The sequence below is a fragment of the Cotesia typhae genome, unplaced genomic scaffold (assembly GCF_013202065.1).
Source record: "Cotesia typhae breed Kobodo isofemale line unplaced genomic scaffold, CoteBio_Ctyphae contig_30, whole genome shotgun sequence".
Lineage (NCBI taxonomy): Eukaryota > Metazoa > Arthropoda > Insecta > Hymenoptera > Braconidae > Cotesia > Cotesia typhae.
Genome location: NW_027423739.1, coordinates 22,778 through 94,866, shown reverse-complemented (window position 1 = coordinate 94,866; position 72,089 = coordinate 22,778). Strand labels below are relative to the sequence as shown.

Here is a 72,089-nt window from a genome sequence, read left to right as displayed (position 1 = left end):
CTTTAATTTGACGTAATCAAAAAGCCTGTACGATAATTTGCCGCGGAGTTATCGTCAATCAAAGCAAAAAGTTTTTTTACTTTGGAAATCAATAACTCTGGAAATAATGACCGTATAGAAAATCGAAGGAGGGTTTTGAAAACTACACAATATTCTCTATAAGAAAACGTAAACCGCTTTTGAAGAAAAAATTTTTTTGAATTGAAAACTCGGACTGAAAAAAGACAAAAATTCGCATAATTAAGGATATTTGGATAACTTGGTATAACTTTGGATAAAATGGATGAACGAAGGATATCGTTGGTAATTTTTAACTTCAAAGTGTCCCCTAAAATCCCTAATAAATTCAAAGCGCTGCGATTTTTTGTTCATAGTGCCCAGAAGCTTCAAATTCTGTGTTTTCGCAAAAATCACCATTATGAGCAATTTTGTGATTTTTATTCATTTTTCCATTGAAAAAAATTTTTTTTTTCAAAATTCTTTATTTTTTCGATCAAAGAGATTGATTTTTCAAGAAATTTGAAAAAAAAAAATTTCAATTTTTTTCGAAAATTTTTTTCGAAATTTTCTCAATTTTTTTCGACTGTTGTTTTACCGCCGGCATTAGCGTTACCCAAAGCGTACCACGTGGAGGTTGCTCGGTCGGATTTACGCTTCTCACACACACACACACGCGTGTGTGTGTGTGTGTGTGTGTGTGTGTGTGTGTGTGTGTGTGTGTGTGTGTCTTTGTCTGCGTGTTTGTCTGTTTGCAGCTGCCGAATGACCTCTGTACGCACGGCAGTAACTGCTCAGTACCGTGTATTGCCACCTCTGTTCCGAATCACAGCTCGTAAACGCTCTTGCATGTTGATGCATCGTCGAGTATCACGTTGCGAAATTCCTTGCCAACAACGTAACAACGCTTGAGTCAACTGATGAAGATTGTGCAGTTGCGGATAGTCTCGCCGCAATCGACGCCCAAGCATGTCCCAAACATGCTCAATTGGGTTCAAATCAGGACTCATCGCTGGATGATTAAGCGTTGTTACGTTGTTGGCGCGGAGAAAAGTTCGCGTACGAACTGCAGTGTGAGGACGAGCATTATCCTGCATCAAAATGAACCGTCTTGCCCCCATGCGTGTGCGCATAGGCAGGACGTATGGCTCCAGAATTTCGTCGACGTACCTATCGGCAGTCAACGTCCCACGAACGATGACCAACGGGGTTCTGGTATTGAAGGACACGCCAGCCCACACCATGACTGATCCACCATTGAAAGCTGTAACTGGTCTCGTAAAACCATCCCGATCTCGTTCTCCACGACGGCGCCAAACGAGAGATCGTCTATCGCTGCCATGAAGACAAAATCGAGATTCGTCAGTCCATAATACACTGGTCCACTGTCTACGACCCCAATGGTGATGATCATGAGCATAGGCCAATCGGGCTCGGCGATGTCGTGGAGTGAGCATAGGCACGCGATTTGCGCGTCTAGCGCGTAGTCCTTGCTCTCGAAAGCGATTTCGAACCGTCGATGCCGATATGTGTTGTTGGGGAGGACGTTGTCAACGATTGCGAAATTGATGAGCGATCGTGTAGGCATGCGCAGTAGGGTTTCGACGAGCTTCTCGAATGATAGCTCGATCATCACGCTCGGTAGTGATTCGTAGTCTACCTTGACCCGGACGACGATCGTAACTTTGAGTCGCGTTAAATCGGGCATAGGCCCGACTGATAACGGACTGGCTCACTCCCATAGAAGCTGCTACTTCCACCTGACTGTAGCCCTCTTGAAGGAGGGTAACAATGCGAGCCACATCTGTGGCAGCTAAATGTTGACGAGGCATATCAAAAGGTGCTTATCAAAGAAAAGCTTACATAAAATTCACGTAAGGAATTTAGGCTAAAAAGAAAACGTAAAATTCAAGTTTTGTGTGAGGAAAAGCCGAACTCCGCGGGGGTATATCAATTTGTTTTTATTGAATTTTTAAAATGAGATTTAAAACTAAGGCAGTTGTAGCGGACAGAAAAAATTGAGTTAATTTTTTTGACAATAGTGAAGCATTCTGAAGACGATAAAAAAAAATTAAAAAAAAATTTTTGATAAAAAAATTTCGAAAAAATTTTCGAAAAAATTGAAATTTTTTTTCAAATTTCTTGAAAAATCAATCTCTTTGATCGAAAAATAAAGAATTTTGAAAAAAAAATTTTTTCAATGGAAAAATGAATAAAAATCACAAAATTGCTCATAATGGTGATTTTTGCGAAAACACAGAATTTGAAGCTTCTGGGCACTATGAACAAAAAATCGCAGCGCTTTGAATTTATTAGGGATTTTAGGGGACACTTTGAAGTTAAAAATTACCAACGATATCCTTCGTTCATCCATTTTATCCAAAGTTATACCAAGTTATCCAAATATCCTTAATTATGCGAATTTTTGTCTTTTTTTCAGTCCGAGTTTTCAATTCAAAAAAATTTTTTCTTCAAAAGCGGTTTACGTTTTCTTATAGAGAATATTGTGTAGTTTTCAAAACCCTCCTTCGATTTCCTATACGGTCATTATTTCCAGAGTTATTGATTTCCAAAGTAAAAAAACTTTTTGCTTTGATTGACGATAACTCCGCGGCAAATTATCGTACAGGCTTTTTGATTACGTCAAATTAAAGGGTATTAAATTTACTAAAAGAGCTTTTAAACGAAACAATCGAAAAATTTTTTTGAAGCCCGTAGACCTTTTTAAGACGAAAAAAATTTCGAAAAATTTTTTTCAGTAGTTTTCTTAGGATTTCTCCAGACCTGGAGATGACAAAAATTTTCATGGTCATATCTAAAAACTAGACACTTGGAGCTACAATTTGCTTTTTTTTTTTTTTCTGTGCGATCATTTTCCTCGGAGTTACAGCTCGCTGAAAATCACCAAAAAATTTGGAATTTTTTTTATATCCCTTAATTTTTGTGACTAGTGTATATATATATATATATATATATATATATATATATATATATATATATATATATATATCAGATATAACGCGGCTTGTCACGATGATAGCGTCGCCAATTTACGTCGGATCTTTACCAAACTTAACATAATTATTCTACAGATAGATACCGAAGTCAAGTTCGTAGATGAGCTTAATCGGTCAAGTAATTTAGAAATGCCAGGATTTTGAAATTTTCAAAATCATAAAAATTTATATTTCTTCACTTTCTTGCTCGAATAACTCTTGAATGGAATAACTTGTCGAAATTCTGTTAATTGCATCTGAAAGCTCTTCAAATAAGCTTTAATTTGAGTACCATACTATATGTTTTGTCTCAAAAGTAGGTCCTATTCCGCTATACCAAATATGAAATTTGCTATTGCACTCGTTTTACCAAACGTCATCCAAAACTTATCGTTGTGGTTTGAAAATTTAAAAAATCGTTCTCTGTGAAACCTTCATCAGGCTTATGAGCTCGAAGAGCTCAAAAAGATAGAAAAGTTATCTCTTTCAGCTCCAAAAAATATTTTCAGTTTCTCAATTAAATTGATCGTACACAGATTTCCACATCACCCATGAGGTACTGTGCAAGTGAATGCGTTCCCATTCTTTTACATGGCGGGTCCCATTTAGGCCTAAACCATGGCAAATCATCAACATAAATTTGTAATTCTACTTTGATGTAATAGTTCACAATTCCTGATTAAGAATACCGATTGATAAGAATTTACAAGTGATCACTATATGCAAAGTGTATATCTGTATATACAAACAAATGATTTGACAATATTTTTAGAGAGGGATATTTCAAATGTTTCTATGTTTCCTAAAAAAAATATTGTCAAATCATTTGTTTGTATATTGAGACAAAGAAAAAAGTATTGAAAAGTATTGGTTTTCTAGTCAATCTAATACTTTTAAATACTTTTTTCTTTGTCTTAATACTTTTTTTTTATTTAGGGTTATTATTATTACTTCTTAATTTCTATTAAGCTAAATTTAGAAAATTTCAAACACATGTAAGTTTATTTTTCATGTAAAACTGATAGTTTTCTCTCTTTATGTTGATGATTTTAATTCAAAATTTGTATCTTTTATTCATTATCTATTTTTTTTCATCATATTTTTTCTTATTTTTTTTTTTTTATTTTTTTCTAATATTTCTTTATTTCTGCAATTTTATTTTTTTTGGTATGATATAATCTCAATATAAGACATATTTATTTGGTTATCAACATAGTTCTTAGGTGTTAATGAATTTATTTATACTATAAATTCTTTGGTCCTCAACTTTCCGTCGTTAAAGCAATAGCATCTTAGGATAATAAAAATATTTCAAAATCTAATTATATTATGTGCCATGCTCCAGTCTGTAATGGTCATCGATATATGTATGTCGTTTTTTTTTTATTATTTATTTTCTTGTAGATATCTTCTCTAGTACCAAGACAATATAGTTAAAATTCAATTAATTAATTAATTAACTAACGCTTAATTAATATTATTTTTCATTGAATATTTTAAATTTCTAAGTATGCTGGTACACAAAAAAAGACTTATGATCCTAAGGTGGAAATTGAACAATAAAGTTCATCTTAGAACATGACCTTCGTATTTATCTGTAGAATAAGTACGTTAAGTTTAAAAATGATCCATAATGAGTTAGAAACGATAATTTCGTATTCAATCCAAGTAATTTTTAGATTTTTACATTCATTTTCATGAAATCTACTTCCATTTCGGCTGCCGAATGGCCTTTTTTTTTGTTGTGACCGTTTCCACGGTGGCCTCAAGCTCTTTCGGAGTTTCTTCAGGAGCAACCTCGATTTCTGTAAAAAAAAATTGAAATTCACATTGATTCCAAAAAATCATCAGCTCTTAACCTTTAAAAATGACGTCGATCACCGCCAACCGCGTCAAAATCGGTTCATTCATTCGGGAGATATCGTGAACGAAAGAAATCGAAAAAAAAAAAAAATGGAATTTTTCAAGAAAAACTCTAAAATTTCTTATCTGATCAATTTATGTTAACATACTGTTCATGATAATTAAAAAACTGCATAGAGTGCTGCAAACCGCGTAAAAATGGGTTAATTTTTTCGAGAGATATCGTTGTTGAAAAATTTTGAAAAAAGTGTTTTTTTACAGAACTTTGAAATTTCTTTTTGGATCGTTTTCGATGAAATAAAACAATTATTAGAGCCCACAAAACTACGTCGATCGCTGCTAAGAACGTGAAAATCGGTTGAGTGGTTCGTTAGTTATCTATCGTTGTCGATAAAATTTGGAAAAAGTGCATTTTTCAAATTTTTCTTAGATTTTCGGTTTGATCAGTTTGTGTTCAAAAGTATATTGTAGAATTTGAAAAAACGGGGTGGAATGCTATTAACTGCGTGATAATCGGTTCATTCAATCAGAAGTTATTGCAGTTTGAAAATTCAAAAAATACTGATTTATTAAACTTCTATCAGACTTTTGAGCTCGGAGGGCTCATCACTTTTGAACTCGGAAGGCTCGGAGGGCAAAATAACATATAAATTATATTTTCGAGCTCGAAGAGCTCAAAAACGTCATATATTCAATTTAAAGCGCTTAGATATGGAATTACCGGGAAGTTGCAGTGATGGCCTTTAGGGTCAACCGTTTTCCAAATTTTTAAATTACTAATTACTTGCAGTCGTTTCATGGTCGAAAGAATTGTTTAATGCATCATCTCCGTGCATCATACTTTGCGGGCTGCAAGTTGGTAATTCAGATAAATTTGAATCATCAAACATACTCACCAAATCCTCAATTTTTTCACTGCAATCAATAATATTTATTAATATTAATTAATCTTTATGCATACTTGTATGTATCTGACTTGTGTTTTATAGTCAATACTTACAAATCTACACCATCCTTACTCATATAAATGAATCGAATCCCGCAACTAGGAGTCTAGATCGCTCCTTGACCAACGCGGGCTCACAAGAATTTATGAGCCTTTTCGATGTTACTACATAAAAAATAATTTATTAGTTAATATTAAATGTATAATAACAACAACTTGGAGTAAATGGAGTAACAAAACATACCACGTTATTTCCATATAATTATGGAAATCTACACCTTCGACACACCACGTTTCTTTCTGGCTCTGGTTAAAAGAGAAGAAAATTTTAAATTTCCTCTCAGAGGACGGTACTGAAAATAAAAATATAATTTATTAAAAAAAAAAAAAAAAAAAAGGTTAATAAGAAAATTAAAAAACTTGAGAACATCACCATTATTTATAAAAAAAAAAACGCTGTCTAATAAATTATTGATCACGTTAAATTGATTATACCCTCGCAGTCTAGGAACCACAGTGGATCCACGGTGGATCCACGGTGATATGGGAATCATTGTGGAGCCACAATGGAACCATGGTGGATCCATTGTGGTTTTGTGCCGTTTTGCCACCGTGTTTCCATTGTGATTCCATTGTGGTTCATCAGCGGTTTCATAGTGGATCAATTGCGTATCTATCGTGGTTCTACAGTGGTTCCACAGCGGTTTTTTTGTGGTTCCGTAGTGGATGTATGGTGGTTCCACCGTGGTTCAACAGTGGTCTTATAGTGGATTGATTGCGTATCTGTTGTGGTTCTATAGTGGTTCTACAGCGGTTTTACAATGGATCAACTGTGGTTGCACTGTGATTCCACCGTGGTTCAATAGTGGTCTTATAGCGGATCAACTGTGTATCTTTTGTGGTTCTACAGTGGTATTACAGTAGATCAACTGTGGATATATTGTGGTTCCATCGTGGTTCAGCAGCGGTCTTATAGTGGGTTAGCCAAGCATCTATTGTGGTTCTTTCATGGTTCCACTTACGGTTTTACAGTGGAATTGTGACTATGCCGTGGTTCCACAATAGTTTTACTGTAATTGAACCACAGGTTGGTTCGTGGTTTTGTACTTGATTTATCGTGATTCAATAATGGTTCTACTGTGGTCGAACTCATGGTTACATCACGGATCAATCATGGTTTCATGTGATTCAATCGTGATTTCACTGTAGCACCATTGTGGTTTTACAGCGATTGCATAATAAGTCAACGCTAAATTATAGTAGTCGTTTTAGACTCCTAAACGTCGAATTGCCATAAGAATTAAATATTTAAAAATTAAAGGGGAACTACTAACTTCTTAAACTTTTTAATGTGGGATACAAATTGGCAAGTTATTAAATGCGGTGAATTTCCACTGTGATGTTTTTTTCAGATCGTACGTTCTGCGATCCGAAAATACGATTGTGACGATTTTTACCTTAATGGCTGCAAATTAGCGCGTCAGTGTGTGTGTGTGTGTGTGCGTGTGTGTGTGTGTGTGTGTGTGTGTGTGTGTGTGTGTGTGTGTGTGTGTGTGTGTGTGTGTGTGTGTGTGTGAGAGTTCACGGAATTTAGTGAATTAAATGCCTAAATAACGTAGTTTATTTGTCAAACCTTTTCAATCTGTCTGCTAACGAAATTCCAGACTTCATAATTAATGCTATTTCCCGAAAAATGATATTATATGTTACGAGCTGAATACAACTGAGTTATTTAGGAAACATAAAAAAAAATAATCATTTGAAGGAGCCGCTTGATCTACGGCTATTTTTCGGCTTCCCGCAATTAGTTCAATTTTTAAATTAATATTTCTTTAAAAATTTCAAACTGTAATGTTGCGTTACTGATGTCATAAAAGCATATACAAGGAAAGGCTGCCAGTGAAGAGATGTAACTGCTTATGAATTATTTTTTTAGAGAATAGAAGTGATTTTATCTGACACGTGCTTTGACGCAAGAATAATTCCCCAAATTAATTTTTTTAACGTCTACAGTAAAACGTAATTTTTAATGATAACATTTGAGCGAAATTTTCGTTTGAATTTCTGCGCATTTCAGACAATAATATGTCGATTCAGAATTTATTTCTACGACCTGAAAATTCTGAGATCTGATGAAAAACTTGTATTCTTTAAATCTGATAGAGATTAACTGCATACTTTGAAAATCATTAATTTTAAAAATGTGATTTTTTTTCAAATAATTTTTACATTTTTATTTAAATCTTTTATCAATGACATAAGCCTTGCAATACCATATCTAAAAAATAGTTTTTCATTCTATTCGGCATACCTAATCTATGATCGCGTTTAAAAGAGATCGTTGTTTAAATTTCTTAACAAATATTATTCTTATCTCAACTTCCTTACAATGATTGATCTGGAGAACCAAGAAGGCCTGAAAAAAATCAGGAAAACATCGGAGAATTTTAATCTCAGTCCGAATTGATTGAATATTTTAATTACATGAAAATTCTCAAAAAGATTTTCAGAATGAATTGTCGCTCTAAGAATTTAACACCGTCTCAACTGTTATTGCTAAATTCCTATAATAACATTATTTTAAGAAAGAAGAAGGGATTTTAACGAATATATTCAAAAAATAATTCTTTTGGTAAGACTTGTAACTTTTCGTCAGTCAGTCAGGGAATTTCGGAATTAGTTAATAGTTGCAAATCTAACCAAAATTTTCAGTTTTAATTTTCCCTTACACAATTTACGATTTCCACATCGTAAAAATGAAAATGTTTAAAATCTGGTCCAACGCTAGAATGTATGATGAGATAGATTACGATGTTCCTATAGCAATAATTTTGGAAGATTATCTTTGAGTGTAGTTTGAGTTAGAGTGACCGTATTAATGTATGTTTTTTTTAATGATTACAGGGATATGCAGGTACCTGCAGAAAAAAAATAATATACTATACACTCCAGGCTCAATAGATGATATTAATAAAAACATAAAAGCCTGGATTACAAATAAATTGCGTGAGGCTAGGAGGAAACCCAGGAATCAGCGTCCTTTGCGGGAATAAAATAATATTTTTAATTTAATTTATAATATTTATACTGTGCGTTATTTTTCATGTTTTTTTTAATTAATATATTTCTCAGTAAAAAGCAAAAATGATAAAATTAATGATTTTCCAAACTATCCCGGCACCTTCCCATTACTTTTAAATTCTGAGTGGTTCATATTCCACGGAGCGGAAGTGGATCAATCGTAAACCGCCATTGAACCACTGTTCAATGACAATGGCACCATTATAAATTCACAGTAAGACCACTGTTCATCCACAGTGGAACCACTGTTAATCCACAGTGGAACCACTGTTAATCCACAGTGGAACTGCTGTAGATCCACAGTGGAACCATTGTACATCCACAATGGAACTATTGAACATCCGCAGTGGACCCACGAAATAACCATTGCGTAACCATCATAGAACCACAGTGGCAAAACGGCACAAATCCACAGTGGATCCACTGACATTCCACAGTAGTTCCATTGTAAATCCTCTGTGGATCCTGTATGTAACCATGATGGATCCTCAGTGATTTTAAGACTGCGAGGGTATATATTACTAAAAGTTTAGTTGAAGTATTAAAATCAAATTATAGAATTCAAAAAAATTAAATTAAAACTATTATCAAGAATTTATCGTCTGCAGACTTGGATAACCAGGTCATCATTAATTTGAAAAAATACTTTACCAATAAACGTTGGAAAATTGTTGAGTAAGCTTATGACACAAAAAAAAAATAAACGAGTAAGAATGTTCTTTATGTGAGAACAATTTAGATACGACAGTTTATGACGTTTGTAAAGTTAAAAAAAGCATTGGTTGCAATTATTATTGTGACTGGTACCACTTTGAACGTACGGGATTAATGCACTGTCCAAGAAAAACGTATTGAATGTGAAGAAAATGTGACAATAGTTAATGCGTTACAATGATATTGTGTTATAACATTATTGAATTAAAAGCTTTTACCTAGGTAAAAAAAACTTACGACTTTTAATTATTTTTTAAAAATAATAATTAATTTACAATAAAGTTTGGAAAATCCAAAAGTGCACGCCTCATAATCTCATTTTTCACAATAAAATTGATTAAAATAAAATATAAAAAGCAAAATAATAAGAAACAGAAAACTCTGCTAGGTATGATTTAGCGGCGCCGTAATTCCAAAGTGAGAAAAAAAATACTACAATAAAAAAGATATACAGTGGCGCCATAACTCTGTGAGAAAAAAATATACTAAAAAATAAATGTATATATAGATATACAAATACACAGTCGTATTTTAGTTTTTTACAAATTATAATTAAACGACAGTACTTAGAACGCTGATATTAACTAGGAGTCAGCCCAAGGTATAACTTTATATAATAAGAAAAAAAGTATTCTGGTACGATAAATTTTTCGACCAATTTCTCTGCCACATACATGGATCCATAAACACAGACTGACGGACGTCCAAGAATGATTGATTTTAATGTTATTATTTACTATGTTAAACAAAATAATTGTTCATAAAAAATACCATATGTGCTTGATAGATTATTTAACTCGATTTCAGTGCACTCATATTATCCTGTAAGTGTTATATTAGTGAGAAAAAAGTCATTCACGTTTCGAAAGACTGGGTTTTTTGACATGTCGAGAGTAGAGCACTGCCTCCGCTCCGTTAATGAGGCATGCAATTAGTTGAAAGAATAAGAATAAATGTAAAAAAATTTATTTATTATATAAGAGTCTAATTTATTTTTATTTTTATTGTAAATAATAAAGTAACTATTATACATTATAATTTATAATTGACCATAACGTAGTACAATATTATTGATCAAAGTAATGATGGTAATCAGTGATTAATGATTATAGATTTAGTTTTCATAAATTTTTGAACTAATTATAATTTCACAAAGTCACTACATAATAAAATAATGTCACTGTTAAATACTAACAAAATTGATGCTAAATGGTATGGAAAGTTGGGGATGGCTGGACATAAGGGCTATGACGAAAATGCAAGGAAAATATGCCAAAATGGTGTTAGGAGCAGCGAGGAACACCTCGATGTACATCTGGAGAGCGGAGCTAGGCTTAGAGAGTATAAAATATATCTGCAGGAAGAGAGCTATCAAGTACTGGGGAGATATACTAGCGATAAAAGAAGGTAGATGGCCGAAAGTATGTCTGATGAAGGAGATGAGATGTATTATCAATGACAGACCAACCAAATGGGGATGTAAAGTGATCGAGAGACTACAGAATATGGAGACAGTGGAAGTTTGTCGTTGTATCTGGGAGGGAGGTAAATAGGAAGCAGTAGTAACAAAACTGACAGAAGGTCTTCCCTTGTGGAAATAATTCTCTGAAAAAAATCTTGAAAAGTCTTTATAACTCTGAATAAGACTTTTTGAAAGTCTTCACAGCCCTAACTAAGTAAAGGAAAAACTAAATAAGTCGTCAAAACTCAACAAAACTCTTCAAAAGTCAAATTTTCCCTGTAATTTCGGACTTTCTCAAAGAGTTATTAAGACTTGATAAGACTTATTCAGATTGACAGGAAAAGAAGAGAATATTTCTTTTCAAAAAAATTACTTATCAGAATTAAATAAAATTGAAAATAAAACTATAAAAAAGAATTAATGCATGTTTTGTAAAAATTTTTTTAAAATAATATTTTCATCACGAAAATACTTTGATGGGCATCGAACCACTCATAGTTGAGCAAGTCAAAACATCAACAGCAAATGAAGTGCACTTGCTGTTGGAAACAGATACTACTCAAAGAGTAAATCCAATCGGTATTTAATTTGGACTATCAAATATTTAAGTCAACTTTCCAGGTAGGAGAGAGTTTTCTAACCACACGCCATCTTAAGGGGTTCCCTTCCCTTTGTCTAACAGGACCAATCTCTGCCGCTTCCAGACCGTAGGAAACGTGCCGGTTGCCAAACACTCATTGTAGGTGCTCATAAGTATGTGCGGATATTCTAGGGCTACAATCTTGATCACCGAGGCTGGGATGCCATCGGGGCCTGGTGTTTTCCCAATCTTGATGGTTTTTGCTGCGTCTTGCAATTCCTTTATAATGAAGGGTGTTGTTTTGCTGGTTTTTGCATATCGTCTCTTTTCTCGCGGTGGGTGTTCGGGAAACAACTCCGCCACGATGCTGTTCATTGAAACAGGAGACTTCGGCGCTTCCGGAGACGCCTTCCCAAGTCGTTTAGTGACAATTTGGTAGGCTTTACCCCAGAAGTCATTGTTTAGGTCGTTGCAGATGTCTTTCCACAACACCACTTTACTTGCTTTGATGGCTTTATTCAAAGCCTTCTTGGCCTGTTTGTACTCCATCGAGTATATTATGTCTTGGTCAGTGGAACGTTTTGCTGCTCTCGTTGCTCTCCAACGTAGTCCATAGCATTTTTTCCGAAGATCTGCTATGTCTTGAGTCCACCAATACTCCGGCCTATAGGAGCCTCGCCTCTTCATCCGTGGCATGGAAGCATCGCATGAGGCGGCGATCAGTCCCATCACTCTTGACACTAAATTTGTCGTTTCATTACGGCTATTCAGAGTCGGGCTTTCCTAAAAAGTAGACGAACTTCGTGTCAGAGAAGTTCGCTGCTTCTCTAAATCGAGCTTCCTGACATTCCACTTCCGCGGTTGATAATCGTGTTACCGGAACGGAAGCAGTTTGAATGCTGAATGTCACATACTGATGGTCGCTGCCACTATATTCTTCGGATACAGTCCAGCCTTCAATCATGTTCGCAATCTTTGGAGTTGCCAACGTAATGTCGAGTATAGATTCCCGGTATCCTGGTCTTCTAAAGGTGGTAGTACTTCCGGTGGTCAGTACTATGAGGTCCGTTCTTGCTGCGAAGTCCGCTACTTCGTCTCCTCTGGAGTCCGAGTATTCAGCGCCCCATTTAGCCGATTTCGCGTTGAAATCACCAGCTACGATGACTTCTCCGTCGAACTTGTCGATAGCGTCCTCTATGTTTGCCATTTTCTGGCGGAACACACTAATCCCTTCATTGGGTGAAAGGTAGACGCTCTCGAAGTACGTCGTGTGGGTTTTGATCCAGACGAAGTCCTCTTCGCTTCCGCTGTCGTTGACGGTGGTCTTTTTCGAGTTAGCGATCCAGATTGCTGCCGTGCCGGATTTATCAGCGAACCACGTTCTATTCTGAATATTCAGATATTGTTCGGAGATAAGGCAGATGTCAATCTTGTCTTCGAAGACACGTTGGCGCAGCAGGTTTTGCGCTAAGGCGCACCTATTCATGTTGCCCTATAGTATGCGTGTCATTTTTAACTTCTCGTGGCTTCTGCTAGCGCTATGCGGAATGCCTTGTAAGCTCCGGTACCAGGAATATGGCATATATCGTCTTTGGCATCTTTGTCCGGAGTGCAAAGGAAGCAGCTTGGCTTCTCAGTGCAGTTCACGGCCCTGTGATATTTTCCACCACATTTGTAGCAGCACCGGGTTCTGTCTGGTCCCGCACACTGCTGTGTGTGGTGTCCGAACCCGAGACACTTAAAGCAGCGCGTCACTTTTGCAACTTGGCGTATGCGGCAGTTAATCCAGCCAATCTTTATACGGGCCTTGTTGAGGGCTTTAGTCGCATTGGCTTCGTCGATCTCGCAGAAGGCTGCCCGATTACCTCGTGGTGTAGGTTTTGTCAAATTCACCCGTTTGATCTCTAGGCTGTCTTTGAATTCACGTTTAAGTGCTTCGCGGACTTCGCTCTCGGTAGAGATTTCATCCAGGTCGAGGATCTCAATCGTTGTTGGTGTTAGCGTTTTGACCGTGCCGATGTTTGCAGTGACTGACCTTACTGCATCGGCGAAAGCCTTGCTGTCCTCGGTCTTTCGAGCCATTTCAAGGAGAATGCCTCCGTGCCTCGTCCTTTTGATAGACCTTATGTCTACTCCAGTCTCTGTCGGGCTAACCTTGGCCTTGATTTCCTTGAGGAGATCGGCGTACGTTCGCCCTTCAGCTGGTTGGACAAGCACAGCCTTTGTTCTTGTCTTTTTCCTTCTCGGTTTTTTTGAGCCACCCTTACTTGGCTGGTTTTGGGCTACAGTAGTTTTTGCCCCTGGCTCCTGTTCTCTTTTCTTCTTTTTCTTTTGCCGTGTCACCTTGATCCAGGTATTATCCCGGGCTGTCTTTTTCTGTGCCGGCTTGTTAATTTCAGAGGAAGGGCTGGGTGTAGACAGCAGCCTCTTCTTTTTGTTCTCTTTTTCTTGCTGTGGTTTCTCAGGAGTGACCAATAACGCTTGTGGTTATGTGGTCGTCTCCGGAGATGTTTGCGTGGGTGTCGCCGACATCGATGCTGGTTTGTTGGCCAACTTATATGCCGTGGCAATGGACGCTACTAATTTTCTGAGTTCATGATGGAGATTTCTCTTGTCCTTTATGAACTCAGTCAACTCTTCGATCTTGCTGCCGAGCCGTTCCATTGGCGATTGTTGGCCGATGATAGTCGGTAGAGAGTTGATCCTCCCTCGATACGTGTTAGTGTTGACGGGAGCAACAGGTCTTCCCCTTCTTGGAGGAACGCCTGTTTGCTGTGCGTTTACTTCCATCTGGGGTATTTCAGTACTCCCTGTAGCATTGCTAGACAGCAGAGCCATGGGGTCCACTCTACTGTTCAAACGGTCGCTTGATAACGTCGAGTTCAGGCCCGCTTGTACGCCTTCCCTCGCCGGTACTGAGGTATCCCCCCTCTGCACCGTAGACGATGTTTGAATATTTTCTGACATTTCATATCATCTTTTTGCTAGGTTTTGGTCCACCCCGAGTATTTTATTTCCTCGGTACCCGACGTATCTGGCGCGCAGGTATGACGAGTATTCCCCTATCCGCCTCCTGGGGAGGCGCCCAATGCGGTCCCCCCAAGCCCGACACGAGGTATGTATATATGTATGTATTAGGGTGATTCAAAAAAAAAGAATATTTTTTTTTTCATTTGGTACTCTGAAAAATAGGTTCCTAGACACCTCTAAGAAAGCCTCTCTAAGCATGAGTTCTTAATTGTAACGGGAAGGTCCTCCTTCTTACAGTTTTCTATTTTTTCTTATTATCAGATAGAAAAATTTATATCTCGCTTCCAACTACTTGAAAAAATATCTTGTTCCTTAGATTTTGTAGGAAATTGAATGCTTTACAAAAAAGGTCTCTTACGATTTTTTCGTAAACCCAACCGTTTAAAAGATATTAACGGTTAAAGTTTGATTATTTTTGGGAAAATTTTTTATTTCTTATGAATTTTATAACTCAATGAAAAAAAATCATTATGAATGATGAAACTCATAGTTTTGTAGGAAATTTACTGCTCTATAAAAATGGTCTCTTATGATTTTTCGATCAAGTTGAGCGTTTACGAGATATTCATCGTCAAACATCAATGCATATCAATTTTTCTAGTTTTTGATCAATAATTCGAAAAATTTCAATTTATTCTGTGAGTTTCAAGGAAATTTAGACAAATTTGAGTTTTTATTATAAAAGCAACTCCTATAGATGTTTTCTGTTCAAAAATTCATTTGAAAGTTTTTATTCTAATAATATTTTTTTTTAATTTTATCTTTAATAATTTAAAATCTTAATCGCGTTGTCATTTATTATTATGAAATTTGTTCAGTGCGTATTTTTAAATTGTTTTTCACAAAATATACATAAAATTTTCGTTCGAGGGGATTTTTGTTTTGAATTCCATTTCTTCTTCTGTTTGTCTTCTGAAACTAACGCCATCTATGTTTTTTACTCTCAACTATCTTCAGTATCTACCCATTTAATACCGTATTTTCAGTGTTCCTAAAACTGATCATCTTGAATACGTAATAAAATAATTCATTTTAAATAAGTCTTATAATCATCACATAAATTTATTTATCATCAATTAACCTACAATGAATAAAGAAATACGTTTTATCGGAATACCTCTACAAAGAATTTCGGAACGTAAGTTACCAAAAGTGAAAGAGGTTATGCGTGTGTTTTTCTACCAACTTAAAATTTTAAAGTATTCAATCAAACAAAGTGCTAAAAATTCAGTTGACCAAGTTATTGAACTGTGGAGAAAAAATTAGATTCCAACTAGTGGAGCTCCTAATGCAGTCAAAAATTTCTTCGCTATCACAGTCAATGGTTAAAATTACAAAAAAATTTCGATAAAAAGAATTCAGCGCAAAACCAAAAGGAAATGAAATTTCAGACTGATTTTGAACAATTATTCGACATTGTGAGCGAAAAATCCTTAAAAGTGCTTGATGATAATATTAGAAAGTTGTATTTGGATCAAAAATTCGGTACCCATAAAGAGATTCTTTCTAATAATGTACCTGTATCAAACTTAACCACAACTATGATGGGAATAGATGAGAGTAGTAAGTATCTGAGATATTTAATTATTATAAAGTCAGGTAGTAGTGTAACTTTTCATAGATGACTAGATGACATTTGACTAGACAATTTTTGGAGTCCTTTCTTAATTATTTGTCATCAAAATGAATAAATTCTATACATTTTCTTCGTTTAATTTATAAAACAGATCTTATTCCAGACTTAGATCAACCGTCTACCAGTCATGCGATTGTTCCAAGTGAAAAATCAGAGTCGTTCTCTACGTATACATTAAGTGGAGTTACAAATTTTGGATCTGATTCAGAGTATGAACCTCCAATTCCGACAAAACGAGCAAAACTTGATGTCTTAACTCCTGAAGTCATTTTTGGACTCGACCGAGCTAATGTCAGCAGTAGAAATGCGATGTTTATTATTGCTCCGGTTTTACTAGCAGTAGGTATTAAAATTGAAGATACAACGCTCAGTTATAGTTCAATTCAACGAGCTCGTATGCTTCAAAGAGAAGACATTGCTAAAGGACTTAATGACAACTTTAAGACACACGATAAATACGTTGTGCATTGGGACGGAAAAATGCTGAATGACCTTGTTGGATCAAAATCTGTGGAACGGCTACCAGTTATTTTAACTGCATTTGGTACCGAACAATTACTTGGGGTTCCAAAAATGAATTCTGGGACGGCAGACAATCAAACATCAGCCATTTTATCGACATTGAGTGAATGGGGTATTACTAATTATGTTAAGGCGATGTGTTTTGACACGACGGCAGTTAATATAGGTAACTTATCAATGATAATTTAATCTAAAAAATATTTAATTATTAACGTTCTAGTTTAATTTTTATTGCTTACTGAATTTCACTTTTGAAATTATTGAGAATTATTTACTCATTTGGATTTTAAATATAATCTACAATTTGTTGAAAATATTAAATTTAACGATAGTTATCTATTTTCTTTATACAGGAATTCATAACGGTACATGTAAGGCAATTGAAAAGACTTTGGGAAGAGAGTTAATCTGGTTACCATGTCGTCACCACATTTTTGAGATCATATTGAGAAGTGTATTTGAAGTATATTGGCCTGTGTCATCTGGGCCAAACGTACCAATGTTCGGAAGATTTAAAAAATCATGGGATGAAATAAATAAAACTAATTATAAATCTGGAATTGAAGATACTGTTGTTGCTGATATCATTTTGGATAAAAAAATGAAATATCTAGTTTAATTGCACAATCCTTACAGGTATGATTTAACTGCGATTTTAAGAAAAAAATTTTCTTGTTTCTGACAAATTTTTAATTGTTTTTGATAGTTACTACAACCCCGAGATGACTATAAAGAATTGTTGGAATTGTCGTTGATTTTCCTTGGAGAAATGCCTCAAGAAGAAATTTTTTCAAACGTCCTGGTGCAATTCATCATGCTAGGTGGATGGCGAAGGCAATTTACAGTTTAAAAATGTTTCTATTCAGAAATGAATTTAAACTTTCTAATAAAGAATTGGACGGTCTTCGGCAAATTTGTATATTTATAGTTACACTGTATTTAAAAGCTTGGTTTTCATCAACTTCTGCAACAACTGCTGCTAATCATGACTTGCAGTTTTTGAAAAATTTATTCGAGTACAAAAATATCAATTCATTGATTTCTTCAGCAACTTGTGAAAAAATGATTTTGCATTTATGGTATTTAAGTGATGAACTTGCCATTTTATCATTATTTGACGATACCGTTTCATTGGAAGTAAAAAAATATTGTTGGAGCTGTTAATACTCGTAACGGTACAGATTCTAAAGCTAAAAATTTATAATTGATAAAAACGATTTGAATTCATTAACGCAAAAAGTCTGAGTGACTTTGTTTCTAAAAAGTCTTTAAATCTCTTTAAAATCTTTGATTTATCATATGACTTCCTTGATAAAGATATTGAATCGTGGCCTACTAATGACAGTTACATTGAAAATAAAGAATACTTTAACCAATTGAAAGTTGTTAATGATTCAGCAGAACGAGCTGTTGCATTAGTTAGTGAGTATAATCAATGCTTGACAAAAATGAAGAGCAATTCCAATACTTATTGCAAATTATCAAAGAACATCGAAAAAACTACCCAAACTGCAATAGAGGAAATTATTTACAGTAAAAGTGTACCGTTATGTTGAAAATATTGAAAATTATATGGCAGTTGATAATTAAATAAATAAATTCTTCGATAAAAAAGTGAAACACATGTGAAACACACTAAATTGAATTATATATTTAAAAAAATGCACTAATTTTTTGTTTTAATGTAATCAAACATGTCCAAGACTAAAAAAACTAATTAATAAAAATAGTTCATAACATATTTCTATTCATAGAAACTCAAATTTGTCTAAATTTCCTTGAAACTCACAGAATAAATTGAAATTTTTCGAATTATTGATCAAATACTAGAAAAATTGATATGCATTGATGTTTGACGATGAATATCTCGTAAACGCTCAACTTGATCGAAAAATCATAAGAGACCATTTTTATAGAGCAGTAAATTTCCTACAAAACTATGAGTTTCATCATTCATAATGATTTTTTTCATTGAGTTATAAAATTCATAAGAAATAAAAAAATTTTCCCAAAAATAATCAAACTTTAACCGTTAATATCTTTTAAACGGTTGGGTTTACGAAAAAATCGTAAGAGACCTTTTTGTAGAGCATTCAATTTCCTACAAAATCTAAGGAACAAGATATTTTTTCAAGTAGTTGGAAGCGAGATATAAATTTTTCTATCTGATAATAAGAAAAAATAGAAAACTGTAAGAAGGAGGACCTTCCCGTTACAATTAAGAACTCATGCTTGGAGAGGCTTTCTTAGAGGTGTCTAGGAACCTATTTTTCAGAGTACCAAACGAAAAAAAAAATATTCTTTTTTTTTGAATCACCCTAGTATGTATGTGTGTATGTATGTATGTATGTATGTATGTATGTATGTATGTATGTATGTATGTATGTATGTATGTATGTATGTATGAGCGATTTCACCGCAGTTGGTGTTATTCGAAAGGGCTTTGCCAATTTTAGATTTTCTGAAAATTTGACCCGATTCGGACTGATTGATTTTGAGCAATTTGGAGAAATCTAAATAAAAATAGGAAAAAAATTTTTTTCAGAAGTGGTTTTTTTGGAATAACTTTTAAACTGCTCAACCGATCGATTTCAAAAACTAATCAGCTCTTAACCTTGAAAAACCATGTCGATCGCTGCCAATCCGGTTAAAATCGTTTCATTCGTTCGAGAGATATCGTGCAGGAAAGAAAACCGGAAAACGTGTTTTTTCGTTTACTAGAAACTAGAAATTTCGGAGTTACTCCGAAATTTCTAGTTTGACGAATTAAAACTTTGAAATTCTTAATGAGGCTGAATAAACTCCGTAGATTGCCGCTATCCGTGTAAAAATCGTTTCATTTATTCAAAAGTTATTGCTGTTTAAAAATTCAAAAAATAGTGTTCTATGAAACTTCTATCAGACTTTTAAGCTCAAAGAGAGCAAAAGCACGGAAAAGATATCTTTTTGAGCTCGAAGAGCTCAAAATAACATGTAGATTGTATTTTTGAGCTCGAAGAGCTAAAAAAAACGGCCATGTATTAACGAAATTAGCGGGAAGATGCAGAAATGGCCTTTAGGGTCAACCGTTTTACTAATTTTTTTATTTCATTTGACATTTTCAGTTTAAGCACAATTTTTTTTTTGTTTATAATTGGTGTTATGTTCTTAAGACTAATGTAACAATGTCAACAGAGTTAAAAGATTAATTTATGAATAAATGTTAATATAAAATTCACGAACTGTATGTATAACTGGGTTATTTGAACGTTTTCTTTGAGAAAATTTAAGAAAGATATTTACGCTTAAAATATTTAATAGATCAACGTTAAAAAAAAGTATGAAAATAGAAATGAATCAAAAGTACACAATGAAGCTTAATCGACAAAGTTAGTAAATATTCAACTTATAACTCATAAAATATGTAGCAATGATCAATAAATTGAGTTCCACAAACAGTTGCTACTTATTTGACTGTCACTTTATCAAGAAGATCATAATACGTCATTTTTATTTCAATAATAGACGGTATATCTACAAAACAAACTGCGGTGACTAAAAAATTCCAGATATCTGTAAGAATATCAATGTTATACATAGCAAGCAATCAATCGAAATTCAAACTTGTTCGCAGTAAGTCTAACTTTGAAAATGAAAAAATTAATTGCTTTAGTATTGATTCAAAATTTTGTGATTGGAAAAATTCAAATTCTACTTGAAGATGGCTTAGATTCATTCAACAACATGATGGTAATTTTTTGATTAGAGTCAATATTAAATAGCTTTTTGATAACTAATTTCTTTGAATTTAGAGATACTTGTTTAATAATTGTCGATCAGAATTTCGAGGCATAGGATTTTGGAGAACGGATAAAATTTTTCTAGTAAATGATGAAGTCGATTTTGTTTTGCTGAACCGAAGTAGTGTGTTCAGATATCCACCGACTCGAAGATTTAACTTTTTAGTAGCGGTTAGAACCAAATTACATCACCGCATGCCCGCAGTGAGACTGCGTAGATTGGAACCAGCGTTAAGAATAGAAACGATGTTTGTTTTCGACAAAAGTGGTTACAGAGTACAAATCATGCTAGAAGTTTTTCAATGGTATCAAAAGAAATTCCAATGTTATGTCAAAATTATTTAATTTAGGATAATTAATTAATTTTACATTTGAAATAATTAAATGTTTCAGTATTCGGTCCTAGCGTGTTAGACTAATAGACCGGGAACTTCCGAGTTTTAATTTATTGAGAATGATAGGTTTGATTAAATAAATAGTTCGTTAGATAAATTTAATAAGTATATTATTTAAGTTAAAAATTGGTTAAATTACGAATTCGTTACAAATAGTACAAAAGAGCGAAATCTAATATTTTCTTTCATATAATGCGGTTTTAAAAATGTTAAAATTTACAAATTAGTAATTTTAAAATGTACCTGATACAATCGGTGAATCTTGTTCTTTTACGTTTTGTTATTTTAATTCACTTCACAACTTTATTTTATGTTAAAACTGTTTATATTTAAAGAAACAGAATTATTCGTAGTCTATTGAGGTTTAAACTGTATTATGTTGTCACGGGGCTCCTTCATTACCCGTTGAAGGTCCTCACCCTAGCCGTGGTTAATTATCGACAGATCACAGGTCGCTGTGGTCTAAGATGCTCGTGCAGTAGCAATAAAATTTACATAAGTTCCGGGGCCTAGGAAAGAAGTGTTCCGCGGGTGGGGATAATCCCACACGAGGGACAAGTGAAGTTGCCGTACGGAAAAATGTTATTGTGAAGCCGGAGCCCGAGCAACCAGTACGAGATTTTGGAAATACAAGGTAAATATTAATATTCCTCTGAGATTCCTTTGGAACCTTCAGAGCGATTATTTAGATATATAAACTTGATATTTATTGTTAGGCAGCTAGCCAGCCTAAATATCTAATAACAACCATTCTAATTATCCTGAATTTCCAGATAAAATATTACTGAAAATCCCGAGCTACGACGCAAGTGAACCGAGTACCGAGAACACCGTGATTTTGGCTGACAGAGTTGCCTCTAATAGAAATCCACGAGAACAACAAAGAGAGCCGAACTTAAGAGAAGAAATCGTCAAAAGTTCTCAGGTACAAAATAAAGTTTAACCTCGGTAAATTATTGCGTCGTCCCCGGAAACTCTAGGCACAGGCCAGGTTCCGTCTTCCAATCACCCTACTTGATTAATTACTTAATTATTCGAATTTAATTAAAATATCTTAATTTTAAGTCGAAGTCAAAATTAGTTAAAATAAAATTCGAACAAATAGAAAATTTAATAACTTGAAAAATTGCGAATTTAAAAATAAAAGAGGTTAAATTTAGAATTGATATTTCTATAAAATTGGTCAATTAATTTAAAATTAAAATGTATAAATCCGAAAATCTGATATTGACAAATTTAAGTCAAACTGCGTCATTTATCTAAGTAAAATTCTGTCGATTAAATTTATAATAAATTAGAAATTAAAATAAAATTAAAGGGAATTAAAATTAGAAAACTGTCCAAGATAGATTAAAATTGACCAATAAATCAACAAGTAAAATTAAATTAAAATTTAAAATTAAAATTAATAATTGAAATTTACTTTTGGAAAACTATCAAAAATTTTAGAACAAAATTACCATAGACACAATTTCCTTAAATTAGAATATTAAAATTGTTAAGTAGTAAATTAATTTATAAAACAAAATTTACAAGAGTAAAATTATCAACAAAAGAGAATTTGTTCAATAAACTTCGATAAATAAATTTGTCAAATTCCAGTAAGATGATTTCAAAAATAATTAACATAAAATTTAGCCTTGGGAAATTTTTACCAAGTTGAAGACTAAGTCTCAAATCTTAACTGGAATTCAAATAGACATAAGCCGATTATTCAGGCAGTTTGAATTCGAGTAAATTTTAATTAATCTAAAATTTTGGTTGAATAAAACGCTGCTGTGATATTAATAATTAAGCAACCAGAATTTAATTAACTTATTTATCGAAGTCAAGTTAGGGACCGGGAAATTTGACTCCCAGGAAGTTATGTTGTAAAAAGTATTTTGGATTTTAAAATAATTGTAAATTAGAGTCAAGTGTGTATTTAGATAAATTGTTTTATTGAGAATTGTGTGTGTGTGTGTGTGGGGGGGGATAATTTACAGTTTATACTCCTCGTTCACGGGCTGTCGAGGAGGTTAGTATTAGCAGGTTGTCGACTAGTGTCATGGTATCCTCCTCTGTCCTAGTCGACTTCAGGTTCCTTAGTCCCGTAGTGAGGGTCCGGGCGACAGCGAAAGGGCTAAGGACGGTATGAACCTTGGGCAGGGGTCCGGGCGACCACCCAGGGTCATATCTAGAGTCTTAGAGCGTGAGGGTCCTGTGGACAGCGCGATTTAGTTAGAAACTGCGGTATAGACGCTCCTTATGAGGGTACCGTCAGGAATAAGCAACTATGATAGAAACTGCGATATAGACGCTCCATATGAGGGTATCGTCAGGAATAGGTAACTGTTATAAGTATGAGTGTGTGTGTGAGCATTAAAATAAGATTTAATTATTGTCAATTTGCTAAAATAAATTTATAATTGATGCCAATTTTAATTGTTTTTATTTATGTCAAATTTTATGATTTCTCTCGACCCTGTGATATCTCTCTTGCTTGGACCGGTTCTGGAAACCGTGATAAAAATTCCAGTGGCGCCCTTAATTATAAATTTTAAATAAAGGGGTGACCAAGGGACGGTTCAAACCCGTTACAATGTTAACACTAGATAGGTCAAAACACGAAGAGAGCGAACACCCAGCAGTTTTCCGGGTCCGAGATTTTTACGGGCCCTTGGTTGTCAACTGGAGGGAGAATAGAATAACCAATTAACACCGGAGGCTCGGGGACTCTTACCCTCTCTTCGGATGTGTCGGAAAAATGCTGCGGTGGCAGTCTCCCCGTATAGCGACGTACAAATATAGATCACAAGTTATGTATTATACTTGCATGCTTTTACCTCCTACACATTGCACAACGATGCACCTACTGGTACACCCATGTTAATGTATAGGCGCATCTATACACCTACATAAATGCACACAGAGATCTTAATATTACTCGTTTTAACATATAAAAATTTTAAATATTCACATTTTTTAAATTAATTTAATATTTAAACAATTTCTTTGAACTACGTTATCAATAATCGAATGATTTACTTGACGATCGATTAAAATTTCAATAAACAATTAGTCAATTCTTTTTAATAATTAGCTTGTAACTTATAATTTGTTTACTTATGGGTTTTAACATTTAAACTCTATTTATTACCATAGTTATTTACTAATTGTTCAATTTGATTCATTATTTATTATTTTTACTTTGAATTATTTATTATTCTCAACACATTATCTAACTAAATTTATTGTAAAAGATCGTTTAAGAAATTTTATTTATTATTGTAGAATTATCACTTTTCAGACCCAAACTGTTTTATCTTCTATGACTAATATTTGAACAGTATAAGAAGGAAAAATGTTCTGTTTAATGAGAATATAATGATAAAAATTTCCCAGTCTGAGTTCGAGTGTCACAATACATTTAAGAAATACCTTTGAACTCTTTGGATATTTCTTCTAATGTTTAAACTCCATTTATTTGTTTGTTCCGGTTTTATAATCTTAAATGCATTGAGATCTCAGACTGAGCATCTAAGTAAGGGATGTGACCTCCCTAGTTATTTTCTTATTTGGTCTACGGACAACGAAAAATTATGACGGTCTTCGATATTATACAGGGTGTCTCAGAAGTCGTGAGCCACCGGACAGGGTGTGGTAGAAAATTGGATTCTGAATAGAAAAGTCCTTTACCATTTTTCGATCAGACCCATAGAAAAATTACTACAAATTTATGAAAATAGACCAATGAGGAGCGCGGTTTAGCGGCAGAACGGTAGGCGCAAGAGCGAGCGAGTGGAAGCGCGACAGGCAATGAGTGCGCGCTCGCTTGCACACGTGTGATATCATTGCTCAGTTATAGCGGGATGCCCGCATGCAATAATAATGATCAATGATACTCCTGTAAATAAAAAAAAATTAATATTAGAAAAATCATCCCATAGACAACCCCATAAAATAAAAAATGTGCGATTTTTTGATAATTAAAACTCAAATTTTCGGTGTCACCGAAAAATGAAAAAAAAAAAAAGCCAACAGTCATATTCAATGATACCCCTGTAATTAAAAAAAAAAAAGAAAAGTTATAAAAGTACCCCATACACTCTGAGATACAGCCCCATAAAGCCAAAAATTTGCGATTATTTAATGATGAAATTCAAATGATCAGTGTGCACTTGAAGTTAAAAAAAAAAGCAATAAAAATAATCAGTGACACTACTGTAGACCAAAAAAATTGAAAAAAAATAAAAAACTACCCCATAGACAGGGAGATACAGCCCCGTAAAGCCGAAAATTCGCGATTATTTAATAATGAAATTCAAATGATCAGAGTGCACTTGAAGTGAAAAAAAAAAAAAGCAATAAAAATAATCAGTGACACTACAGTAGGTGAAGAAAATTTTAAAAAATAAAAAACTACCCCATAGACAGGGAGATACAGTCCCATAAAGCCAAAAATTGTGCGATATTTCAATAATTAAAATAGAAATTTTCGACGACTACTCAAAATTTCAAATAAAAATCTAGGACTAATAGTTAACTATACCCATAACAATCAGAAAAAAATTAAAAATTACAAAAACCACCCCATAGACACTAAGATACAGCCTAATAAAGCCGAGTATTTCGGGATTATTTAACATAAAAATTAAAATATTCACAGTGCATTCGAAATAGAAAAAAAATACCAATCAAAATTGTCAGTGGTACTTTTGACCATCAGACAAATTTAAAAAATTGTAAAAACACCCCATAGATACCGAAATATGACTTGATAACGCACAAAAATCGGGATTGCTTAGAAATTAAAATTCAAATTATTGGTGCCCATTGAAAATCAACAAAAGAAACTTTTTGTACTTATCGATTAAACTCCTGTGTATCGAAAAAATTATTATTTAACAAACCACCCCGCAAACTCCGAATTATGATCCCATTAAGCTGAAAATTTCTGATTTTTAGTAATTAAAATGCTACTTCTCGGTGTCCGTTGAAAATAAATGAAAAGTATGAAAACTCATTTTCAGATATACTCTTGTAAGCAAAAAAAAAATAAGATTTGAAAAAAACACCCCATTAACGGCGAGATAGGACCCCATAAATCCGCTACTTTGTGATTTGTTAGTAATTGAAATTGAAATTCTTGGTGTCCATTTAACAACAACAAGAGAAACCTATTGTACTTTTAAATTACACCCTTAAAAACATAAAAAAACTTAACTCTTGAAAATCCACCGCATAGACACTAACAAACATCCAAATAAAGCCAACAATTCGCGATTTTTCAATAATTAAAATTCAAATTTTCATATGACACCGAAAATTTCGATATCAATCCACAAAAAATCGATAAATCGCGGCTTTATGGAGGCGTATCTTGGGGTCTATGGGGTGAATTCTTGAATTTTGATATTTTCATTTATTAAAAAGAGTAAATTGGAAAGTGGAATGAGTTTATGCTCTTTATTTTAAGTGGACACCGAGAATTTCAATTTAAGTCAATTAAAAATCGACAAATAGCGACTGTATGGGGATGTATCTCGGTGTCTGTGGGGTGGATTCTAAAATTTTGATTTATTATTTTATAACAGAGATAACATTAAAAAGTACAATAATTTTCTTTTACTTATTTTGAGTAGACACCGAGAATTTCAATTTAAATCAATAAAAAATCGAACAATTGTGGCATTGTGGTGTTGCCTCTCGGTGTTTATGGGGTGGATTCCAAAATTTTGATTTTTTAATTCATAAAAAAGGTTAAACTGGAAAGAAAGATAATTTTCTTTGAGTTATTCCGAGTTGACACCGAGAATTTCAACTTAACTTCACAAATAATGGAGAAATCGCAGCTTTATGGGGGTGTATCTCAGTGTCTATGAGGTGGATTCTTAAATTTTGATTTTTCAATTCTTTACAAAGGTTACATTGGAAAGTACGATAATTTTTTTTAAGTTATTTTCAGTGGACACCGAGAATTTCCATTTAAATCGATGGAAAATCAAAAAATCGCGGCTTTATAGGGTTGTCTCCTGATGTTTATAGGGTGGATTCCGAAATTTTCTTTTTTTAATTCATGACGAAGATTGAACTGGAAAGTGGGATAGTTTTCTTTGGCTTATTTTCAGTGGATACCGAAAATTTCAAATTAAATAAATGAAAAATTGACAAATCGCGGCTTTATGGGGGCGCATCTCAGTGTCTATGGGGTGGACTCCATAATTTTGATATTTTTATGTATGACTGACGTTAAATTGAATAGAAGGATTATTTTCTTTTTGTTATTTTCAGTGGACACCGAGAATTTCATTGAAAGTAAATTAAACATCGACTTATCGCCAGTTTATGGGGGTGTATCTCGGTGTTTATAGGGTGGATTCCATAATTTTGATATCTTTGTGTATGACCGAGGTTACATTAGATAGGAAGATTATTGTAATTCTGTTATTTTAAGTGGACACCGAGAATTTCAATTTATGTCAAATAAAAATCGACAAATCGCGAGTGTATGGTGTTTTTTTCAAATCTTATTTTTTTTTGCTTACAAGAGTATATCTGAAAATGAGTTTTCATACTTTTTATTTATTTTCAACGGACACCGAGAAATAGCATTTTAATTACTAAAAAATCAGAAATTTTCAGCTTAATGGGATCATAATTCGGAGTTTGCGGGGTGGTTTGTTAAATAATAATTTTTTTCGATACACAGGAATTTAATCGATAAGTACAAAAGGTTTCTTTTGTTGATTTTCAATGGGCACCAATAATTTGAATTTTAATTTCTAAGCAATCCCGATTTTTGTGCGTTATCAAGTCATATTTCGGTATCTATGGGGTGTTTTTACAATTTTTTAAATTTGTCTGATGGTCAAAAGTACCACTGACAATTTTGATTGGTATTTTTTTTTTCTATTTCGAATGCACTGTGAATATTTTAATTTTTATGTTAAATAATCCCGAAATACTCGGCTTTATTAGGCTGTATCTTAGTGTCTATGGGGTGGTTTTTGTAATTTTTAATTTTTTTCTGATTGTTATGGGTATAGTTAACTATTAGTCCTAGATTTTTATTTGAAATTTTGAGTAGTCGTCGAAAATTTCTATTTTAATTATTGAAATATCGCACAATTTTTGGCTTTATGGGACTGTATCTCCCTGTCTATGGGGTAGTTTTTTATTTTTTAAAATTTTCTTCACCTACTGTAGTGTCACTGATTATTTTTATTGCTTTTTTTTTTTCACTTCAAGTGCACTCTGATCATTTGAATTTCATTATTAAATAATCGCGAATTTTCGGCTTTACGGGGCTGTATCTCAGAGTGTATGGGGTACTTTTATAACTTTTCTTTTTTTTTTTTAATTACAGGGGTATCATTGAATATGACTGTTGGCTTTTTTTTTTTTTCTTTTTCGGTGACACCGAAAATTTGAGTTTTAATTATCAAAAAATCGCACATTTTTTATTTTATGGGGTTGTCTATGGGATGATTTTTCTAATATTAATTTTTTTTTATTTACAGGAGTATCATTGATCATTATTATTGCATGCGGGCATCCCGCTATAACTGAGCAATGATATCACACGTGTGCAAGCGAGCGCGCACTCATTGCCTGTCGCGCTTCCACTCGCTCGCTCTTGCGCCTACCGTTCTGCCGCTAAACCGCGCTCCTCATTGGTCTATTTTCATAAATTTGTAGTAATTTTTCTATGGGTCTGATCGAAAAATGGTAAAGGACTTTTCTATTCAGAATCCAATTTTCTACCACACCCTGTCCGGTGGCTCACGACTTCTGAGACACCCTGTATATGTATATATATCCAAAGTAAATAATGCTGTGAAGCATTATTAGAAGTAAATATATATATATATATATATATATATATATATATATATATATATATATATATATATATATATATATATATATATATTACTTCTATTTAGAAATATCTATGAGAGGCTCATTCTGAAAGTTTATTAATCATTAAGTCCTTAAAGGTCAATAAATAACGGCAATGAGTATTTTCGGTTGAAAGGAAATCGAAATTTCAATGATAAATTTAGATGTGTTTAAATCAATTTTCTAATTAATTTCTCAAAAATAATTTTAATTAATAAAATATTACAATTTAAGGGGACCCGGTAGTCTAGCGGCCTAAAATTTAAGTTATTTTAAAAATTTTATTCCTATATGAAGGGAATGACCTATGCTTTCAAATTTTTTTACACTTATTCTATTATTTATCAACTACAAAAAAATAAAAATCAAGACAAAAAAAATTTTTTTTTTTAATTAAGAAAATGGTGCTGAAGTCCCCCTCTCAAAAGACAATGGACCTGACTGGTGGAAGTAGATTGATCTCTCCCTCTAATCTGAGATTAAAAAATTGACTGATTTTTAATTAGTAGAAGGATAGTTATCGTCGATACTACAATGAAAAAAAAAAAAAAATATTTGACAAAATTGCACGTAGTTTAAAGTAAAAATCCGAAATTAATTTTCAAAAAATATTTTTGACTACGCGCCATTTTACGAGAGGGGGACTTCAGCACCATTTTTCTAATTAAAAAAAAAATTTTTTTTTTTGATTTTCATTTTTGTGTAGTTGATAAGCAATAGAATAAGTGTAAAAAATTTGAAAACATTAGTCATTACCTTCACATAAAAATAAAATTTTTTTAAATAACTTAAATTTTAGGCCGCTAGACCATCGGGTCCCCATTAACGTTTCTCGTTTCAAGTTATACTAAAAAAATTTTCATTAAATTATCGTTTAAAAACCAATGAAAGATGTTTTAATAGCAAATCTGATTAAAAAATATAAACTTATTATTAATTAAAAATTTTTTATTTAAAAATCCGTGGGCTGCTTGATATCAATTAATTTTAATATTTGATAGATATCAACTATTGTAATAGAGTTATTATAAAAATATCGTAGAAAATACCTGTAAATAATTAAATTGAAAATAAATTAACTTTATTCAAAAGAGAAGTTATTAAACCAAAAAAATCATTTTGAAGTGTTTCATTGTCTTGAATAAAGTTAAAAAATTTTGAACTGTAAAATTTTTATTGGTCTATAAAAATTTTATTTGATTCATAACCTTTTTTCATCATTCAATACAATAGAATTATTCAGAATTACTTCCATGTTTCAAGATTTGTATCGAACCAGGTAAATTTTTTTTCAATCGATTGATGTCAATTTTTATAGAAAATATTATTTGATTACTTTTTCATATAATATTCTTACGAAAGAATGAAGTACTTACCAACAAATACATTATGTTTCGGCTTTTTTGATATGAAAGTGTTTAATTGCTTATGATAACTTTCTAAGAAATTATTTGTTCGATTCCGTAGTTTATAAACAGAAATCTGCTCTGCCCCTTCTTGCTTCAACCATTGCTTTTTATAATAATTCAGGTAATCTCTGAAATAATCGCCAAAATGGTTTAAGCATTCTTTTTCAATTTTTTCGTAAACACTTTCAATGAATTCAGCTGGTAACAAAGCAAGAAGTTTTAATCGGTTCAAAACAATGAAAAGTTCCGGGCGTTCTTCTTTAGAGTTATCCTTGTCTATTAATTTCTTATCCTGAGCATTTTTGATCAAGGCCTATTAAAATAGAAAATAAAGTGTAAGTATCTTTTTGTGATTACAAATATACACAAATATAACTTGTGTAATTTTTTGGGCCCTTCGAGCGTGAAAATCGAATTTTTGTTCGGAACATCGCTTTTTTTTTTTTAACTTCCCGCTAAGAAAATTGAAAATTTTCGAAAATCGGGAAGTTATTGGTTTCACCCCGTTTTTCGAAAATCGAGTTCTCATCAGATCTTGACGTTTTGAGGTCCTAGAAAGCTTCCCTGAATGTTTTCGCGATGATGTCCGTATGTCTGTGTGTGTGTGTGTGTGTGTGTGTGTGTGTGTGTGTGTGTGTGTGTGTGTGTGTGTGTGTGTGTGTGTGTGTGTGTGTGTGTGTGTGTGTGTGTGTGTGTGTGTGTGTGTGTGTGTGTGTGTGTGTGTGTGTGTGTGTGTGTGTGTGTGTGTGTGTGTGTGTGTGTGTGTGTGTGTGTGTGTGTGTGTGTGTGTGTGTGTGTGTGTGTGTGTGAGTAAACATGTAAACCTCCTACAACTTTTGGACGATTTGGCCGATTTCATCGCGGTTAGCGCAGTTCGAAAGAGCTTGGGCATAATCACATTTTGAGTACAATTTGGACCAATTGCGGCCGGTAGATTTTGAGAAATCTTAAAAAAACCCCGAAAAATTAGCGGGAAGTTAAAAATTATTTCTAATGTGGTTATTTTGGAATAACTTTTAAACGGCTCTACCGATCGATTCTAAAAACAAATCAGCTTTCAACATAAAAAAACTACGTCGATCGCCACCATGTCAGTGAAAATCGGTTGATTCGTTTGAGAGATATCTTGAACAAAAAAAAACTGAGAAAAATGTTTTTTCGAAATTACTTTGAAATTCCTAGTTTGATTAATTCAAACTTGACGATTTTTCACGAGGCTATAAAAACTACGTCGAATTCCACCTATCGTGTAAAAATCGGTTAATTCATTCAAAAGTTATTGCGTCTTGAAAATTCAAAAAATCGTGTTCGATGAAAATTTTATTAGACTTTTGAGCTCGAAGAGCTCCAAAGCAGAGAAAAGCTATCTCTTTGAACTCGGAGAGCTCATTGTTCTGGCATCAAATAAAAAGATTGGAATAATTAAACTAACCTGACTATAATGGAAATAACAGGTTTTTGTTTTAATGCCAGGAAAAACCTCTTTTAGACTATTTCGTAATGCAATTTCATAATCAGTCATGGAATATTTTGGCCTGAAATTTTTGAAATGCTCAGCCAGAAATTGAAATACTCGCAAATAACAATCAGTGCTTTTGTTGTTCATAAGAACCCAAGTGCAAGGTATAGCCTATAACAATTCAAAGAAAATTCCAATTACTCGTTAATAATTTATGTTCAAATATTGTATTGTACGTAATTTTAATTTTTACTAATTTAGTATCCCGTCAAATAGCTAAAAAGTATGTTTTGTCAGCGCCTTAAGAACGTATATCAAGCTTACGCAAAATAATATTTAATAATCACAAAATTTTCATCCAAAATCAAATGAAAAATTGTGAAGTACCTTTTGACAATCGTTATCAGTTCGTAATTGAACCATAACTGTCATCAATTGCCCATTATGCACATGCAGATCAGGAAATGCGTCAAAAGTCGCGTCAGTTGAAATAACTTCTACGAAAGGACTAATTTCTTCCAAGCAATCTGCATCGTACATAAGAACAACAGTGGCTTCCTTCACTTCACGCTTGCTGTTTTGGACTGGAAATGTTAAAAGCTTCGCTATTAATTGCATTTCCTTATGCAATCCATATTTTAATTCTTCGGTGGAACTTTCCATGCTTCTTCCAAATTCCATCAAATTATTCGAAGCTAACTTAATATTAGTATTAACCGGATTTTCTTTTTTAATAGATCGCTGCACCCTCTTACGTAAAGTACACAACGATAGAGATGATGTCATTTCAGGTTCACTGAAAAAAAAAAATAATGTTAAGATTCATTACTTTCAGATAATTAAAAATTAAACTCTTATAATTTATAATTCCGGATTTGTTGTTATCAGGATTTTAAAATGATTCATAAAACAATAAATATATCAATTATTTTCGGTTGTATCTTTTGATTTTATACTAAGCCAATTCCTTATGATGACGTTTTATTAAGTTATATGTCATCAAAGTCATATTTAACGCAGACAATCGATTTTATAGCTATACACATATTTTAAAAAGTGAAGAGAAAATATCACCTATAATCAAATTCTTTAATGGTTAAAAGTTGGAGAAAGATTAAAAAATTTTAATTTCAATTGATTATATAACACAAGTAAAAAGTTAATAGTTTGGACACAGAAAGAGATTAATTTCATTAAAACACTGACAAATTATAGCACAAAATAGTAAGAATGTATGAAAAGTTGCATACTTACTCTCGTTCCAAAGCTTTCACAACTTGTTTCGGTTTTACAAATGGTAAACAAGAAAATAGTCTTAGAGTTTGACAAAATTTAGTGTCATCAGCCAACTTAAGATTTCGACTATGTTTGTGACGATATTTGTTAGATTCTTTGAATTTGTTGTCAATCATAACACCACCACCATTGCACCGCTTTATCTTGGAATTATCATAAATACATTTAAAATACCTAAACAACAATTTAATGAGAAAAAATTAGTTCCTATTGGCTGAATCGACCATAATTTGTAGTTCTATTAATATTTTATAAATTGATTATTGTAAGGAATTTAAAACTTAATAATAACCACATTTTTTTTCCTAAACGTTCATTGAAATATGAATTTTTTAAATGATAAGAATATCCAAAAAAGGACCATTTCTGTCGAGGTGCACGCTTTATTTTCACCATTGCGAAAAATTTTAATTATTATTACGACTAATAACCATAAAAATTGTAATTCCAAGGCAAATGTAATCAACTATTATCATATATATGAACAACAAATTGACTAAGACATTACATGACTAACTTCATTACAGATATTTGCTCAGGGTCTATTTTAAGAATAAATCACATAACAAAAAATATGGTTGTCACCGAAATAAAAAATTTTTAGAAATTTTTATGAGTGAACTTAGCAGACAACAGACAATCGAAAACTTTGACAATCGATATCTCAGCGAAAGAATCGAATTTACAAAAATAAAAAAATGGAGTCATCAAAGCTTGGATATTTACAACGGTATTTATTTGTATTTAAAAAAAAAATATTTCTTGGACAAGGATTTATAAAACGAAATTTCGACGAATGCTCCAATCAACAATTTCTGGCGGGGAAATTGAAAATGAGGAATAAAATTACAATCGGGTATAGTAAAATTACAAAACATATATAGCTCTGTGAGATTACTAATTTTACAAAACGGTTTTGTTATTTTACAAATATTTTTAGATTAGCTGAGTTTGTAAAATTACAATACTTTCCTTGAATTTTACTTGAATTGAAATAATAAAAAAGAAAGATTTGATTTAATCTTTGTTAACATTTTATTTTTATGAAGCGCTAACTAGATTTTGCATCTCACGTAGACCAAATTTTTACAACTCTGATGATATAAAGTGATAATAGTATTTACCCTAATTAAGAATCGAACGCGAGCCGCGCGCTTGCCAGACCGATACCTAACGTCCTACGCCGTACGACCGATAGGTGATTTAACATCTCATTATTCTTATAAGCTAATCCTATGTGGTGATTGAGCTTTACGGCTTATTATTTATTATTTACATTATTTGTGTTATTTAATGCTGTTCATTGATGAGAAATAACTAACTTTTACATTATTTATAATTCATTGAATATTATAAAAATTAAAGTCTAACATATACTCATTCAAATATATTGATTTCGAAATAATCGCTTGAGCGTAATATTAAAATTTATAAAAGATAAATGATGCCTCGAATTTATTATTACAAATAAACAACCATAGACTTAAAATTAGTAAAAATAAATATGACGAACATTGTTATTTTTTGATACATTAGTCTCATTCTTGTAAAACTGAAAAGTATTTTTTTTTTAATTGGAAAACAGTGAAGTAGAATTACAATTCATTTAATATAATAAAAATTGTCTGGTAACATTACATTGCGCTGTGTAATTTTACAATGAAAATTGTAGAAATAAAAAAAAACTTGTAAAATTTTTTATGAGATTATTGTAATGTAAATTACAATATTGTTTTGTGATTTTATATACAATTTGCCGAATCAGATCACAAGTAATGTTTGCAAAATTAAAAAGCTTCTTCTTAAAAATTAACGAACGGTCCTGTAATATTACAATGCGTGTTAGGTTTGTACATGAAGATTGTTAAATTACAATACATCTGACTAGATTTCCTGACAGGTGTTGGAAAATTACATTAATTGTATTTTATTTAGCATTGCTATACACTGATTTGTAATTTTACTTACCCTGATAGCCAAGTTGGTCGCAACTTTCCCGCAATATGCTGCCGCAACTTGTCACCAAGTTGGCAGCAAGTCTTGAAAATGCTCTCGGTTGGTGTCAACTTGTTCACCAAGTTGTCAGCAAAAACTACTTCTGAATTTTTTCACATCAAGTTAACGACAAGTTTCACAAGAAATTGGGCGACAAATTGCGGCAGTAAATTGGTCTTCTTTTTCTCAGAAACTTGTAGCCAACTTGATGCCAACAATTACAAATTCAGAACTTGACCGCAAGTTGTCACTAAGTTGGTGGCAACTATCTGACACCAACTTTGTTGGTTTGAAACTCTTTCTATCAGGGTATTATTTGTTTTGTAATTTGATTGTAATTTTACAAAAATTTTTAACAGTGTATGAGTCTCAAAACAGCCAATGGCTATTAACCTCCAACAGTAAAATTTAACCGCCAATTGACAATTCAAATAGCCCAATTGGCGGAAAATTGCCCAATCTGGCAACACTGCTATGAGATACCATTTTTAGTACACACAAAGTACTGTCTTTTTCTATGTAACGTGAGCAGCATGGTAGTGACCTCTATCGAATATTTCATTGCTATGCACAATTTCGATGTGATATTTTCTAAAGGTTATTCTATTCTATGTGATATTCTATTGTCATTATTGAAAGACATAAACACTGCATAACCATTCTCAAAGATTTAATTTCATAACATTCTATAATTTTTTAACATTTTTTGACAGAAGAAGGATTTATACATTTTCATAAGTATTTAATTTCAAAAATTGAAATTAATTTTTTTTTAAATTAATCAAGTTTATTTATATATTGTCATGGCTAATTTATTCTTTATTAACCAAGAATTTTTTAAATCTGAAGATTTCGACAATGTTGTTAAAAAATATCAAAATGAAACCCAATATACTTTGGGTAAATACGATTCTCGAACCATGGAGACTTACTGTAGAAAAAGTGGTAAAAATGTTGATGATTATCCCAATTTATCACATTATTATTATTACATACGTTGCTCAAGAGGAGGAAGTTATGTCCCAAAAAGAAAATGCAGCGTTCATTCCCGAAATGTTAAGTAAGTTATTATTTTTTTATTATCATATTGGTTAGACTATACTCGCACTCGACCGACTTTAATCCCCGTGTAAAAAAGTTGCGGGATTCCGCCGGTAATCCGCAGGTGATCCGCAGGGGATCCGCTGAATATCATGTGGAAGTCATATTTTGACACAAATAGGAATTATAAATGCATTCCGGATGAATTCCGGATGAATATCCAAAAATAATATGGAAAGAAAGTTAGTGATAGATTGTAATGGTTTTATTATAAATCGAGACGTAAAATAAGAAATATTAAAAAAAAGAAATTAGCACTAACAAAGTAATATTTTGAGCTATTAAAAAAAAATTAATTTTTAAATAATAAATTTGTACCGAATTTTAATGAAGAGTTATCCGATTGTTGATAAGCTTCGGTATTTTTGCCCACTCCTTTACCGGTAGGGAAGTTGTATCACTCTTCCCTGTAAGAGGACCATCTCGTCATGACAGATTATTACTTCAGGATACTAAGAAGAAGGAATTTTAGAAGAGGAACTAGGTCTTTTCCATCACGACATCAAAGAGCTTATTTGTAAGAGACTGCATGATTGAGCGTACCCCGAAAACAACGAAAATCGAAAGAAAAGCAATATTCGCCACGTTACGATGAACCATTAGGCTCCCAACATTAAAAATACCCTGCCTATTTAAATATTTATCATTTTTTGTCGGAATATCAATGGATTTTAGGCTGGAAAGTATGCAAAAAAATCAGGAAGACGGTTGACCCTAAAGGCCATCCCTGCAACTTCCCGCTGAGCCCATACCTAAACGCTTAGAATTCCACTGATTTTGTTCTTGAGCCCTCTAAGCTCAAAAACATAATTTTTGTGTTCGTCACAAAATGACGAATAGTATATTACACTATTAGGGCAGAAAGTTTGAGATTTCTGCACTGCGCGCCATGATCATGGCGCGCAATTCAGAGCTCTCAAACTTCTGCCCGTATAGTGTATACTATTTTTTTTTATAGCCGGTCGAAAGTACGTAAAATATTTAATGTACTTCACTGAAAAAAAATTGATACCTGCCCCCGACATTTGCGGCACGAGCGAAGCGAGTGCTGCTGGTCGGGGGGAGAGGGGGAGGGAGGGGGGCAGGCATCAAATAAAAAAAAATTAATTTAAAATCAAATAAAAAATAATTAACAAAAATTCTTTTTGAAAAATTTTTAGATTAAATAAAACTGGAATTTCTTGAATTCAACAAACATAATAAAGATTATTCTCGGTTAAAAAAAAAAAAACGAGCATATTATCTGAAAATTAATAATAATCAATAAAAATCAAATTAAATAGTTGTCACTGCGAACATTTTCTAAATAATTCATTAATTACATAAAGTTGATCCATTTTACACACGTCACTGTCAAACTGAATCTTAGTACAGTACAACCTGGTTATAAGTTACATCGGATGATCTACCCACCCTTACGGCAGTTATATCTTTATCTATATCTCCATTTATACTTAAAATATTTTATGTAAGTAGAAGAAAGAAAGAAATATATCCAAGTTGTATTGTACAATAAATAAACTGGTTAAACGATTAAACATGACATTTTGAATCCTTGAAAAGAGAGAAACTAAATAGTATTACTAAGTAATGAACGCAACAAGAACATGTTTTATTTTCAAAAAACTTGAAAACAATACAGTTTTTTAAGTTAATTAATTATGAGTCATTGCAAGAGAATAATAAAATACCATCAACATTTTGGGCTTAGAACATTAACCAAATTAACATTGAAAAATATCAATATGTAGAACTTTTAAATAACAAAAAAAAAGTGAGAAATTATTGCTTTTAAACATCATTTTCAGGTTCGCTTCCATCATCATTTTTATTTTTCTTATTAGCATGATCTTCATTTTGGTGTTTAGCATCATTTTTATTATCGTTGTTGCTTTTTAAACTCTCACGAATGGTGGAAAGCATCTTTCCGACACACTTTTTAAATTCTGCCGCATTTAACTCTCGGCCATTTGCAGTATGGATCGTCACATATTCTATTGAAAACAATTATGATGAGATTTAATGAAGTGATAGTTCGTATCGTTAAAGTAGGGTAGGGCGGGACTAGTTGATCGTAGGGGTAAGTTGTGCAATCGAAATATCTCGAAAACTAAGCAACTTACAACAAAAGTGTAAATGGTGAAAAAAGGGTTACGAGAGGAGAACACATCGCGCGAAAGTCAACTGCCGTCCGATGTTTAGACTAACTGACAAATTTTTTCTTTTTTATTTACATAAAAAAAAAAACAGGTCTTCAGAATTTTTCTCCTAAACTCGCTTAAAAATGCTATTTTGTGATCACGAAAGTATTCAAAGATGACTTAATGTTTGCCCTTTCGATTATATATGATTGTTTATTTTTAATTCTTATCATTCTTTTATAATCTAACTTTTATTTTGTTGCCTCAATTGGGGCTAGTTGAGCAAGGCGCTGACTGCGTGTTAAACCAGCCCTACTAGATTTTCGATATTGAAAAATGAAATTTTTCTTCACTAAATTAATAATTATCAATTGATTTGTACACGAGATGATTTAATATAATGTGTAAAAATTAAAATAAATATATAACATAATTATAATTAATATTGTTATGTTTATAACTATTATTACAATCATAATTATACGAATGTAGAATTATAATAAATTAAATATTTGCTAGTTAATTACAATTTTATTTTGTTTTTATATCATTCAATACAGTCATTCCGTTTATTTTAGCCATTGCACAACTAGCCTCATACTCAACTAGCCTCACTAGTGGGGCACCTTGAGCAATTTGGAGCATTCGCGTATTTCCGGGAATAACTTGAAAATTTGGACTCGGATCATTTTTGTGTTGCTAGACTATTTGAAGAAGACTAAATTACGAACCTAACAGTATATGACTTGATTAAATCCGATACATCCTCTTAAAGTTATGGAAGGTCGAACCAAAAGGTGATCAACTAGCCCCGCCCTACCCTATTCTTTATAAATTCTAGTACAGACGTAAAAAATTCAGCAACATCATTATACGTGAGCTTACCGAAAATAGCTTCAAGATATTTTTCAGGCATTAGTTCTCGTCCTTTTGTTTTAACGATCGTCATCTTGGCTAACTCTTCCGTACCAACAATTAATTTGAATAATTGACGAGTCATTTTTCTTGGATTTTTTGTATTACTTTCCGTAATTAGATCCAATTTAAATCGATTTACAATTATCCCAGATTTTTCGACTAATTCTACCTATTAAGATATAAAATAAATTTTTAAAAAATTATTTGTTTGCTCCCTTTCCAAACAAAAAAAAAAAAATACAACATATTTAGGGCTGATTTCATTTGACGAAATATATTTATCTTTGAAATTTATTCTTGGTCAAAATGAAAAAGAAAAACATTAAAACGGAAATAATCAAATAAAAAAACTGAAAAACATCTGGAGAATCATTCAAATATTTTACGATTTCTCCCGAGCCCAAAAAAATCACGAAGAATGAAAGCCTACAGAAAATAACTAAGTGGAAAAAGGTCGATTTTTGCGAAAATAATTCGGAGGGAATACCACTGTGACAGTCGAAAAAAGAGGTGATTTTCTGAAATTTTTTGATAGGAAAACAAAGGAATTTGGGGATCAGATTTTTTTATTTTATTAATGGTACATTAAAGATTATTACCTTAAATTTTTATTAAAAAATTTTTAATTATTACAAAGTTATTAACAATCTCGTAGAGCACTAGATAAAATTTCCCCCTTCATGGTCGGATCGATAACTCAAAAACGTATCATGTGAATAGAAAACCCCAAATTGCTTTTTAATCAGTAAGGATGTAGTTATCGTTGCACGTACGCCATTTTGAAAATTTTCTCATTATTTTCAATGTTTTTTTGCTTTAACCCGGCTAAAAAAATTTTTAAAATCAAAATTTTTAAAATTCTGTACGTGCAACAATAACTACATCCTTACTGATTAAAAAGCAATTTGGGTTTTTATTTTCAGATGATCGTTTTTGAGTTATCGACCCGACCATGGGGGAATTTTCTCCAGTGCTCTACGAGATTGTTCATAACTTTGTAATAATTAAATATTTTTAATTAAAAATCTAGAGTAATAATCTTCAATGTACCCTTAATAAAAAAAAAAAAAAAAACCCGATCCCCAAATTCCTTTCCCTGTCAAAAAAATTCCCGAAAATCAGCTTTTTTTTCGATCGTCACAGTGATGTTTACTCTCAAAAAGTATGTAACACTGACTCTATAAAACGAGTATACCGACGTATAATGCACGTTTATTAAATTTGAGCTCTTTATACTTGGGCTTTTTATAAAATAATTGTCTTCTAAAAGTAAGATCTATCAGTGTATTCGTAAATAAGTAATAGCTAAGCATGCAAAGCTGTCCTCGGAATAATGGTTATAAAACTTAAAGAAGACATAAGTATCTTGACGGAAAAATTCGCAGATAAAGATATTTTTGAACAAATATCCTTCCACATTCAGATTAAATTAACGAAAAAATATTCACTATAGTTAAACCTGCAAGTCTTTTAATAAAATATATTTAATTAAAAAACTTTCGATAGAAATCAAGTTCAAACCTCCTTTGCTTTTGGCTTTTTGTCCTTCCGATGTTTGTTACTCCTGCTTTTACTTTCACTTCTGCTCCTATTCTTACTCTTTTTTTTCTCATGCCATTTCAAAAATTCTTCGAAAAGTTTTTTACCTGTAAAATAGTTAAAAATTCAATAATAAAAATTGTCAAAAACAATTAATACAGCTGACTGTTAATAATTCAAAAATAATAGGATTATAAAAATTAAAAACTAAAATTTTTCCAATTCTACTGATTATCTCCTTAACTCTTTCAACGTCCCTTGAATTGGAACTTTGATAATTTTATAAATAAAATATACAAACTAACACCAAGTATTTAAGTGCTTCCCTCATTCATTATTAGAGGATTTTGAGGCCACAATGGCATAAAAATCAGCAAATTTCTTATCCTCCACAATATTCCCGAACCAACACTTGAGTTAACTGCTGTGTCGTTAATATCCTCTTAAATAAAGTAAATATAATAAATATAATATAATGAATCTTTCAGTTCTTCGCTAACTGATTTTCAGAAAATCTTTGCGACCTGTAAATATGTAAAAATCAGAGGCTCCCTAGGACAACTGGAACACCTCTGTATCTATCCTTTTCTAATTAGTTCACAAATCAATTTTAGTGTCTCGAATTATTAGGTCAGCTATATTGATTATAATACATAATACCAAATAAATTTATAGAAAAAAATAATTTGTAAATGAAAAATACCACTTAAGTTATCGCTAGTGTCACTTGAATCATCGCTTGAACTGGATTTTTCTCTTCTTAATTTTTAGGTTTGTGAGATCGTTGACTAGATTCTACTTTTTATCAGCACCAGTTCCTTTTCGTTTGTTGCATTTTTTTCTAAAAATTTTATTTAATAATTATATACTTAGAAGTAGTTTAACCATGATATTAGGAAAAAACTAGAATTAAAATTAACTTTATAAAATTTAAACTCAAAGTAACGTTGAGTTGAAAAAATTATACGAATTAATGTGGGCTAATTACATATATAAGCTAAATAAATTATAATTAATTTTTATTACCGCTCGATTCAGTATCAGAAGAATAATCTTCAATTTGCTCTTGATCTTGGTGATGTTTTGATCCCTGAGAACCAGTCTGTTCTTCATTATCACTGTGAATTGATTCCATCGTTGAACGTGTTTCTGCCTTGCTGCTTGATTTAATTTTATTGAGTATATCTATAAGTATAGAAAATAATTTATTAATAAATTTAAGGTTAAACTTAAATAAATTCTTTAGTTTCATGATTGCTTTTGAATGTAATTTTATACTTCAATATTAACAAAAAATAAATTCATCACGAAAAACTTTTTTAAAATTTATCCAAATAAGTATACCGGTTTTTTTTTTTTTATATTTTTAATATAATAATAAAAAAAATGCTTTTCATATATACTAAAATGTCAACTGTTTGTTTAATTGTGATTTTTTTTCAAATCTAAAAATTATGATTTTTTTAAGTTTGTCGTCCAATTATTGGATTAATTTTAAGAAAAGCAATTTTATTAGTCGAAAAAAATATGAAACAGTAAGGTCACCATACTTAAATTGCATTGAGTTTGAAAAATTATAAAATTCAAAACAAAATCAGTAAACTAGTATTAACCTTTATCACCTGTCGGTCTACCATCAGAAAGACGTTCATTGGATTGATCTTTATCTTTACGATCTAGTCGTTTTGATCCATGAGCAACAGTCTGTAATTGACCATCAGTAAGAACTGCTTTTTGGGTTGTTAACGGTGTTGGCCTTAATTGATCTAGCACAATAAATACATTCTTACAGATTTGGCAAAATAAAAATTTGACATAAATAAAAAAAATAAATAAATCGTTAAAATAATCATAAAGATTTTCATAAAGTCATACTAAAATATAATCTTAATTTGAAACAAAATTTGATATTTCTCTGCACAAATTTAAATATTGATCTGATTACTTTGAAAGTATAAATAAAAAAAAAAATTCTATTAAAAAAAAAGTTGCTAATTGGCAGAATCTAAAATATTTTATACTTATTAAAAATTAAGTAAAGTTGAGATATTAAAATGATTAATTTTGATTGTAATTTAAGTTATTTACCATCAGTCAAATCATCCTTGTTGCCAGTGCAAAAGATTGATTGCTGATCAACAATTTTTGCGTCAATAGGATTCGGTTCTTTGTCTTTTTTACTTCTACCTTTTTTTCCCACATTCTTAGCCTCAACTCCTGGTTGGACTGCTTTTTTCAATAAGTTTCCCGCTTCATCCACCGTCTGTTTATTTAAATATTCCTCGTCATCTTTTCAAAAATAATTATTTAAATTAGTTATTCAAATTCATCAAAATTTATTATTAGTATTATTAATAAACTAATATTAATTAAATAGAAATTTTGAACATTTCATGGTTTTAAAATTAAAATTTTTTACTTACCATCTTGTAATAGTATCCCAGACAGCAAGCAAGTCAGAAAGATTTCTGGAAGATGTCTTTTTAAAGACGTCTATAAGACGTCTAACTATGACGTCTTAACGATCTCATTTTTCAGAACTCTCAACCAAGAAATCTTCGAGAAGTCTTTTTTCTGACTTCGTAAGATGTCAAAATTATGAACTCTTTAGGAAGTCTTTTTTCTGAGGTTTAAAATGTTAAATTTGGCGCATGCGCATGGTGGTACAACATGCAAATTTTTTTCGCTTTATTATTTTTCTTACATAACCTACAAAACATATGTTTATTTACATTCCTCACAGTAGTGCGGAATCTGCAGCTTATCTTTAACTAATTATTTATATAAAGTCGATATAATTTTTTAAATTAAATACGTACTGAGATTGTGTGATTGTATTATACGTATAATCTTAGTTAAAAATAAAAACATACTTGATCAATGTCAATATCAGTTAAGTTATATATTCTATTGGGAGACTTACTGATATTGGATAATTATCCAATGATTTGAATCATCCCTTTATTTTTCAGGTAACGTATAAATAAATTTTTTTAATCAATATAGATGTGATTTCTAATTTTTAATTAATTAAAAATATTTTTGAGCAGGATGTCTTACAGAAAACGATTTCAAGAGTTATCTAAAAGCCAGAAAAATCGACGATTAAAAAGACGCTGTCAACAATCAATTTTAGAGACTGTTTCATGTGCAAAAAATTTGATTAATGTTCACTCAAGTGACAGTGATCCAGACAGTAATAATGATAAAGAAGTGATGAACGATAATGATCATAGTTGTGATGATTCTAATTTTAAATCCGCTGAACCAAATACTGCTGAAATTGCTGATATTGTTAATTGTAATAACACAAATAATAATAATAGTTATGGTGATAATAATAATACTACTACTACTACTACTACTACTACTACTACTAGTACTACTACTACTACTACTACTACTACTACTAATAATAATAATAATATTGATATTAATGTCTTAGAACCGATTCCCAGAAATATTGAAAAATTAACTTTAAACCAAGAGCTATCTCACTGGAAATGTCAGTTTAATATCACTCAAGCAGCATCAAGTAACTTACTAAGTATTCTTCGAAACGTAAAATCAACAGAAGATTTAAAAATCTTCCACTAGATAGTCGTACGTTATTAAATACTCCTAAAAATACCACTGTTCGCTCTGTTCCTCCTGGAGAGTATTTCCATTATGGGTTGGAAAAAGGATTAATTAATCAACTGAAAGTTATCGATATCAGTCAGTTCAAAGACGTTATTCAGATCAACGTGCACATTGATGGCTTGCCAATATCGAAAAGCTCGACAAGCCAACTTTATCCAATATTAGCAGAAATTTATCCAAAAGTTGCTGTACCTTTTGTTGTTGGTTTATATCATGGTCTAAGTAAACCAGATGACTGTAATGAATTTCTCATGGATTTTATCGAAGAGTACAAAATTTTACAAGCTACAGGTTTCCAACATTATTGTCACAAATTCAAAGTAGTTATTAGGGCTGTAATTTGCGATGCACCTGCAAGATCTTTTGTTACACTTACAAAAGGCCATGGTGGTTATTACGGCTGTGGTAAATGTATTCAAGAGGGTGAATACAATGATCATCGGATGTTATTTCTTGACATGAATTCACCATTACGTACAGATTCAAATTTTGTTGATCGAATTAATAAACATCATCACTTAGGAAAATCAAAATTAGAAGAATGTGGTATTGGTATGGTGTCTCAGTTTCCAGTGGATTACATGCATTGTGTTTGTCTGGGAGTATCAAAAAAAATACTCAATATGTGGATAAAAGGATGGCGTGTAAATGAGAAAAAATTACTGAAATTATCTCATAGAATGACTAAAGAAATTTCAACCTATCTAAGTCTTATCAGTAATTGGATACCCTCTGAGTTTGTGCGAAAAACAAGAAAATTGGACGAATTAGATCGGTGGAAAGCGACTGAATTGCGATTGTTCTTATTATATGTCGGTCCTATTGCTTTACAACTGCATTTACCTAGTAAATATCTCTATCATTATAATTGTCTTCACTGTGCAATAAGAATATTATGTAATGAAAAAGATTGCATTAAAAATAATGAATGTGCGAAAAAATTGTTGAGACATTTCGTTTCCGAGGGTATAAAATTATATGGAAAAAATTTTGTTATATTCAATATTCATAATTTAATACATTTACCGGATGATGTGATTAAATTTGGTCCTTTGGATTTGTTTAGTGCTTTTAGTTTTGAAAGCTTCTTGTCTTTTGTTAAAAATCTTCTAAAAAAAGGTGATAAACCTTTACAACAACTTCATAATCGTCTTGACGAACGGGCAAATTGTGGTTATCAATCAAAAGTAAACATAAATCTAATCAAACCGGAACTATTGCAATATAATGCTAAAAAATCTATTGATATAAAAGCTTCCTCGTATAATATTATTAATTATGGAAAGTTTAAACTTTCAGCTAATACGAACTGTGATAAATTTTGTTATATTAATAATTATGATGTGTTTCGTGTCGATAATATTTGCTTAATTGATAACGAGATTACATTACAAGGTCACAGATTATTAAACCCAGAGAGCATAAAAAATTATCCACTCGATAGCAAGTTACTTCATATAGTCATCGGTAATGAATGGTCAAATCGTTTAAGTATTAAGGCAACCGAAGTCTTGAAGAAAGCTGTTTGCTTACCTTTTAAGAAATCTTTTTATTTTTTTCCACTTATCCATTCAAATATATAAAATGTACATTAAAAGATGAACGAGCTTTTTTTTTAGTGTAAGGCGTAATGTTAATAAAATTTTATCAAATTATTGTAATGAAAAATTCGCTGATTTATTTAAATTGTAATTACCCGCCCGTTTTCTTATCTTACAAAACAGAAGCAGCGCTGCTTGTAAATTCAATCGATATACTTATACATGCAATCGTGGGTTAATATGTATGTATACACACTAGCGCATACGTAAAGCCTAATCAATACTTGTTACTGCTTATTTTTGTATACTCTTGTGATATAAAGATAATATTTTAATAACAAAGTTTTATATCTACGATTATAGTAAGCTTACTTAATTATTTATTTACTAAAAGTTTTAAATTGTAATAAGCTTGATTTCATATATGATAAAAGTAATTAATGATGTATGTGTATTTGGCAATTACAAAAAATAACCTTACTTTATTCAGACAATTGTTATATGACTTCCAACATTTGCAGATGCAACTAATAAGTAGTTGAATGATTCAATAAACGAAAAAATAACTATACAAATTTTATAATCAAGTATTCTTTAAGTTAAATAATTAATTTTTTTTGTTTATCAAAAATAACTTCGTTCGATATTTTTACTTGCAAAAATAACTTATTCGAAAAACGACCATTTTCTTTATTTACAAATTCTATCTTAATATAAAACTTATTGACACAGCTTATAAATAATTACAAATTCTGATCTTAATCATTTTTATTATCTTGATTCAAACTTTAATTAAAATAAAATTTTATTTTTTTGGTTAGATGTTTTTGTTGTTTTTTACGATACTTGGTGTTCAACCGTACCAGAATCTTGGTTGAATAAAAATGTCAAACTTTGAAATGGCCACCCAAAAGTGAAAATCCGACGACTGCTGCAATAAAGCAAAATAATCCTAAAAAAAGCTGGGCGACGATCCAATATTCCAGACTACTTGGACCCTTTCGTAAGTATAATATTCTGTTATTACATTAAATTGATTACAATTGTAAATATTTCAAAAGATTTTTCGTTTATACAAATAGAAAATTATTTAGGTGTATCTTTTTTATGCACTATTGAAATCTTTTTAACTCGTTTAAATTTTTTCTTTTGCTTTTAATAAGTTTATTTTATTTACAGAAACTTATGATATAGCTAGATCAGTAGAGATTGCTGCCGTCGACCTGTCAACTAGTGATGAAACAGCCTTCTCAAAACTCCAAGATGGCAAATTATTAGATAGAAAGCGTAATCGCAAACCTCCAGTACGTTATCGCAAAGAAAATTCAAGTGATATACCATCTAGTGATGATGATGGTAGTGAATTTCAACCAGATGTTACTGATACTATATCAAGAGATGTATTCGCATATGATACAACTCAAAATTTAGATGATGGAAATCTAATTGAGACACAGGAGTTAGACTATGGCAATTTTTTTAATGATCACCCCGATCACTCTTCTAAGCGAGAGACAAAAAAAATAACTATTAGAAAAAGTGAAATTATACCTAACCTTATTAGGAGCTATGTACCTCAACGTTCAGATGAAAAAATAGGTACTCTAGCAGCTACGAAAACCATTAAAGTGGCAAAAGACATAAATGAGAATAATGTTGAATCAACTACTACCGCTAAGTCTACTATTCAAGTTTCAAGTCGGGAAACTAGTCCTATAAATCAACTATTTCCAACTCCTGTTTCTAATGAACAAGTAACTAAGAAAGTTGATGCTGAGATTCTAAACTTAGAATGTTCTCCTAATTGCTGCGGTAAATATATAAAGTTTAATTCATTATCCTTTTGTGTTCTATTTTTAATACAATGAGAATTTTTAAAAACATTTCATTTGTAATGACCATACATTCATTATTATTAATAACTATTCAACAATAGTACTGTGTTTATTTTGTTTTATCCACAGCTGCATGTAGCTTAAAATTAAACACGATTTTACGTTTGTTAAACACGCTAATAATCAATCAAGAAAACTCCAATCTTCCTTCCGCCACTTCAAGACACTCTCTAAGTTCACAATCACCTCCAAGTTTATTGCCGAATTTTCCGCTTATTAAAATTGAACAATTAACAAACTTTAATAAGCTATTGAAAGATAATGATACTGCACGGACTCAATATGTAAATAATTATTTTAAATTGCAGCTAACTGTATATTTATTTTGATTATCTGTGACTCACAAAATTAATTATTTTTTTCTTATTTACGTCTGATGTTGTTTAAGGATCTTACAAAATATGAAATCCATATGTAACTTATTAATTTTTCTTTTGTAGATTGAAATAATTACCAAGAGGCGTGATCCAAATGCTAAAAAACATACTCGTGCTGTTTTGTCATATCTTCTAACAGATGAGTTTGCTCGTCCACTTTCTTGGACTGGCCAAAAGAAAACTATTAAAGTAAAAGGAATGGCGTTTGTTGAAGTTTTGATTGGTGAGTTTATAGAACAAATTTATATTTTAATTTAAGTGTTGGGAGACATACTACGGTTTAAATCACAAACCGTTTTTTAGTTATCTATTTAAGTATTTAACTCTTCTTGAATCACACTCCAAAATTTTTGAATTGCAAAATAATAATAAGTTATTAAGATAAATTAATGATATTATACAATTCGATTAGGTTTCAGTGTATATTTTCTTTTTTGTATTTACAAAAATTAATAATGAGAAATCTGATTTTTAAACCAATTAATATGGTGGAAAAAAAAAAAGAAAATAATCGATATGAAGATTATTCTGGACTTGTGTGAAAACAATACAAACAACCGACTCTTATATGTAAACTAGTAAAAAAAGTACATGATACAAATATATATCTAAAACGTTCAGTTATTTTTAAAACGCAAAATAAAAGTAGAATTGAATTTCGAAAAGATAAGATTGATTTAAGAATATGATTTATCTTTTGGTATTTATCATTTTCTTTATTTCCAGCAACTATATCTCAGAGCAACCCTGACAGCTCAAATGGAATGATTGAATCGGCAATAAAGTCATGGTTGCAGCACAGTGGTGACCGAATCGATTATCGTGCAAAGAATCAAATGCAATAAATAATAAAATAATTTTTTTGGTATTTTATAATTATCTTATTTATATACAAGTTATAAATCGGCTGGAAGGGGAGCTACTGCAACATATGAAGCTATCAACAAAAAGTTTCAAGAATTTTTGTTGTTTATAATTTATAGCTTGTAAAATTATTATTATATTAATAATAAAAAGAATTATAATTATTTAAATTGTTATTATTACTATCCTACAAAATCGTCTGTCTGAAGTCAGAAAGAGCTCTTAATTCTGACTTCCTTGAGAACTCTTTCTTTGTAAGTTAGAAAGAACTCTTAATTCTGAATTCTGTAAGAACTCTTTTTTTCTGATCTCAGAAAAAAGAGCTCTTTGAGAATTCATTAAGAAGCTCTAATTTGCTCTTGAAGTGGCGCATCCGACGTCTTCAGGACGTCTTAGAGAATTCGTTTTGTAAATCATTAAGACGTCCAAATCTTAAATCAGACTTCTTTAAGAACTTATAAAGAGGTTATATTGTTTATTGGGATTTTAATAGGTAAATTTTTATTTCTTGACTTCACAACAAAGCCCGACTTGGTAGAAGCTTTTATCTTTTCAGTTTTAACCACAGATGCGTAACCCAAACCAATCCAAAAAATTAAAGAGAACATTTTTTTGGACATTATTAATATCAATATTTTTACGGTTATTTAATTATTTTCATTAACGATAAAGCGTCAATTAATTGAAGTTTGTCAACAAAAAATAAATGCGAATCGGTTAAAAAAAAAAAAAATAAAGTAAAATAGGTTAAAAAAACGTAAATAAAAAACATATGAAAGAAATTATCCCGTGAGCTATCTTATAAGTACGCATAAAATACTGGTGTCTTGATCAAATACAAAATAATGAAAGATTTTGCGCAATTATCAAGATCAACAAAGTATCGGATATTAAAAAAATGTCGAAAGGCAACCAGTTCGAATGATGACAGTTCATTTACAGGTAAATCGATAAAAGTGCTGCATTCATTTACGATCAAAGTCTTATATAAGTTGATTTTTATACAAAACTATAAGAACTCTTCACAAAAAACCACCGGGGATCACTTCGATATTTACTCTTTTTTTTTTTGAGCAAAGTTTTATTGGAGTTTTGATAAACTCTGAAAAATTATCATCGAAATTAATTAGATTTTCTAAGAAAAATGTCAGATTATATACAATTATATATGATTATATATAATTGTATATAATTATATATGTGATTTGATATATAATCATATATAATCATATATGATTATATACAATTATATATGATTATATAGAAAAATTTTTTCTCGGGTACTTTCATGACAATTTTAGGACACTTTTATGAAAATTTTAGGACACTTATGGAAATTTTAGAATAGCTTTATGACAACTTTATGATGCTGTTATGACAATTTTAGAAATCCTCATGATAATCTTAGGATTCTGTTACGCCAATTTTAGGAAAATTTCATGACAACTTCATGATAATTTTAGGACAACTTAAAAATACTTTCACGACAATTTTAGGACAACCTTATGATAACTTCACGATATTTTTAGGATACTTTCATGACAATCTTAAGACACTTTTATGACAATTTTAGGACACTTTTATGATAACTTTAGGATACTTCTATGACAACTTCATGATAATTGTAGGATACTTTTATTACAATTTTAGGACAATTTTATGACAAGTTAAGGACCCTTTTATGATAATGTTAGGATAACTTTATGACAACTTTATGATGCTGTTATGACAACTTTAGGGAAATTTTTATGATGATTTTAGCAAACTTCATGATAATTTTAGGATACTTCCATGACAATTTTAGGACAACTTCAAGGCTTCACGATAATTTTAGGACAACTTCATGATAATTGTAAGATACTTCTATGACAATATTAGGACACTTTTATGACAACTTTAGGATACTTTCACGACAACTTTAGGACAACTTTATGACAACTTCATGATAATTTTAGGATACTTTTATGATAATTTTAGGACACTTATGATAATTTTAGGATAGCTTTATGACAACTTTATGATGCTGTTATGACAATTTTAGAAAACTCCATAATAATCTTAGGATTCCTTTACGCCAATTTTAGGATAATTTCATGACAACTTCATGATAATTTTAGGACAACTCTATGATAATTGTAGGTTACTTTTATGACAATATTAGAACACTTTTAGGACAACTTTAGGACACTTTCACGACAATTTTAAGACAACTTCATGATAATTTTAGGACAATTTTATGTTGATTGTAGGATACTGTTGTGACAATTTAAAGATACTCTTATGACAACTTTATGATGCTGTTATGACAATGTTAGAAAATCCGATGATAATCTTAGAATACTTTCACGACAATTTTAGGACAACTTCATGACATTTTCATTATAATTTTAGAATAATTTTATGATAATTTTAAGATACTTTTATGACAATTTTAGGATACTTTTATGCCAACTTTATGATAATTCCAGGAGACTTAAGACAATTTTCAGATACTTATATGATTATTTTAGAATAACTTTATGATACTTTTATGTCAATTTTTATGTGTTCTATAATAAATATTCAAGCCTTTTATTTGTTAACATTGTAACATGGGAAATTTCTCATGTCAGATTATTTTTTTTTTGACTATAGACTTAAATTTGTTGATTTTGAATATTATTTAGCCTCGAGTTGGTCATACTGATGGACCGCGGAGATTCGACGCGACTGTGTCGCCCCATGTGGTGCCGACCGAAACCCAAAGCTCGAGGTAAAAGAAAATTTGAACTCGAACCGCGCCAATTTAAATATACGAATGAATGTGTCCGATTCAACTTCGATGTATCGGGTATAGTGTGACGAATGGAATCACGGAGCTTAGATAGAAGGAGCTCGAACGGCATAGGTCATTTGGTATAAAATGTGTCCTCAAAAACAGCAGCAAATAACATGTACCTATTTTCACCACCAGAGTAGCGCAACGATCACTACAATCTCTGTGACGTCACAAAAAGCCGTTAAGATTTTATGAAGTATGTAAACATAAACAAATGTAAAATTAAGTTTGCTTGGACAGTGCTGTTAAAGTGTGAAAATAATTGATAAAATAATTTAAGAAAATGGTCAAAAAGTGTTCAGTTAAAAATTGCTTAAGTGGCTCAACTGCTGAAAGAAAACGAAACGTTGAATTAAACCGTCGTCAAACGACTTTATTTCAAGTACCCAAGGTAATATAACCAATAAGTTCAATCCATTTTATTATAAGTTAATAATATATAATTTAAATTAAGTAATAATAAGAGTTAATTAATTTATATTCTGTGATTTTTCAATAAAGAGTCGAGTTTTATTTTGTAATCACTAGTTTATAAAATCAAAAATTACGGGAATTATAATCAATAATTAATAGAATGAAAGTTGAGGATAAATAAGATATAAAATTTTTAAAAGTTATAATTGATTAAAGACATCACAGTTATTTATTTATTTAAATTTTTTTTTTTTTCAAACAAATTTCTATGAGTGTGGCTATTAGCATTTACCCGTGCTAGCATTTTTCCCCTGTTTTTGCTAACACTTCAAACTTTAAAGTATAAAAAAAAAAAAAGAGAAATTGCACATTTTTTTGATTCAGCGTAATAGATGCGTACTAATATCTGAATAATCGTTGGAAATATAATTTTTTTCTTAAATTAGTGTCCCGATGCATTAAAAAATTGGAACTTGGCATTGTCACAACATCTTCTTCATAAAAACTTTGTCTGTGAATTGCATTTTAAAGATGATGATATCATTAGAACATTTGACAGAATAAACTTGCCAAATGGTGAGGTTTTTGATTTACCAAAAGAAAGATTCCACTTAAAGGCAGGTGCAATTCCTGTACAGGCAAATATGATCGTAGACCACCATGATGCACGTGTATTAGATTCTTCAAATACAAATCCTTTACCTATGCAAATAGTTTCGGAGGAAGTGGTTATAAACGAAGAACTTGATACTGGCTGTTCTGCCGGAAAACACATATGGAAGAGAACAGCAACATAAATGACAATTTTTCCGATTGTCGCCAACAAATGTATAGTTCAAGTATCGTAAATGAAATAATTGAAGATACAACAAGTCATACTGGAGATCTTGAGTTGGAATGGCAAATATTATGCGAAGAAAATTATCGTCCTGCAGCTTTTGATGACAATCCTGGAACGTTTTCGTTAACTACAATATTGCAAGCACTGAAAGATCAAGGTTTACCACAAAATTGGTGTTGGTCAAAACAATCAGAACCACAAAAACTTTTAATTCTATATTACATAGATAGTTTTTTGAAAAAACTAAAATTAGAAGTTAAAATTAGTAATAATCTAATTATTCAGGTACTTAGACTTTAGTATATTATCGGCCGGAAATATAAATTTTATCTTTCAATTTTTATCATTTATTATTTAGATAACTGTTATGGAAACAGGGGTGACTGTTAATTACAATTATTCATTAACATCAGTAATACATTTTTTTAATATGCTCCAAGAAATTGAAAAATCGCAGTTTTGCAGTGGTGCTGGAGTGAACAACGGAAGGTTTTTATTATCTTCATTTCCTTGTGAAGTAATGAATAAAATGAATTACGAATTTTATCTTTTTGTAGGTGTTCAACCAGGTGTGATGGTATTTTACAATCACCCGAAAAATATAAAAGATTTATGAAAATGAATCGATGTTTCAGTTGTCGATCCTTACGAAAAAGATTGTTAATGTCGTCAAAACGAAAAAACAACGATATAACGAAACGTTACATTACGATTAAACGTAAACTGCATGTAAAACAAAAAAATTTACATCGTCTGAAGAAAAAGGTAATATTGGTTTTATAATGTAATTGCTGTTATACTATTTGTTGTTCTACAGAATCATCAATTGAAGGAAAAGATGGAACAATTAAAACACCAGTGTGCTGTAATCAAAGATAGTGTTATTGAAGAAGAAATCGCGGATCTCCCAGAAGCCCAAAAACAAGCAGTTCGTGCTTGTTTTCAAGCTGCTAAAGTCAAAAATTCGAAACAACGACGTTATACTATTGAGTGGGTATATGAGTGTCTAATGATTAGAATTAAAGGTCCTGCGGTTTATGATAAATTGTGTGAACGTCAAATATTACCATTACCTTGTAAGGACACACTAAACAGATACATAAACAAATTAGATAGCGCTTTTGGTTTTCCGAAAGCTATATTTGACACTCTCCGTTTGAAGGCATCGCGAATGGAAAGTTATGACAAAAGGGGTATAATTTATTTTACGTGACACGTGGTAAACTTTGCGATACTAACAATTTTTCTACAGTTGGTTACTAACAATCAATGCAAAGACAATATAACAATTGCTTCTTCGAAACATTACGTTAAACTACACGTGAATATGAGCTGTTGAGCTTTATTAGCGTTATAAATTATCCACTTTTTATTTCTATTATTTTTCAAAAGCATTTGTTACAGTAATACAATTATGACATACACAACAATGATACACATTGTGTCATTTTTACATTTACAAAGAAATTGCGTAGTACTAAATTTCGAATAATTTACATAGGCTTAATATCATTTTTGCTAATATGCTTATTAATACGTAGATAATGCATTATTAACATAGCTTAATTAGAAATAAATTACTTTTGCTTACAATTTTTTAATACAAGTACTCCAAGCATTTTATTACACTAACTTTCATCTTCGTGTTTTCGCAAGTACCTTATTAATTGACGAAATCGCTTTAAGCGAAGCTGTAAAATTAAATACTAAAACTATGGAGTTTAATGGCTTCGTCAATTTAGGCAGTTACACGCCACAAAACTTAATAAACGAGAGAGCTGATCATGCACTAGTTTTTATGTACCAACCCTTCCGTGGTACATGGGTCCAAGTGTTGGGATATTTTTTAAGCAAAAGTGCAGTGACGAAAGACGTTCTGCATAAATTAATCATAGACTGCATCATCCAGTTAGAGAAAGCTGGAATGCAAGTAGATGTTGTCACCTCGGATGGTGCTCAGTGGAACCGCGGAGCGTGGAAAATTTTTGGTATCGAAGACCAAAAATTCAGTTGTACGCATCCTTATGATACATCTAGACAACTATGGTTTATGTCAGACTTTCCTCATTTGCTGAAGTGTTTCCGAACCAAAATTCTTGAGGGACCTTCGTTTTGGGTAAGAAGTCAAATATATATGTTTATAATTTTGTAAATAGTATGTAAATTGACGATGCGTAATATTTAGTAAGAAAAATATCATGTTTGGTATGAAAAATTGTTCTCATTACGGTAATTAAATAGCTTAATACATTTTTAGACCCCTGATGGGATTGTGAAAAAATCCATTGGGAAGTTTTATTGCAACACGAGCTTCAATATAGACCTAACTTGAAAGTTTCGTACAAATTAACACCTGAACATATACACCCCGAAGGATATCAAAAATGAATGTTCGTTTAGCGGAAGAAGTAAGTAAACTTTAATCTTTAATCTTTAACTTTTTATCTGATTCTTTTATTTTCATGAAAAATTAATATTAGTTGAAACAGTTGCCTTGTAAAATACAGATTCCGCCATTGGTCTCTTTATTCATTCATTGGTAGTTCAGCTTTTTTCATAATTATCGCGAATTTGGTATTCCATTTACGTTCACTATACTAACTTAATAATAATTTCGGAAGAAAACTAAGAGGCCGCAAATGCCTATTTTTTTCTTCGGATTTGAATATATAAATTCGTATAATATTTGTTTTTAAATCAATCAGACCGTCTATTCAGCGTGAAAACAAGAATATGCGGTTTGGTCATTCTTTAAATTGCAATAATCTCGCATTAGGAATAGTTAATCAATTTCAAATTTAAAGGGTTAGTGCATTTCAATATCCTTATTAAGTATACAAAAGTTTAGAATTTTCCGACATTACTATTTCCGAAGAACGACTACCTCACTGAAAAAATCAAAATTTAATTTCAACAGAAATTGCAATTTTTTATTCTTTTAGTTATTCTCTAAACCATTAAGAGTTGCTATGATGACTTGGCAAAACGATTGCACCGAACTGCAAGATTGTGGACCCACTATCAAATTTATGGAAAGAGTAGATAATTTGATAAAGGCGATGAGTTCTCGCACTCCTGAATCTGCTTTACGTTCTAATGACGAATGTCCAATGAGACAGGTATTGTATTATTTTCAATAAAGTAGAAATAATTGATTATTTCAGTTAAAGACCAAGTGGAAATGAAATCGGTATATCACAGCTAACGGCGCATAAAACGAATATCAATACCTTCGAAAGTTTTTTTCTCCATCACAATATTTATCAGAAGGAGTAAGTAAACAATATAAAATTGAAGAGAGAGGAGAGTCACACTTCTACACACATCTATTCACAGTTCAGATACTCCATGTTCTTCATTCGGCAATAACAATAACAAATAATAACAAACAATTTTGTAGTATGTTGATTCCCAATATTTAGTAAAAAAATAATTAATATTTTATGCATCATACATCTTTTACTAAATCTAAGACAAAACATTTCTTATAATTTGAGTTAGTAATGCTTTGCCGCTCTGTTTTCTTATGTATTGTTATGAATTTCATTTTTCGTTATGAATTTAAAATTAATAATCACATGTACATATGTAATAACCATTCACTTCAAATTATTTCATTGCATGAACATTTTCCAATTCACCAACACTTCTTGATATAGTTCTATTTTTACGCTGTAGATTATCAAAGAATTTGACAAATATTTGAGAGAATGGGAAGCTGAAGCTGTTGATAACAAAAACAAATGTCGCAAGAAGAAAAATCAAAATGTAGAAAGTGATGACAGTATTGAAAAACATTTTTTCTCGCTATTACCAAAAGCACGCTAACAGGATTGAAGATTACTTTAGGAGGGACACTTGAACTATTGGATTTTTTGACTGAAAAATGTAATTTTGACTATTTAATGACTGCCCGTCTTAATCAAGACAAGTTAGAAGTAAGTACAATGAAGATTTAATTGTATACAGTCACTTCTCGAAATATCATACTCTCATAGAGTCTCCCTGGTTTAAAAAACTGATTGAAAAGAATTGAAAAGTGATCACTCCATGCAAACTGTATATCTATATATACAATCAAAAGAATTAAAATTATTGAAAAAAATTTGAATTTCATCATTTTTAATTCTTTTCAATCAATATTTTTAAACGGCTCTATAGCTTTCATAAATTTTTTAAATTTCTCATTTGTTCATACTTTATAGCAATTTTTGGGATCGTAAGGAGTGCTTGTGGGTGTAATGAACATCCAGATCCTATCATATTTGGACAAGTATTCAGATTACTCTGCTCCTATTCTTTAGTTACGCCACCAAAAGGATCAAATGTAACTGCCGTTGAACTTTTGCAATCATTGATGGAGACAAAAGAATCACTGATGCTAATTCAAGATAAAAAATCAAAGTGGCTACAGAAATTAGATTCTATAATTGACAATGGATTTATTGAAGAAGACGATATTTACCGAAGAAAAAGCGTCGCAGTGAGTCATTTTGAGAATTTAGTTGATACGAGTGAAGATGACACTGACGTCACGTCTGCCACCAATGATTCATCAAAGTCAAGGACTATGAATTTTCTTGAAAAAGGAGTGTAGCTAAAAACCTTTTGAGAGTTTAGTTGACTCTAGTGAAGATGAAAACAATAATGTTAATTTGGATTCTGCTATTGCTGATGGATTACAGGCTAATGATCCTCATGAACATCATGACTACGATGTTGTTAGTACAAGCGAGTTTGTTGTGTCGTATATTGCTGGTTACGTTGCCAGAAAAATGCAGCGATTTTCTCGGTGTCATCTTTGCTTGGCGAGTCTAGAGTCTGATAAATCTTCTCATAGAGATCGAGTCATTGATCTAATGAGTGAACAATGTATACGTCCAAGTAATAATCTATATTCTTTGATCCAGCAATTGGAAAATATTGTATTGACTGTTGTTGGGACAAAGACAGGTTTGATACGATGAATTGTATTTTAGATAAAGTCGCAGAAGAAAAATCACTACCTTTCGTTGGTTGCCAAGAACATCAATTCACGTTGATGAAAAAAATATTAAATTACTTTATAACTATTAGAGGTCATTTCTTAGCTAATCATATTAATAAGAATTATAAGCAAAAAGTATTAAAAATAAAAAATTACGTAAAATTTCAAAATTAGTATAAGTTGTGCTTATCGGAGTTTTAAAAGATTTTTACAAATGTTCGTCAAACTTAACAATTTTATAATGATAACTTTTATAGTTATTAATTATTTTTATGCAGAGTTTTTATGTAAAAAAAAACATTTAAGTAACAATATATATTTTTTAATAGATGTTTACGTTTAATATTTGATTTTTATCTTTATAGAAATTATTTTTTTCATACTTCACTTCTATGCCTGCTAATTATAAACAGACCAAGGAATTCATCGTTAATACTATTTTTGGTATTTTATAATTATAAGGCTTCTTTTAGAAAATAAATTTAATAATTTTAAATCTATTCAACAGGTCCTTCTCTTAATATGTTCAGTTTTTATATGAAATAATTTATTATTTACTCAAAAATTTTAAAATAATTAAGTCATTATAAAAGTAACAATTTAGTTAAAAAATTAAATGTGCCGTTAACTTGTTATTTCAATATTATTTTCGAATTCTTAATTATTTATTGGAAAATCTGTAAACATTGGAGTTGTAGGTTAAGTATAGCTTACTCCTCGTTATACTTATACTCTTAACCGCTAAATTCAAAAACTGGATTGCAGCAGTAGCAGCGCACTCTGTAATGAAACTTTATTTTCTCTACTTTTCGTGGACACTTCTGATACTATACGTTCGAGCTCCTTCTATCTAAGCTCCGTGAATGGAATGAATGAGAAAAGCGACCGGGCGAACCCGCACTCAGTCGATACCAGCGATCGAGGAGACATCTGGGAGGAGCATCGAGAACGAGGACGTCATGGAAATGGGAACCACGAAGGATCGGAAAATGGAACGACAGGAAAGTATCGAGACTCCACCTGGACACCGAAATTCGAACCAGACTAGGGAATCGACCAATCATCGATCCCGGTAATTTATCGTACGACGGCCGATTGGACGCGCATGTTATTAGTTGCGCTCGAGTGAACGACCACATGTTGATGAAGGAAAGCAAAACGGAAAAAAAGCGACAACAAGTTGTTACCCGGCTCAAGCGAAGCCACGTGCAAGAGACCTTTTAAAAAAAAAAAAAAAAAATATTTTTGAAAATTCGATTACGATTAATTACGTTTTCTGACGACTGCCAATTCGATCGGCCGATGAGTATTGTTAAAAATTGCGAAAAATAGCATCGTTCAATTCGTTTAAAAAAAAAAAATTGGTGATTAAATTAACTGCGAGGCCGAGATAATTAATTCTAAGAGAAAGGAAAAATTTGTCGAGGAAAAATTGTACCGCCATTGTCGAGATAACAGGATTTGCTAATTGTCTGAGAGGGTCGATCACTGAGTGACTAATTCCGAGTCGTGTCGCCCCTTCAAGGACAATCTGATCAGCTTCGTGATCTGCCGATCCCGCCGATTCCGTGGGGAAAACATCATCGCCGAGGTCACCGCCGCCGTCAGTGCCACCAACGCCGGAATTCCTCGCTGTGCATCCAGGAGGTCGACTGAGCGGGTAAGAGTGGTCGCAGATTGATATTTCACCTGGGTGACCTCACCGCGACCTGCTAGTCGTTTGAATTCGAAGCGAGAGCGCTGATTAAGATATTTTTTTGTTTGTTTATTTTCTTTTGGGGAAATTTCGTACAAAGTCGGAATTAATTCCGAGGTAATTAACTAATGTAATTCGACTACGCAGTTATGGTGACATCATCCAGGTATCGGTGCTAAATATTATTGTAATGAGTGACTGAATAGATGGTACGTTTGTAATAATTTTTGTGTCGCACCTCGAGCTTTGTTCTGCGAGTTACCCGACGGGTAACCACAACCCAATTGCCCCACTGATTAGTTATCGTTGATTTATTTTATTGCTGATTATCGAACCCGGCGAAATAAATTAAAAGTTAATTGGTTTTTGTCAAATAAATAACTTTTTGGAAAATTCGAAAATTTATGAAATCGCAACAGCGGAATCGAATGAACATTTTTTTGTTTTTGTTAAATAAATAATTGTTCTTAGAAAATTCGAACTTTTATTTAATCGCAACAGCGGAATAGAATAAAAATTTTTTTGTTAAATAACTAATTTTTTCTAACTCGAACAATTAATTTTTTTGAAAAAACGTAAGAGAATAATTTTTTTGTTGAATAAATGATTTCGTAATTATAATTATTTGTTTTTCGAGACTGCGCAAGAGAATAAATTTTTTTAATAAATAATTTTCTTAAATACAATTATTTATTTATTGAAACAGTGCCAGGAAATGATTTATGTTGTTAAATAAATAATTCTTAAATACACTAATTTTTAACCGAGCAAGAACAGAATTTTTTTGTAAATAAACAATTTTCTTAAATTCAAAAATTTAATTGTTGATCGAAACAGCGAAATGAAATAATTTTTCTGTCTCGAAATTTTGCTGATAATCGAAACCGGCGACTAAGATTAATTTTTTTGTATGAACAAATTCGAAGTTTATTATAACAATTTTTTGTGTTGATCGGATTCGTTCTTTAGTTATTGTGTATTTGACTTGAACCTACGACGTTATTTGAACTCGTTATCCGCTGAATAAAACCTTGACTCGAAATTGTACCAGCAAAATTTTTTTATTTAATTATTCTCCGAACCGATCTCCTTGTAATCATCGTATAATCTTTTTGAATCTCTTCGATCTCGACCCGCCGCCCAACGACGATCTACGGCAACTAACGAATCGTGGAACGGAAGTTCCTGGCGCCCAACCTACATCGAACCAGGTAAGCCAGACATTTAGGTGGACTTCGTCGGCGCTGTTGACGCCAGCGCAACGAAAAAGCCATTATAACATGTTAGGAATATTTCTTCAGAATCTTTTTAAGAAAAATACTCTTAAACCTTTATGATCATTTCAGATAATGAATACGAGTATACCAGCGATTCCGATTCTTCTAGAAGCCAAGACTCCTATACTTCCAAGTCCCAATGTTCCCCTCGTTACGAGAACGAATACTCTTCTGATTCGGAAAGTGAATACGCTGCTAGTGCAGACGATGAGCAGAGTCTTACGAACGATAGTAATTATGAAGATAGTAGGGTTGGTGATGATTATAATTTTGATTGTCATAACAATCACGATACTCGCAGTAGGAGCTCCGATTCTTCTTATAGCGGTACTTATGATCAAACTGATTCTAACAGTTCCTCCGAAAATTACGTTAGTGAATGGAATGAAAGCTCAGATGATAGTCAATTTACTGAAAGTGAAACCAGTGATAGTTCAACTGACGATGACGAGGCAGGGGCTTCTTTCGATAATGAACATTTAAATGACCCTATTTATGAAAATGCTCCGCTTACATTAGGCGAAAGTGTACTTTGTATCTTGACGTTCATGATTCGTCATAAAGTTACTAAAGTGCTTTTGGCCGATTTACTATCTCTCATCAATGTTCATTGTATAAAACCAAATTTTTGCATCAAAACATTATACTTTTTTACAAAATTCTTCAAAAACATGAAAACACCTCTTCAACGACATTTTTTTTGTTCTGTTTGTTTTCTGAAGTTAAACAATGAAAAAGGGTATTGTCGGAGATGTAAAAAGAAGAACGAAGTAAGTTATTTCATTCAAGTCCCTCTGATATCGCAACTTTTCAATCTCTTTCGGCGTCCAAATTTTTATAATTCATTACAAAGTCGGTTCAATAGGCAAAAAATTGTGCAAAACAATTTAGAAGACATCTGGGATGGGGAAGTTTATCAATCATTATTTAAAAACAATGGATTTCTGTCGTATCCCTCAAATATTTCATTCACTTGGAATACTGACGGAGTAGCTTTATTTAAATCATCAAAATTCAGTCTCTGGCCATTTTATTTAACGATAAACGAACTGACATTTCAACAACGAACAAAAAAAGAAAATTTATTGTTAGCTGGTCTTTGGTTTGGAGCTAAACCACAGCCAAATTTATTTGTAGACAGTTTTCGGAACGATTTAACGAAAATTTTTCAAGGTGTTTGGTGCAAACCAGCTGATTTGAATCACAGAGTCAAAGTTAGAGGCATGATTATTTGCGGGACGTGTGATCTTCCTGCTAAAGCTGCTTTTTTAAATATGAAGGGACATCGAGGAGTGTTTGGGTGTTGCCACTGCAAGATCAAGAGTAAAAATTTTTAATAGGAGACGCGTTTACTCGTATCAGCGACGGTTAAAACTTAGAAACACTGCGGAATCTATCAGTGATGGGAGGAAAGCCTTCATCTCTGGCTATGAAGTCGATGGAATAAAAGGTCCCACAGTTTTATCTCAAATAGTGCATGATGTTTATAATACTACTGTGGTAGATTCAATGCACTGTATATTTTTAGGAGTTGTACGGAAAATATTCAGTTTATGGTTTGATGCACAGTACAAAAACTATCCTTTTTCGCTTTACCAACATCGAGAGTGGGTTGATAAAAAAATTAAATTAATTTGCCCTCCAGCATTTGTTTCACGATTAACAAGATCTATTTTCGACTATAAATATTGGAAGGCATCTGAATGGAAACAGTGGTTATTATATTATTCGATTCCACTTTTGCATTTGATTATGAGAAAAGAGTGCTTAGAGCATCACCAACTCTTAGTACTTGCTGTCAGTTATTTAAGTTATCCTTCTATCAACAAAAACATGATCTTAATAGCAAATACTTCCATAAAAATATATATCTCCCAGTTTGAACGATTGTACGGATTAACCCACATGACTTGTAATTTACACTGTTTGATTCATCTTCCTGATGCTGTGCGTAAATTCGGTCCGTTACCCTACACGTCGTGTTTTGCGTATGAAGACCTCAACGGAACTTTTAGACGGTTTATTCAAGGAACTCGGTATGCCCAATTACAAGTATGTTCTGCTCTATCAGTCTTCAATAATATTATACAGCTCAAATCCGAAGCACAACAAGAAAGTCGTGATGTAGCAGAGAATTGCAAGAAGTTAGAACTGACTTATTTGAGAAGGCGCAAGCTTGTTCCAATATTCGAAAAATGCTTCATTCTAGGAAAGTTGAGAAAGTGTGACGAGTCAATTCAACAAGTGAGAGCTTTAATGACTGAACGCTTACAGGAACTGTTTAAAGTTTTCACGTTTATGCGTTTATTTAAAAACAATATGGTTTATGACTCAGAACTCTATGAACGCGATAAAAAAACAAATTCTTCCGTAGTAATTTACCGTAATAATCAAAATAATTGTATTGGCATTATAACAACAAAATTTATAAAAATTTGTTATTGTGATTATAACCATAAATGTGTTGTGAATTGTGAGAACAGTAGCTTTTATGCAATAATAAGACCATGTGAATCAATCCGTTCTGTGTTTCCGTATTGTGAGATCGAAAATTTTATGAATTTGTGTGTCGATTCGTCTGAATTATTAACAATAACAGAAATTAATAATTTAATCACTGTATGTTTTGTCATAGAAAATGATACTGAGGAGGAACCTGAAACGTTTTTTGTTATAAGACCTGTAAATACGTCTGAAATTGAATGATGTTTTAATTAGTATATTACACACCTAGGAAAGTAAAGTAAGAAATGTCTCAGATCACATGTAATTGTTGTCCGAGGCAAAGCCGAGGTCAACAAACATATAATCTGAGGCTTTCTTATTTATTTCCCGTAGAGTGTATACTATTTTTTTGCTGGACGAAGGCAGGAAGCGGCAACTTTGTTTAGCGCAGCGGGCTGAAAGTTGACGCTTTCTGCCTGTCGAGCAAAAAAAATTTTTTGAACAATCTATCACTAGAACAATATTTCTGTACACTGTAAAAATGTTTATTACTAACTAACATATTTATTATTCTAGTTTTAAGAACAAATTTTGTTTATGTTCGTTATTAATTAACACCTAAGTTTATCAAGATCGTGTTGCCAGCATGCTAAATTCTTTATTTGTGTTTTTAATTAGTTTTTTTAATTATCCTAAATAATTTATAGTTAAATATATAAACAACGGTCTGGGCTGTCCGAATTACTTTTTTTCAGTTACCGAAAATTCCTACTGAGTAAAGGTCCTCCATTTCCCTTTATCCTTTATTTCCCTAATTCACAAATTTGTCTATATGGCTTTTTTTCTACTATAAAAATTATTTAATGTTTCTAGAGTTGAAATAATATAACAGCCTTTTTAATAAACAACTTGATGTAGACATTTTGTACTTGTCCCACCAGTCACAAATGTCTGTCCCACCAATTACAATAAAAAAAATTTTTACTACGTAGGTAAACAGTCTAATTCTTCATAATATTGAATGTTTGTAGGATAAATTTTTTATTGAGAGGGAAATATTTTTTTTAAACTTAGTGATCGAACTGAAATTGGACTTAAAGTATACCAAGGTAAGAGAGAAGAATTTTTTGATGTCCCACCACTCACACTCAGTCAAATGATAATTACGAGAAACTCAAAAAGTAATCGAGGTTTTTGACAAAGGGATGTTGTTAATTAGTTATTCTTCTATATTATGAGATAAATTTCACTATAGTATAAGTTTTAGTCACATAATTATAGCTTATAATTGATGGAATTCCAGAGTTATAAATAATAACACGGAATAGTGTAAAACAGTTAATTACACCGTGTTAAATTTACACAAGTGTTTACACCGACTTTTCACACTTACACGACGGTGTAAAAGTCTCTGGGTCCATCTTTTACACCGAAATTTTTTACAGTATACTATCTTTGTGTATTCATCAGGATTTCATCCGGAATTCATTTAGAATTCTTATTTGTGTCAAAATATGACTTCCACATGATAGTCAGCGGATCACCTGCGGATTACCGGCGGAATCCCGCAACTTTTTTACACGGGTCGTGATAACTTAATGACATGTGTGACATACTTAGATTAGACATATTTGTTACAGATCCAATAAAATTGATTGTCCAGTACAGCTTCGCGTTTCCGCTGACCTACAGAGAAAGGTATTGGTTGTAACAGAATGGATATCGGACCATAATCATGAGCCAGTAAGTTAAACATGAATGAGCCAAGTAAAGCGTAGTACTTATCTGTGAAGCAAAAAGTATACACTAACTTACAAATTTATATATTATTTACAGGAAAATAAAAAACTTGATCATGTTGGTGGTAAATCTAAAGAAGTTCAAACAAGCCAAAAACTTCTGGCTGATAAGAGCATTGAAAAAAATCAAATGATCAATTAACAGTCTCGGAAATTCTGAAGAAAATAAAAGTAGTATTGCTTTTAATGAAAATACGGCTCAACAAAAGAAAAAAATGCTTATTAATTTGTTAGAAAGCTTCAAAAAATCGATGAAAATGAGCAAATTTCATCAGGTGATGAGTCAACGCACTCTGTGATCCCGTCTCAAACAAACAATTCACCGCTACACCTTGATCTTCCGGCAACACAAAATCCTCCTCCTGTCAACAAAGAGTTTTCAGAAGAAATCAGTGTTCAACCAAGCACATGTGGACGACCTAAGCGCCAAAGAAAACCCGCTTTAGGTTCTGATTTTTATACTTTCGGAACCGCAAAGCTTAAAAAAGGATTTAATACTTTTTTAAGCTTTGCGTAAAGTACGTATTTAAATGTTGAAAATATAATTTATAAAGTAAAATTTTATTTGTTGATCTTTCTATAAATTATTGAATGTTGATATATTTTTGAGAAATTCCATCGATCTTTACACTAAATAATAGATAATTGTGGAACTTCTGTAAATTTGGAATTTAAAAGAAACTTTAAAAATGATAATGAAGAGTTTAATTGTTTTAGACCACCAGAAAAAAATAGCACGCGTCTGTTATTATTCCGATTTCTAAGCACTTGAAGGCACGAACAATCGAAATTAGAATGACTGATCTTTAAAATAATATCCCTGTCTCCGAACTTTCAAGAGCACGGACAATAATAAATCATTAATTTCAGCTCGTGCTGATTTTTTCAGGCCTTCAACGTTGCCTCAGATGTTGACAGAGGAGATTTTTTTTTCCACAAAAATTCTGAGCTATTAGGTTTTAGGGAAACGGAAATCTAAATTAAATTTTTTTTTTAATATTTTAGTGTCTGAAAGATCTTAGAATCTCAGAAAATTATAAAAATTCTATTTAACTTAAAATTTTCGTTGCTTGAAAGGCTTACAGCCACGGACATCGGTATCAAATGCTTTTTATTAGTCTTTCATATCTGTAAAGTCGGACATCAGCATAGAATTAAGTTTTCTTTAATTTTTTTCAATGTAACAGAGCTTTGACATACGCATGAATCATAGATAACTTCTTGATAAGTATAAATTTCCGTTTTTTTCATGTATTTAAGTGAAAAAAGTCAAATGAATATAATTTGATCTATTTTTCCGTGTCTCGCAGATCTTAGAAGCACGGAAAATAGCAAATAATTTTTTTATTTAAATTTTTCGTATCTCTTAGATTTTAGAGGAACGGAAACAGAAATAATGTATCTATTTATCAATTTTTCCGTATCTGAAGATCTTATAATCACGGAAAATTACAAAAATTCTATTTAGTTAAAAATTTTCATGGCTTGAGAGGCTCACAGTCACGGACATCGGTATCAAATGCTTTTTATTAGTCTTTCGTATCTGTAAGGTCGGACATCAGCATAGAATTAAGTTTTCTTTAATTTTTTTCAATGTAACAGAGCTTTGACATCCGCATGAATCATAGATAACTTCTTGATAAGTATAAATTTCCGTTTTTTTCATGTATTTAAGTGAAAAAAGTCAAATGAATATAATTTGATCTATTTTTCCGTGTCTCGCAGATCTTAGAAGCACGGAAAATAGCAAATAATTTTTTTATTTAAATTTTTCGTATCTCTTAGATTTTAGAGAAACGGAAACAGAAATAAAGTTTCTATTTATCAATTTTTCCGTGTCTGAAGATCTTATAATCACGGAAAATTACAAAAATTCTATTTAATTAAAAATTTTCGTGGCTTGAGAGGCTCACAGCCATGGACATCGGTATCAAATGCTTTTTATTAGTCTTTCATATCTGTAAGGTCGGACATCAGCATAGAATTCAATTTTCTTTATTTTTTTTTAAGGTCACAAAGCTTCGACAACCGCATGAATCATAGATATTTTATTGATTACTATAACTTTCTGTGTTTTTTATGTATTCAAATGAAAAAAGTTGAATTAATATAATTTAATCTATTTTTCCGTGTCTAGCAGATCTTCGAATCACGGAAAATTACAAAAATTCTATTTCAATTACAATTTTCGTGGCTTTAAGGGCTCACAGTCACGGACATCGGTATAAAATGCCTTTTATCAGCCTTTCGTATCTGTAAGGTCAGGCATTAGCATAGAATTCAATTTTTTTAAATTTTGTTCGTGTCTCAAAGCTTCAACATCAGTCGGATAAAACATAGATATCGAGTTGTTCAGTTAAAATTTCTGTATTTCTAATGTATTCAAATGAAAAAAGTTGAATTAATATAATTTGATCTATTTTTCCGTGTCTAAGAGATCTTAGAAGCACGGAAAATAGCAAAAAAATTTTTTCATTTTAATTTTCGATGGCTTCAAGTCACTGACGTTGGCAGAGGATTTTTTTTCTTTATTAATAATCCATGTCTTATATAACTTTGAATTACGGCTATTGCTATAGTGAATTTATTCTTTTAAATTTCTGTATCTCCAACCTTTTGAAACCACTGAAATGAATGCTTGGGAAAGAATTGTTTATTTAATTATCCGTGCCCTTTAAGTCTTACGGCTCGATAAATCAATACAATTTTTAACTTTCCGCTAAATAAATCAATGATTATCGAAAAATCGGGAAGTAATTGTTTTTACCCCGTTTTGCAAAAATTGAGGTTTCAACAGATCTTAACGTTTTGAAGCCCTAAGAAGCTTTCCTGACAATTTTTACGATGATGTCCGTACGTCTGTGTGTGTGTGTGTGTGTGTGTGTGTGTGTGTGTGTGTGTGTGTGTGTGTGTGTGTGTGTGTGTGTGTGTGTGAACCTCTTATAAGTGCTTGATGAGCTCGAAAGCATAGGAAAGCTATCTCTTTGAGCTCGCAGAGCTGAATATATCACAAAAATTGTATTTTTGAGCTCAAAGACTTAAAAACGTCATAATTGCAATTTTAAATACTTAGGTATGGAATTAGCGGGAAGTTGCAGGGATGGCCTTCAGGGTCAACCGTCTTCCTAATTATTTTTTCACCATTTTTCGTATCTCGGAGATCTTGTCGCCGTGGACGTTAACATATAATAATTCTTTTTATATTAATTTAACGTGTCAATTACTCATCACAATAATGGATATTCCGTATCACATTTTTTTTAACAATAAAAATAAAAAATTTTAATTTTAGACTCTGCCGCCAACAGTTAAAATTTAAAAAAATGAGAAAATTATTACAGGCAAAGCTATAAACAGTGGAAGGGTCATTTTACGGTCCTTGCAAGAGTATAAATATTATAAAGTTATTAATAATGAAAAAAAAATTAATCGTTTTCTCGCGGAGCATTTCACAGCAATAAATATAAAGTTGCTGTAATTAGGCTATAGACATACATGGGTATCGATTCATAAATTGAATAATCAACTAAAAACTCCAACCGTTATAAAAATATAATAAAAATTTTACTATTTTTGTAATAACGAATATTGAAATTTAAAATTTCAGACTTTCCCGCCAAAAATTGAAATTAAATACATAATTTAATTATTGCAGATAACGCTATTAACAATTAAAGAGTCATTCTTAGGTCATTGCTAGAATATATAATTATTATAAAATTACTAATAATAAGTAAAAATTAATCATCATTCTTGGAGCACTTGTAGCAATGTAAAAAGTCCCTGCAACGTATACCTATGAGTATTGATTGATAAATTGAACTATCAATTGCAAACTTTAGTAGCTATAAATATCTAAAATAAAATTATGACAATTTTTTTTAACAATAAAATTAAAAAATTCAAATTTTAGAGTTTCCCGCCAACAGTTAAAATTAAAAAAAATTAGAAAATTATTGCAGGCAAAGCTATAAACAGTGGAGGGGTCATTTTACGGTCCTTGCAGGAGTATAAAAATTATAAAGTTATCATTAATAAAAAAAAAAAATTAATCGTTTTTTCGCAGAGCATTCCACAGCAATATATATAAAGTTGCCGTAACTTGGGTATGGACATACATACATGGGTATTGACTGATAAATTGAAAAATCAACTAAAAACTCGAACCGTTATAAAAATATAACAAATATTATAAAATTTTTTGTAATAATAAAAATTTTTAATTTTAATTTTAAACTGTCCCGCCAAATATATTTATTGAATACATTAGAAAATGACTACCGGCATGGCTTTAACAACAAGAGAAGTCTCTTTTTTAGGTTATTTGTGAAATATAATTATTACGATGTTACTAATAAAAAAATGAATATATTATTAGTAGGTATATAGGGGGGTGCATGCCCAGTCGGTAGAACAGATTTGTGGGTTCGTGTCAATACTAAGGGATCTGCATTGTCGACTGTAGGTTCGTGACAAGTATCATCTGTGGATATGGGCGACCTGTTTGGCCGACAGTAGGTGTTGCCGGCGGTAGATATGTATGTCATTTTGAGGTTATGGGTGAGCTTTTTATCGAGGTTATAGGTGGCGCTGGTGGGGAATTCTGCCGCCATCTTACTATCCGCCATTTTTTAAATCTTACTATCCGCCATTTGGTGGCTGCTATCCGCCATTTTGAATTTGAGTTCAACATTTTGAGGTTAAAAAGCATCCTCAACTATTAACCTGCCTTCGGCTCAGCCATAACAGATCAATAGTTCAGGATTATGCATTTGTAGTATGGTATATCCATGTTGTATATATTTAAAATGAAGTTATGTCAACTACTTGCGAGAAGGATTTCACGCAACGTCATCTGGTGACAGCGTGCATTACTTCTAACCGCGCAGTAGATGACTCATTCTGTTCCAGAATTTTCTAACTGCGTAGTAGATGACGTCATCAGACAGGCTTGAACCTGTTCAAGGTCATATAACTGCGCAGTAGATGACTCATTCTGTTCTAGAATTTTCTAACTGCGTAGTAGATGACGTCATCAAACCGGTTTTGAGGTAGAGGAGTGGGGGTAACTGCGCAGTAGATGACTTATTCTGTTCTAGAATTTTCTTACTGCGCAGTAGATGATGTCATCAAACAGGTTTTTAAGTAGAGGAGTGGGGGTAATTATTATTTATCTTTATTTCAAAATTATTATTTGATAAACTAATATGAGGTTGATGTGCCCTCTATCGTCGAATCCAAAAATCTATCGCTATATTTTTAAAATCAATACTCACTCTTTATTTTCAAATTACTTTATAAAATGGTATACAACTTTTAATTTAAACAAAGTTAATAATATTAATAACAAAATATTAGAAAATAATTATTATTTATCTTTATTTCAAAAATTATTATTATTATTATTTGATAAACTAATATGGGGTTGATGTGCTCTTTATCGTCAAATCCAAAAATCTTCTAGCGATATATTTTGAAAAATCAATACTCAGTTTTTATTTTTAAATGGTTATATAAAATAATGCATGACTTTTAATTTAAACAAATATTAATTATAAATTTTTAGAAAAACAAAAACTGATTATTGATTATCATAATTAAAAATCAAAACCATTACACCATCTGTTGATAAGTATTAATATCAGTAGTAGTGTTGGAAAATTATTTGAATTTAATAACTAACAATAATTAATTCTATTCTGAATTAAATATGTTAGGATGAAATAATAATAACAATTATAATTCATTTATTTTAGATTTATTGAGTGCTTACAAACCAATCTTTTAAATTTTTTACATTTTCCAAGGCACATAAATCAGATAAACGATCATGATAATTACAAAAATGATTGTTACAAATTTTCATACTTTTTAGAGAGGGACATTTGAAATTATCGAGATCGATTACAATTTTATTATTACAATCAATTAAATTTTGAACCCATAACTTTTTCTCGATACCTTTGACATAAATAATTTTTTTATTACAAGTTAAATAATTGAGAACTTCTTTGAGCTTGTAATATGAAGTTGTTCCAGCATTCCAACCGATTCCATGATAATTTCGAATCAGCCAGGTATTCAGACGTTGATAGTTGGATGGTAGCACTTTCCAGTGATATGGCGGTTGAAATAGTGTGTATGACAACTCTTCAATATTATCAATATCATGTTGAATTGTTATTGAGGCCAACTCCTTAACAATGAAGCGATTATCAGCTCCTCTGAATCCTTGAATGTCTAGAATGATCTCCATTTCTCTGCTCTTGACAAGGAAGAGTGACTGAATGATGACTCTTACAATCAATTCAACCTTTTTATAACCCAATCTCTGGATTTTACCCCCACCACTCGATAATCTTATTGGTCAATTATTTCTTCTTGGTTAATTGATAATTTGATTGGTTATTCAAACTATACGGTAGAGTTTTGAACTGCGTAGTAGATGACATCATCAGACAGGTTTGAGTCTGTTCAAGGTTATGTAGTTCTCTTTGTTCTATTTCTGCTGCGTAAAAGATAACGTCATCGGACAGGTTTGAACCTGTTCAAGGTCGCGTAACTGCGTAGTTTTCTTTGTTCTATTTCTAACTGCGTAGTTGATGACTCATTCTGTTCCAGAATTTTCTAACTGCGTAGTAGATGACTCATTCTGTTCCAGAATTTTCTAACTGCGTAGTAGATGACGTCATCAAACAGGTTTAGACTTGTTTTTATGAAAATGGTGGGGGGAAATTTCTATGAATCAGA

At 31.6% G+C, this 72,089-nt stretch overlaps 6 protein-coding genes and 1 long non-coding RNA gene across 7 annotated transcripts; 5 read left to right on the top strand and 2 right to left on the bottom strand.

The window, feature by feature from the left end:
* Positions 1–12,402: 12,402 nt before the first annotated feature.
* On the bottom strand, positions 12,403–13,125 carry LOC141525987 (uncharacterized). The gene has a single exon (XM_074240697.1). The coding sequence runs from the start codon at positions 13,123–13,125 to the stop codon at positions 12,403–12,405; it is 723 nt and encodes a 240-aa protein (XP_074096798.1).
* A 2,885-nt stretch (positions 13,126–16,010) lies between these two features.
* Positions 16,011–17,446, top strand: LOC141525986 (uncharacterized). Its single transcript, XM_074240696.1, has 3 exons — positions 16,011–16,232; positions 16,409–16,993; positions 17,181–17,446. Exons 1-3 carry the CDS (start codon positions 16,049–16,051, stop codon positions 17,444–17,446), a joined length of 1,035 nt encoding a protein of 344 aa, XP_074096797.1. The 5' UTR covers positions 16,011–16,048.
* A 20,490-nt stretch (positions 17,447–37,936) lies between these two features.
* Positions 37,937–41,499, bottom strand: LOC141526036 (uncharacterized). The gene is made up of 4 exons (XM_074240767.1): positions 41,447–41,499; positions 40,726–40,850; positions 39,172–39,373; positions 37,937–38,139 (listed from the first exon to the last, which is right to left on the bottom strand). The coding sequence occupies exons 3-4, from the start codon at positions 39,284–39,286 to the stop codon at positions 37,937–37,939; spliced, it is 318 nt and encodes a 105-aa protein (XP_074096868.1). The 5' UTR covers positions 39,287–39,373; positions 40,726–40,850; positions 41,447–41,499.
* A 10,404-nt stretch (positions 41,500–51,903) lies between these two features.
* Positions 51,904–53,091, top strand: LOC141525985 (uncharacterized). The gene is made up of 2 exons (XM_074240695.1): positions 51,904–52,271; positions 52,741–53,091. The coding sequence occupies exons 1-2, from the start codon at positions 52,164–52,166 to the stop codon at positions 53,089–53,091; spliced, it is 459 nt and encodes a 152-aa protein (XP_074096796.1). The 5' UTR covers positions 51,904–52,163.
* Positions 53,080–54,353, top strand: LOC141526033 (uncharacterized). Its single transcript, XM_074240760.1, has 4 exons — positions 53,080–53,420; positions 53,494–53,624; positions 53,693–53,900; positions 53,953–54,353. Exons 1-4 carry the CDS (start codon positions 53,121–53,123, stop codon positions 54,346–54,348), a joined length of 1,035 nt encoding a protein of 344 aa, XP_074096861.1. The 5' UTR covers positions 53,080–53,120; the 3' UTR covers positions 54,349–54,353.
* A 201-nt stretch (positions 54,354–54,554) lies between these two features.
* LOC141526032 (uncharacterized) lies at positions 54,555–55,488 on the top strand. The gene is made up of 2 exons (XM_074240759.1): positions 54,555–55,251; positions 55,393–55,488. The coding sequence occupies exons 1-2, from the start codon at positions 54,850–54,852 to the stop codon at positions 55,465–55,467; spliced, it is 477 nt and encodes a 158-aa protein (XP_074096860.1). The 5' UTR covers positions 54,555–54,849; the 3' UTR covers positions 55,468–55,488.
* Positions 55,489–59,449: 3,961 nt separating this feature from the next.
* On the top strand, positions 59,450–65,487 carry LOC141526034 (uncharacterized). Its single transcript, XR_012478954.1, has 3 exons — positions 59,450–59,782; positions 65,181–65,283; positions 65,377–65,487. It is a non-coding gene; the product is annotated as an uncharacterized LOC141526034 (long non-coding RNA).
* Positions 65,488–72,089: the final 6,602 nt, after the last annotated feature.

Coding starts and splice junctions, on each gene's coding strand:
- LOC141526033 (XM_074240760.1), top strand. CDS start 53,121: ATGTATAGTTCAAGTATCGTAAATGAAATAATTGAAGATACAACAAGT. Junction 53,625..53,692: donor GCTGGAGTGAACAACGGAAG/GTTTTTATTATC, acceptor ATCTTTTTGTAG/GTGTTCAACCAGGTGTGATG. Junction 53,901..53,952: donor TACATCGTCTGAAGAAAAAG/GTAATATTGGTT, acceptor GTTGTTCTACAG/AATCATCAATTGAAGGAAAA.
- LOC141525986 (XM_074240696.1), top strand. CDS start 16,049: ATGAAATTTCAGACTGATTTTGAACAATTATTCGACATTGTGAGCGAA. Junction 16,233..16,408: donor GATGGGAATAGATGAGAGTA/GTAAGTATCTGA, acceptor ATCTTATTCCAG/ACTTAGATCAACCGTCTACC. Junction 16,994..17,180: donor CACGACGGCAGTTAATATAG/GTAACTTATCAA, acceptor TTCTTTATACAG/GAATTCATAACGGTACATGT.
- LOC141525985 (XM_074240695.1), top strand. CDS start 52,164: ATGGTCAAAAAGTGTTCAGTTAAAAATTGCTTAAGTGGCTCAACTGCT. Junction 52,272..52,740: donor CTTTATTTCAAGTACCCAAG/GTAATATAACCA, acceptor TTCTTAAATTAG/TGTCCCGATGCATTAAAAAA.
- LOC141525987 (XM_074240697.1), bottom strand. CDS start 13,125: ATGAATAGGTGCGCCTTAGCGCAAAACCTGCTGCGCCAACGTGTCTTC.
- LOC141526036 (XM_074240767.1), bottom strand. CDS start 39,286: ATGACTCGTCAATTATTCAAATTAATTGTTGGTACGGAAGAGTTAGCC. Junction 38,140..39,171: donor ATATCTTGAAGCTATTTTCG/GTAAGCTCACGT, acceptor TGTTTTCAATAG/AATATGTGACGATCCATACT.
- LOC141526032 (XM_074240759.1), top strand. CDS start 54,850: ATGGAGTTTAATGGCTTCGTCAATTTAGGCAGTTACACGCCACAAAAC. Junction 55,252..55,392: donor TTGAGGGACCTTCGTTTTGG/GTAAGAAGTCAA, acceptor ATACATTTTTAG/ACCCCTGATGGGATTGTGAA.